This window comes from Medicago sativa, chromosome 4 (assembly GCF_051527215.1).
Source record: "Medicago sativa cultivar Bolivia chromosome 4, Bolivia_mono, whole genome shotgun sequence".
NCBI lineage: Eukaryota > Viridiplantae > Streptophyta > Magnoliopsida > Fabales > Fabaceae > Medicago > Medicago sativa.
In genome coordinates, this window is record NC_140752.1 from 89050519 (window position 1) to 89121695 (window position 71177).

Genomic DNA, 71177 nt, shown 5'->3' on the forward strand with positions numbered 1-71177 from the left:
TTCTTAGACTTCCAAGAAACAGCTCCTCCAGCTATGCTAAATATATAGCCGCTTGTCGCTTTGGAATCATCCGACAAGGTGTTCCAATCTGCATCACTGTACCCTTCAAGTACAGCAGGATATTTTTGATAATGCAGTCCTAATGTCATAGTCCCTTTCAGGTATCTCATAACTCTCTCAATAGCATGCCAATGCTCCTTGCTTGGCCTACTTGTAGATCTGCATAACAGTCCCACGACATAGGCAATGTCAGGTCTAGTACAATCAGTGGCATATCTGAGACTGCCAATGATGCTCGCATATTCGGTTTGTCTAACACCATCTCCAGTGTTCTTAAAAAGTTTTACACTTGGATCATAAGGTGTGCTTGCAGGTTTACAATCAATGTAGTTGTATTTCCTTAATATCTTCTCAACATAATGAGACTGATCCAAGGAAATTCCTTTATCTGATCTAGTAATCTTGATGCCAAGAATTACATCAGCTTCTCCTAGGTCCTTCATATCAAAGTTGTTACTCAACAGTGATTTCACAGAATTTATGGCAGGAATGTTTGACCCAAATATGAGTAGATCGTCTACATATAGACATATGATAGTGCAAATGTTTTTATCATACTTGTAGTAGATACATTTGTCACTTTCATTCACTTTGAACTCATTCGAAATCATTAAGTTGTCAAACTTTTCATGCCATTGCTTAGGGGCTTGTTTTAGACCATACAGAGATTTGTCTAACTTACATACTTTGCTTTCCTGTCCATGGACTACAAAACCTTCAGGTTGTTCCATATAGATTTCTTCTTCCAACTCACCATTCAAAAAAGCAGTTTTCACATCCATTTGGTGTACTATCAAGTTATAAACAGCAGCCAAGGAAATTAGTACCCTTATGGATGTGATTCGAGTGACTGGTGAGTAGGTATCGAAAAAATCTATATTTTCTCTTTGTCTGAAACCTTTGGCTACAAGGCGTGCCTTGTATTTGTCAACAGTTCCATCAGGTTTCAGTTTCTTTTTCAAAATCCATTTACAACCTATTGGTTTGCAGCCTGGAGGCAGTTCAGTCAAGTGCCAAGTATCGTTAGACTGTAGAGAATCCATTTCATCATTTATGGCTTCTTGCCATAAGTCTGCATCCAAGGAAGACAAAGCTTCTTTGAGATTTGATGGATCCTCTTCTAATGTATTGACCACATATTCAGGTCCATACTCTTTAGCAGTTCTTGCTCTCTTACTTCTTCGAAGTTCTGTAACATCAGTTATGATGTTTTCATCACTATTTCTGATTACTGGATTGTGATCAGGTGTAGTGTTCATGTTTGCGCCCCCACTATTACCCCCACTATCTCTTGATAGAAAGGGAAATTTCGTTTCATAGAAATCGGCGTCATTTGATTCTATGATCACCTTAGCCTTTAGGTCATAAAACCTATATGCTTTACTGTTCAAGGCATACCCAATGAATACACATTCATAGGCTCTACTTGCAAGTTTGACTCTCTTGGGATTAGGAATCCTTACATAGGCTAAACAGCCCCATGTTCGAATGTAAGACAAATTAGGTTGTCTTTTCTTCAAAATTTCATAAGGAGAAATTTTGTTCTTAGTTTTTGGTACTCTATTTAGCACGTAGCTAACAGTTAATAAAATTTCCCCCCACCAATGAGGCGCTGCACCAGAATTAAGCATGATGGCAACTACTAATTCGGTAAAGGTTCTATTTTTTCTTTCCGCTTTACCGTTCATCTCAGGAGAGTAAGGTGCAGTTGTTTCATGAATGATTCCGTGCTCTTTATAATACTCATTGGATGTGTGTGATAAATATTCAGTGCCTCTGTCACTACGATAGCGCTTGATTCTTTTATTAAATTGAGTTTCAATTTCTTTGACAAAATTTTTAAACATATCAAGCGCATCACTTTTGTTTTTCATTAAATACACATAAGTGTAATCAGAGCAATCATCGATAAAAGTTATAAGGTATCTTTGCCCGTTTCTAGTCAAGTTACCATCAAGTTCGCATATATCAGAATGTACTAATTCAAATGGTTCGGTTTCTCTTATTACAGATTTATGAGATCCTTTTGTTATTTTTGCTTGACTACAAAATTGACATTTTTCAAATTCATTCAAAGATAACTTAGGAATTAAACCGAGATTGCTCATATTAGAAATGATTCGTTTATTAACGTGACAGAGTCGTGCATGCCAAATATTAAAATCACACAACATATAAGCAGAAGGAGAAATTTTATTCATAAGATTCAACTTAAACATACCATCAGTAGCATACCCTTTCCCAACAAAAACCATATCCTTAGTAATAGAGTACATATCACATGCTATGATTTGTTCAAAACCAGCCTTATTCAGTAAAAAACCAGAAACTAAATTCTTCCTAATTCTAGGAGTGTGCAGCACATCCTTCAATATGAGAGTCTTCCCGGAGGTGAATTTCAGCTCCACATCTCCGGTTCCAGCAACTTCAGTGGTGTGAGAATCTCCCAACAGCACCTTCTGATCTTCAGCAGCAGTGTATGTCTTGAACATAGCACGTTCATAACAGACATGGCGAGAGGCACCAGTGTCTATCCACCAACCATCAGATCCACCCACCATGTTGATTTCAGTTATCATTGCCATATACGGCTGCTCCTCATTTGTTGTCAAGTGAGCCTGAGCTTGAGCCGGTCTAGTGGATGGGTTTCTACACTTTCGTGCCATATGACCTGGTTGTCCGCAATTGTAGCAATTAAACGGTTGAGCAGGGTCATTCTTTGATGGTTGAGCTCTTGGGGCCTTTTGAGGGTTCCCATTCTTATTCCGATTGGAATTCTTATTTGCAGGACGGTTCTGATTCTTGAATTGTTTGCCAGCAGGCTTCAGAACAGCACCCACAGATTTCTTTTTAGTGTTGTTGTGCAAGACAGCAAACACCTCTTCATTTAGTTCTTGTTTTCTTGCCTCTTCTTCAATACGAAGTCGAGTAATCAGACTTTCAAGAGAAAACTCCTTAGTCTTATGCCTAAGGGCATTCTTGAAGTCCTTCCAAGCAGGGGGCAGTTTATCAATTATCACAGCAATCTGAAACTGCTCAGGTAATTGAATCCCTTCAACAAAAATCTCATGAGCTATATTCTGAAGCTCTTGAGATTGTTCTTCGACAGATTTCTCGTCGTTCATCTTATAGTTTAGGTACCGGCTCACAGCAAATTTCTTTGAGCCAGCCTCTTCAGTGTTATATTTATTCTGAAGAGCATCCCAAACATCCTTAGCTGTCTTATGAATCAGATGCAGATCATATAGATGATCCGCAAGACAGTTCAATATGTAATTCTTGCACAGGTAATCCTCTTCTTTCCAGAGGAGTATATCCTTTTCATCCTGTTTCACCTTTTCAGCATGTTCGGCAGTAAGCCTTTCCAACTCAGCATTTGCTGCAGATATAGAAGCATCTGTAGCCACTGTTGTCTTACCGTTACTAGTCGTTTCCATAGGAACCGACATCGATGGTATCACGGGTATGTTATCCTTCAAGACATGGGCAACCTTTTTCGTAGTTAGAAAAAACATCATCTTTGTTTGCCAACGCTTGAAGTTACTACCGTGAAACTTAAACGGTTTGTTGAAATCACCAGCTGTTCCAGATACAGTAATTTCGTTGTTGGTATTCATGGTTTCAGAAACGTCTTAAAATTGTTGTTTTTCGTTTTAAAAATTATACCGAACGAAATTACTGGGTGAGTCACGACCAGGTCGCTTTCTTTAAGACGTTTCGCGGCACTACCCTAGTTTGTGCAAGGTAGACTAACAACCACGCCGTCTCCAGGATAAAACAGCCGAGATCACTGTTACGAGTATATACTGCACAGTATATAGTCGCTCGAGAATTACACCTCAAAGTATGGTTCAATCGTTTGATCGAAGCCACTCGATACGGTACGTAACCGCTCTATTCGAAACCGATGGGACAGAAAGGAGTAGAAGAAGAAGAACGATTTAAAATCGAAGGGAGAAGAGAGAAAATCGCACAGGAAGCATCAACTGTGAGATTTTGGTGTGAAGAATGAGTGGGGGGAGCTCTCCTTTTATAGGCAGAGTTCGCGAGAATTACTTAGGGATTAAGTTTGCTTAATCCTTAAGCAAACGCGTGACTTGGGGATTAAGTTTGCTTAATCCTTAAGCAAAGCAAACGCGTTTTCTTTAATTGGAAATATCCGGAAGTTTCTGGATACTGGTTTGGATCGGGTCGAAATGTAACACATTAATTTGTTACGCGAACGCTTTCGTATAATGAAAAATTAATTAATTAATTAACATTTTCAAGTGACAAAAAAATATATATCAACAATTTTCCAACCCACGACCCAAGCCCGGCCCGGCCGGTCGGACGGACGGCGGCGTCGTCACGCATGTGATTGTATTTTGTAAGCGTTCACAAAAATGGGTACCCCAAGGGCACACCCTTGGAGGTCACCCCACCCTTATATAAACACTTACTAGTTGGGGTGACTCTCCAATGTGGGACATTTTTAAGTCACATACCCACACACTAGTTTCTCATAGTGTTTTCTTTCTTTCCAATTTTTTCACTAGACTTTAACTAGTGTTCCAACATACACTAGTTTATGTAAATAAACTTCTATATAAAGTGAAGAATACTATTCCCTCCAACAAAATTGGTGCAGGCAATTGCAGTATGTGATGCAGCCTACTTAATTATGAACATGTATTAAGGAAAGGCTAAGCTGAGAACAAGATTGTATGTGATGCCTACTTAATTATGCTCTGAGTGTTTCATTATTTATTTATTTTTAACCTTATTTTCATTGACTTAATTGAAAACAATGTGGCCAGAAGAAGTTCCATCCAGTGCTGTTGTTCAAGAAATATTGTCCTTACAGGGATAAACAATATGTATGATGTACAAGATTGTTGCAGATGCGCTTGCAAAAGCAGGTCCTCTGAATGTTATCATACACAAGATTATCTCAACTTTTACTGCCTTCCAAAGAGAAAACCTCATTCACACGAAAGTTTATCAACGCTAAATCAAACATCCAAAAATTAATCGCACATTGGTATGCTAACGTACTCTTCTGTTTTCGAATTCTAGTTCCGGGCTACCCTTCTGTTTTTAAAAGCAACTAAAAATCGCATTTGCGCAGTTGGAAAAGTCAGTTCACTAGACAGTCATGAGTCTTTTCCTGATGTTGGTGGCAAAATTCTTGGATCACATTATTCACTTCCGGATGTATTAACCACATGATTAATCAATTAATTAATTTCTTCAAATTATCTTTAGTTGATTAATATGTAATATTCCTGATGCAGCAAAATGATTAGCCTGTGTAAATTTCTATAGTGGATAGTGTGTGAATAAGTCTATACACTTGTATAGATGATAAAGTTGACAAATGCAATATAGTTCTTATGATCATAAAATGTATCTCCTATCCATAGATCCTCTCCTATATGTCTTATAGCAATTAATATTCCTCATAAGCATCAATCATTAAATATTCATCAGCAGAAAAATTATGCAAACATGTGCTGCGCAGATAGGCAAATAAGAAAACATACTTGTTTCAAATACTAATCATCTTAATTGTGCATTTTAAAGATTATAGCCAAAGTTATTAATGTATGATTCGATTGACTCAGGATATCTCCTACTCCTGATAGCGGAGAGATCACAGACCGCTGCACCTCCATCCCACAACGCCCGGTGAATCATTTTTAGTGAAAATCCTTTTTCTAATGGTTCTACTATTTCTACCATATCATCTTTCATTGCCTTCCTATTGGTTCTACTAATTTCCCCTTTCTATATATATTTTTTTAGTAGCAATTCGGGAACTTTGCAGACTATATAACATTGTATAAATGGTCATGTCGTCGTTACTTTTACTACTGAATGAAAATCATTTATCAAAACCTCTATATGCATTTTATGAGAGTCACTCTGCGAACTATAGCTACTGCAGCCATGAGACTTGTCATCATCAGTTTAGAACCAGAACAATGGTCAAGCACACACAAATACACATACCTGTTGAAATCCACTATAGAACGGTTTTTGGGAGTGAATATTATTTGATTTTGTACTTCAGCCTAGATCCTACTTTATTATGTGCATGTGTGAAAACTGAATCACAAAATATTAAGCTATATCATCATATCAATTTCTCCTCAATAAGACACAAGGAAAACTTAAAACATTCTTTTAATCATTCATGTGATAGCCTTTTTCTGCACCACATTTGATTCTCCATCATAATCTAGTTAATCTAAGCACATCTGTAAGAAGTTAGAATAAATTGGTAACTTCCCAAGAATGTTATAAACAGATTTTTTTATAAAGTTAAATAATTATATCATTTTATATTTTTACAATTAAATCATAAAACTAGATTAATTTTCCCTTAAAAATTAGTTTAATTTCACCAAGTATAATTCAATAATTTATAAAAAAAATAATTTTATTGATCCCTTAGAATAAAATGATAGAAATATAATATAAATTTTTGTTTGTTATAAGTTTAGTAAATTTTATTTCTGAATATAAAATATTTTTCTTATTAAATGAAACTCACATTTTATTTTTGAATTTCTATTTTATATTCAAAAAAAGGATGTAGGTTCACACTTTATAAATTGATCACACAAAAAATGGTCGGAATTTCGGTAATTTAGCGAGTAATAAGATAGTGAGTGTTAGATTTTTTTAAAATAAAAAAAAATGAGTGTTAGAAAAAATATATTTCTAACATTTCACTTCATCTCCTTTCAAAAAAAAAACGTTTCCCTTCCTATCCTAAACAAAATGATGGGAATAAAGTAAGAAACCACAATAAACGGATAAGAAAAATATCATTTTCTTTTCTTTAAAATAACTAGATTTGTAGCATGCCAAAAAAAATTATATTTTATTTGGCTTTGAGCGTAAGTAAATAATACTCCAACCAATTATAAACTCATTTTTAGACCAATTATGTACTCTTTGATGATGGACTAGAAAACATAGGTTGACTCTTATATTGAGTCTTATAACATTGTTTTTGATCCGCCTAAAATGTACTTTTGGTCCCTTAAGTTTGGTCCCGTAGCAATTTTGGCCCCCTATTAAAAAAAAACAACTTTTCAGGCCCCCAACTTCACCCCCTTTTGCAACTCAGTGGCCCCCTTCAATTTTGACTCGGTCACGTGGCATATAATAAATGAAAATTAAAAAAAACCAATTAATTATTTACATAATTAAATAAAGGGTTAATTATGTTTCTAGTCCCTATAAAATAGCGACCTTGTAAGTTTAGTCCCTACTTAATTTTAATAGCATTTTTAGTCCCTATAAAAAAAAAATTACTTATAATTTTAGTCCCTGCTAAAACAAAGTTTGATTAATTATCCTTAAACTCTTAAATTTTTGAACGATTTTTTTGAGACAAGATTAGAACACTATGAAAGGTTCGTTTACTAAAATTTAGAATTTTCTGACATGAAATGAATTAAATATGAATTTTTTAAAACGACAAAAGTTAAAGATAAAAAGTAATAAAATCTGGATGTAGAAATCAAATTTTGCAATAATTTTTTGCGGACGAACTTTTAGTAATGTTCTAAACATGTCTGCAAAAAATTGTTCAAAAATTTAAGAGTTTAAGCATAAATTAAACAAATTTGAATTGAGTAGGGACTAATACTCAGTGCAGAAAAACAAAATTAGGGATTAAAAATGCTATTAAAATTAAGTAGGGACTAAACTTACAAGGTCGCTATTTTATAGGGACTAGAAACATAATTAACCCTTAAATAAATATAAAAAAAAGAATTAAACCATTTCTTCAAAAAAAAAAACGAATTAAACCCAGGAACAGTCATGATTCATCATCTTCACTTCAACAACACAACTACCTCCTCCTCTCTCTACTCCCAGCAACCAATTTACAAATTATACCAAACGCAAACTCGTCTCCGAAGATCACGCGCCACCGTTCCCTCCTTCTTCCTTATCCGCTGACACACGCGACGGCGCCACCGTTCCCTCTTTCTTCTTTTTGCCGTTGGCAGAAGATAGGTCCAACAAATCACCGTTGGTGTGGTTAGACAGAGGAGTTGACAAATTCAGTCCAGATCCATTAAGCAGCTTCTTTGGGTGTCCATTTGCAGCACTCTTAATTGAAGGAAAAGGTCTCTCAAGCTCAAAGTCTGTGTTGGGAAGATTTCTCCATGAACCAAAATTCAATCTTCTCTAACTTAGTTTCAATTCTTGATAAACTTTGGTAGTTATTGTGTAAATTAATTTTGTTTGAGAATTTGTTTCGAAAACTCAAAATTTCATAGTTATTTGAAATTTTGGTTTGAGAATTTGGAAATTGTTGTTGTTATTGGGTTTGCTATGTTTGATTATCTTTTTCTTGTGTATGTATATAGGAGATTGAAGAACATGAATGAGAAGGAGATGAAGATGAAGATGAAACGGCGGCAACATGTATGTATGTATGTACTAGTATTTCCACCCGTGCAACGCACGGGCTGACAATTTTTTGTGGAGTTAAAAATTATATTTCTGAACATACCACCAAAATACAAATTTATAATGCAGTGGTTAGACAAAATCGGGCTATGTTGATCTAAATAAAATCAAAGATGTCATCTATCAAAAATTAGTTCAATTAAGTTAGAATCAAATACATATCGTTAACAAATAACAATGAAGCCTACTTGTTATATGTAACACAAAATAGTAGGCCATACTTTAAAGCGCAATCAATCCAAAAAACATAACCCTTATTGTAGATAGATGCATCAACTATACGTAGCTCCAAAGTTATCTACAAAAATAAACAAAGGTTTTTGCATGTTAGCAATGTACTTTCGATAAAAAAAAATTGACAATCAAGCTTAAATATAGACAGATTCATACCTCATAAGATAATTTCTACAAATTAGAAAAGACCTCCGGATAAACAACATTTAGAGTTGAGGTGCATGGATTGCCATCTTCATCCAAAATCAACATTTTCAGCCCCTTCTTCGTGGTTACCCTAGAAACAGCTACATACAATTGCCCATGTGTAAAAACAGGTCGAGGTAGATACAATCCAACCTTCGACAATGATTGTCCCTGGCTCTTGTTTATTGTCATAGCAAAGCACAATGAAATCGGAAATTGTCTTCTTGAAAATTTAAATGGAAATCCTGAATCTGTAGGAACCAAATCCATCCTTGGGATTAATACCTTTTGTCCAATACCCTTGCCAGTAATGACGGTCGCAGTAATGATATTTTTCCCAAGGTGATTGACTTGTAGTCGTGTTCCATTACATAAGCCACTGGCTTGATCAATGTTTCTTAGCAGCATGATGGGAACTCCGGTCTTTAGAATCAACCTGTGGTTTGGTATTCCAGAACACTTTATGTCATTCAAAAATTCTGTAGTGCACCAATCCCCTTGAATATCATAGTCTTCATCAGATTTGCAAGTTGTATCCGAACTTAAGTACTCTGTTGCTTCCCCTTCAATTAGTGACAAAACATACTCATTGACTTGTTCAACAGCATCAAGAGTAGGAGCAAGTATCGCTTTCTCTTCAAAGATCCTTCGATTGTCAATGCTATGAACAATACCTGGATAAACAAAATCAACCAATGCTTGTAGAGGATTGTTGCACGGAGGAATGCACAAATCCTCTGGAATATCAATGATGCTCTCTCCATCTTCATCTGCAACCATATCACCATTTCCAATTTTCAAAATCCATTTTGCAAAATCTCTGATCTCATTTGCATTACCACTTGTGCCATCACCAATTAACCTCATGTTTTTTGTGAGCTTTAAGACCTTACAACTATGCCAAATATTAGAAGAATTAACAGAGGACTTCATTATATCACGTTTACGTGCTTTCCTAATGACAGGTAAAATTTGCCTAAAATCACCACCAAGAATAACAACTTTCCCTCCAAAAGGTTTTTTCAAATTATCCTCATCTACAACCCTCATTATATCACGCATAGTACGATCAAATGCTTCAAAACAGAATTTGTGCATCATAGGGGCCTCATCCCATATTATAAGACTTGCCTCTCTAAGCAACTTGGCTCTAGGATCTTGTTGTTTCACATTGCAAGTCGATTTTTCATTGATTTTCAATGGTATACAAAAAGTAGAATGCGCAGTCTTGCCTCCAGGCAACAACAAAGATGCAATTCCGCTCGATGCAACATTAATGACAATCTTACCTTGTGATCTGATGGCTGCGGATAGTGTCTTCCACATAAAGGTCTTTCCGGTTCCACCATATCCATACAAAAAGTAGAACTGCCCATCCTGTGCCTCAACAGATTTCATGATTGTGGAATAAACACCATACTGCTCATCAGTGAGTTTTTCAAGAAGGGATTTATGTAGCTGACCTTGCTTATCTTTGTCATAGTTCAATTCATCGGCAATGAATTTATTTGCTTGGGCAAGTAACTCATCGAACACTGGGTAAGGCAAAGTTTTGTGATCTTTCAATGACTTCCCATTACACATCAACAACTTCTCAATCTCAATAAGGCAAAGATTTTGCAACTCACTATCAGGAATGCGCAAATCTGCATAATTTATTTTACATCAAACAATAATTATGGTCCAATATTATAACATATATAATGATGCCGTGTCAGACATGTTATGAATAACTTTGCTAATTTTTTTTGTAGTGTTCATAACGACATGTAGGTGTTATTGTCTAATACAAATATAAGCAAATTTAATATAAAAACAATCAAGTTAACCATATGTAAAGTATAATTCCATTTTAATGTAATATTCGTTAAGTACAGTGTTGAGTAAGGTTAAAATAAAGATTACAAACCTGGAATATTGAGCATCCTTCGTCTTGTATAGAGAATTCCATCAGCTAATAACTTCCAAGTAGCTTTCCATACATTATCAGGCTTGTGCATTGTATTCATGATTAAAAGTCTAACAAACAAAACACGGAGCATCTGACCACTCTGTGATCTAGAAGCTTCAATAATTCCATCTATGAACTCTTTGTCATCGGACAATAACCCAAGCGCATAGCATGCATCTTGAAAAGTGTCGTAGAGCTTGCCATTAACAGTCTTAATACAATTGAACCCCTTACAACCCTTTTGAAAGGTCAACAAAATCCGCATGTAGTAAAGTTCACCTGAGCCTACAGGAATGTAAGAAAGCCTCCCAATCTGAAAACCCTTTTTCCTTGGAAGCCATATCCTCTTGTCAGGAAGATAAGTAAATTTTGACGGAAATTCAGCATATGTAAGATGTCTACCCTCACTGTACTCTTGGTTTGCAACAAACCAAGCAAGAAACATAGTTGGAACTGACTGATGATACTTCACAACATTTTGAAGCTTTTGATTTTCCTTGAACCTAACACATTGCTGACCCTCTAGGTGTAAAGCTAATCTCATAACAGATGGCCATTTCTCATGGATATCAAACATGAAAATTCTCCAACATGCTTCACATGGTGACACATAGCGACAATCATAGTAACGCTTAATTTCATCAATCTGCCCTTCTTCATCTTTGTCTCCTGCTTGTTTTTTAATATGGAGGTTTGCTCTATCAGGACCTTTGTTCACATATTTGAATAGATACTTGATTGCATTTGACTTGTTGCAATATTCAGTATTAACATGTGCTTGATATCTCATCAGGAGTGTTGGATTGTAAGGAACAACATACCTATTGTCCAAAGGAGTTCCATTCTTGATCACACTAACACCATTATCTTTTCTTTTATATACTGGAAAACCATCTTCATCAATAGCAGTGGCCTCTAAAAACTTCTTTGGAAAGTATTTTGAGCATCTTTTTCCCTTCATGCAAGGTGAATTCAAGTTCGCACCTCCGCATGGTCCATGCATCATGTATGTTGAAACGGCCGAGTGCAACTTTGGATATAGATGTGGATGAGGAATCTCTGCTGATATAACCCTATCTATTTCCTTAGTTGTATGCAGTTTGTTGACACCTTCTAACCATAAAAGAATGTGTGCATGTGGTAGCCCCCTCTTTTGAAACTCTACAGTATACATACCTATGATATATGAAAATATTAAAACATGCAGAATGTATTATTTAAAACAGTTAAATCAAAGATTTAAAAACTATATCGTAAACATACCTGCTTGCACTTTCCCAAACATTTCATTCTTCTTAAAGTCTGTCATCAATTGATCAAGCTTCATCTTGAAAACTCTACAAATTATATCGGGTCTGTCGGATGCACTAAGGCCTCTCTGTGAAACAAAGTCCTTGATTTCTTTCCAATTTTGGTTGCAAGTTATTGTGATGAATAGGTCCGGGTAGCCAAATCTCTTACAAATTGCCATTGCATCTTGGCAATTATTGAACATGTACCTTGGTGAACCTGTAAATGAATCAGGAAGTATAACACGCTGTCCAGCTTTCCGCGGGTCATTGTCTCCCAATTCAACTGCTTCCTGTAATCCATTCAACAAATCTGAACGAATATTTCCCTGATTATTCCGAATATAAGATAGCCTTTGAGCTTCAATCATGGTGTAACAATCAACGGAAAACTGCTGAAGCAATCTTCTTCCAAGAAGAATATTTCCAAACTCACAATCCCTATCTTGCAAGCGAAATGCAATGTACTCTCTAATGGCAACTCTTTCCCTTGAACCTCTTGATTTTTTTTCTTCATCTTCAAATTCCCTATAAGGGATATCTTCCTCATAACCATAATCACCCTTAGGAAATACTAAAGGATATTGAAGTGGCATGTATAAGCGATGTGTCTCGTGTATCCTTCGTAAGCCTTTCCTTACATCATCCACTATAATATCTCTACCCTGTTCGGTCTCATCATAATCACCTATTATCAACCCAGCTACTTCATCTACCGTAGGTAAATTGTGCATCCTTGAGTCTTTATCCGTCTTTCGAAACAATCTTAAAGCCATCTTGGGAGGTGGACCATGTTCAAACATATCACGGATCTTTCTAAATGATTTGCACAAAGGGTTACAATCATCCAACATGTTTTTTAGATCTTCCACCAATGAGATGTCAAATCCACCCTCACCATCACTTGCACTGCAACCCAATGTAACAATTCCGATCACAATAAACATATAATGAGAACATAATCAACATTTAATGATAACAATAAACAATCAAGGGTAGGAAAAAGTAGTACTTACTCAAAAACTTTGGTTCTATTTTGAATTTCATTTTGAGTGTCATAGATGTATAGTTGCGCAAATTTTGGAGCACTTCCAGGCTCAGGCAGCAGACTTCCAATTCTATGATAATTCTGTCCGCTTAAGATGAATTGAGGTGGTCCATTTCCATTGTTGAGCTTTGTGAACACTTTGCCTCCAAGGGATGTAAAGGCAAACATACTGTTGTATGCTCTGATGTTGGCTTGATAATGCTTGCTTCTAGGTTCACTTCCATCCAACAATGATAACAATAATTTAGGCGGTTCCTCTACAAATGGAATATCAACATATCCCTTTTGACAACATAGTGAAAACTCTACATCTATGGTCGCTGGTCTAGACTTTGTTGCCCTCTCTTCTATCCAAAGTTTAGCTTTGCACCATTTGCATGTGATATCTGGAGATCCAAAATCAAGGGATCCTATGGATGGTTTTTTAATATATATTAGATATCAAAAATATCATTAAGTGGTTAAAGTATATTTAGTTACACAAATAAAAGTTCTAGACGAACCTTTTCTCTCAGCATCACCATATATATCAACTTTGAAGGCATCCAGAATGATATTTTCTTGATTAACCACTGTTAGAAAATGTGTTAATTTAACTATTTTTTGTGTAATATAGAAAATTTAATATTCAACACTTACCATTGGCTGATGAGTTTGATGATGGACCACCTTGTTCAAATACTGAATCAAAATTAAGTCTTGTAACAGGAAGCTCTTTAAATCTCCTTCTCCTTTGAACTCTAGTTTTTTGTCCCTTTTTGCTTGTATTTAGAACTTGTGGCACTGCATATGTGCATTTGTGTGTGTTGATGATGCCAATAGATTAATGATATGACCCAAATAAGTTAGATGCTTTAATTTATTAGCAACACAATAATTAAATGTCTTACTGCCAAAAGGAACACATTCAATGTTGGTAATGTTGGATAGTGGACTTCTTTGTGAGGTTATTGGTTGATATGATTCTGCCACCTTCCTCTTAGACAAAATGCTATGACTTAGTGTTGATGGAACTGTTAAAATATTATCATAGTAAGTCAATGATTAAAATATGTAAGTGTGAGACCAATCTTGCGGAATAAGAATATTGATTCAAACATATAAATAACTCACATGAATTCATAGAAGATAGAGACGGGTTAATTGTTGATTCAGATGATCTCATCATTTCTGATGTTGAATCATTTGCTTGCTCGATAGTTGACAATGCTTCACCTGAATCTACATGGTACCAATTGCAATTATGTCACATTATAAAAAAAAAAACCTTTGATAGAGTTTGACCATACTACAACTTGGAAGACTATTAAATTTTGTAGGCAATATTACAATCTATATAAATACCATTTATCAATGGTGATATAGGATTCGAGTGTGCCTCCTTTGATAGCCTCTTTTTATTATATCTTAAAGCATAGTCCGAATCCTCATTCTCTGCAATTTAATGTGTCAAGCATACTTTGATGTTATTCACATTCCTTCGGTAATATATTAAACAAACATGAAAATGTAAAATAAATTATAAACATTTTATACCAAACATACCTTTATCCTTTCTTTTTTCTTTAGACCCTCTTTGCAACATTGCATGTTTTCTCTTCATCCTTGCATGTGAGGAATCGGAATTACCCATGGATGGAGGACTTATTGATTGAGATGGAGATTGATGCATTGGTATATCTAAAAATTAATGTCATATAAATTTGAGAACCCTAATTGCAAACTTCAAATGTTTGTGGTACAAACATAAAATAAGAACACTTGGGATTATTTTATTGTGGGATTTGATATGTCAAAAATAAAAATTATGCACAACTAAATAAGTAGATAGATAATATTACCATTCATCAATGGAGAAAGAGGACTTCTAAAAGGCTCCCTGGATAATTTGTTAACATGATTCATTGAAGATGTAGTGGAAGACATATTCTCTACAATGGTATTAAAGAAACATAGTTATCTTGATTGGATATTCTACTATTCATTCCCAAGCAATATATATTTGACATTGTGAATAACATTTGGACATACCTTTGTTGATAGAACTACTTTGTGCAACTATTAATTTTTTCTTCATCCTTCTACTTGATGGATCATTTGGTTCCATTGTTGAAGAAATTTGTGTTAGAGAAGAACCTTGAGTTGCTGATTTTTACATGGATAGGGTTGTGTTTGATTAAAGGATAGAGGACATTTTGTGTTGGAAAAATGAAACACCTTTTTGGCCTATACACTATGTGACAAAATTAAAGCTTTGCCAAAACACTGATATGTCATTGTCAATGAATTTTTCTCTAGAAACCAACACAAAAATGGAATATGCAAATCAATTGTCTTCTTTGTAGGTATATTGTGGCCCACACTAAAGCAACCAAGGTCATGCTTTAACGTGAATGTCATTGTTTAATGTCTCAATAGAAGACAAAGTCCATATACCAAGTTGTAAGCATTATCATGAAAAGGAATGTCTTTGCTTTTAGTTTTTTCATACATGATATAATAAAAACTATATATTAAAGCTGCACCAGAGATGTACATGGGCATAAGTAATATATAATTAGCATTGAGCATGACATTGGAATTAACATCATCAAGTTTGTCATATAATACAAACGAAAGCTACATCACACATGTACATGTGACCCTGCAGCCAAAAGCAACCAGCAATTAACATTACATACCAAAAAGTTGGATTTTAACATCCAAACCAAGTGCCATATACATTGTCAAAGTCATATTTTACATAATAAAACATCCATAACTACCACCAAAATCATAAGCCATTTCCATAATCCCCATTCCAAAATACAGATTCCAAGATATTTAAACTACCCATCAAGCAATATTATGCCTCCTAACCACAGTAACAAACAATGTCGTAGGAGGCCGATCCAACTCAAAGCAAAGTCTGTCACCTTCTTTTAGGCGACAGTCTCTGACAAATTTCATCCATCCTCTTCCTAATGATTTTTCGCATTTGTTTCGTTCAGCCGTGTTGAGCCGGCACTTGTACTCTTTGAGTGTTCCCATATCAACCAAGACAATCCACTTCCTTGGAACAGTCAATATCTCTCTAGAAACACGGTTGGGAAAATGCTAAACCAAAACTGACAAAAACACCTTAGTAAATTGCACATACCAATTTGAATCATATGTACATCGTTAAATTTATGTATAAAAAAAAAAATAAACAACCGAATATGTCTCATCTTGTGGTAACTTTTAAAACTACTGAGTGTATATCTAAGTGATTCTACAATCTCAATATTTATTATATCATAGTGAAAAGATTAACCTTCCTAGGGATCATGGAACAACATAACTTGACATGTTCTTGTTTAATTCATATAATCCTGATCTTAATTCAAATTTTTTCCTAAAAGGATTTTGCATATTTGAGTAGTACAATATATATTATTCATAAACTAACATCATGTAAAAATAGAATTTTAATTATAAGGAGAAGGTTTTTTATTGTATAACTTACCATTGGTTGACCATGTACAGACTGAGCCAGAGTAGCAGACACTAATTGCTCAAAACAGTAGGGATCTTCCTCTTGTTGCTCACCTTCATCTTGCTCTTCATCTGAACTAATATCGATGACTTCTTGATGGGGATCTTCAATGTCAACAACCTCCTGCGGGACTTGTTGATTTTCATCAGCATCTTGCACTAACTCCACATTCTTTGCAACTTGTGGATTAGCATCAGCCAAGGAGGTAACAAAAAACATGTTCAAGGGACCTAGATATTCAAATTTGGCAATAGTAGGAATGTTGAAGCCAAACTTCCGCGCGATTGATGCACCGTTCTTCATTGAAATTCCAGATTGATCCATATCAAAACGGATAACAATGCCTCTGTCATCGTGATCCCTAAGAAATCCTTGTTTGTTAACTTGAAGTGTGTCTTGATTTCTTAGGTAGAATTGAAAATCCACAGGTACTTTCTCCTAAGAACAACAAATATAAAGGGTTCAAAAATCCATATAGAATACATCATATGTTAAAAATAATACACACCCAAAATAATTATAATTCAACCAACATAATAAAGATATTGTTTCCTTACATTTATCTGAACATCATCATGCTAAGTAAAGTGAAACAAAGCAGACTACATATATATATATATATATATATATATATATATATATATATATCTGTTTTAATCGACATAACCAAATTGTAACACTTGAACTACATATTAAATATTTTACATACCTCTTCCGGGTTGACCTCGCTTATGAAAAAATCCCTTTGCCGCCCATTGCTGCGAAAATCAATGAAATGAGCACAGCATATACATGTGACTTGAAGCGACTAATTTTCTGAGTAGAGATTGAGCTTAAATATACATGTGACTTGTATCATTCATAATATTTCCTTCTATATATTAATGTAAAATACACAATATTCCTTTAGTCATTTCATTAAATGAAAGTTCAATGTAATATACAAAATATTTCCCACTTAATTTTATATATAAAATAAAGTGAATATTTGTTTATGTTGTTATAATGATACTACCAAAAATAATAACAATTTTTTTTAAGAACTTACAGGAAAATATATAACATCATGGTATCTTATGCAAAAATAAAAAAGTAGGTTAATTGTGCATGACCACACAAATACTTTGGTTACTGATATTACCAAAAAACGATAATGCATGACCACACAATATATTCTATCATGCACTTTTATTCCTTTTATAGTTGATTCTGAATAAATGTGAAAATAAACCAATCAAAAATCAGATCTAGGGCAAACTATAGATGCAAAATTTACAACAAAACAATTGCAGAACCAAGCTGAAGGTTTGACTATTAATCATAATTGAAAAAAAAGCAACAGAAATTGGTATATAAGCTTAAAGGACATGCGATTGGGAAGGGGACAGTTGCATGTTTCTGTCCGAAATTGATGGGAAAATAAACGATTTGAGACAAAAAGGGATTAAGAAGATTTGTACCCTTGGTTTGCCGCATCCATCGTTGTCGGTGGTCCCCTTTACCCACGTACGATATTGAAATTGAAGGAAGGAGTAGCAACGTGTGGGGTTGAATGGGATCTGAAACTTCTTTTCTTGGTATATTCACCCTTTATATCATAAGGGTTGTAAACTAAATTTCCTTATTTTACATAATAAATTTTACAGCAATATTGGGCTTTATTGGGCTCCTGATTTCCTAGTTTTCTCTGCTCCAAACTGTTGCCTAATAATTTGCTATTTAAACACCTCATTTTTAAAATATCATTTAAAAACAATTCTGGATCCATGGTTTTTGTATTCATGATGAGAAGTGTCATATAATTCTTAGTTGTATATACTTAAGGTTGTATTAATTTGATGAGAAGTGTTAATTAGTTTTAATTCATATTATTTAATAAACACCTCATTTCCCTGTTTTGAGCAGGTACCCTAATTCTTGTTTTTTAGGTTGGGTGAATTATACTTAAGGTTTTTCGTTAACAGAGAAGTGTACTAATTAATATTCATAAAGAAATAGAGAAGCAAGTAAAGTATAAGGAATAAACCATTGTATTTATTAAATAATATTCTTGTAATACAAAGCTATTTGTCTAATTTACACATTCATTAATGGATGCAACTAAGAGAAATTTAACTTGTATGTAATTGACTATATTAATGATCCTTTGCTGTGCACATGGGACTATAAGTGAATTTTCCATTATTGAAATCTGTCTCGAAACCTGCACTTAAAAAAAAATTGTTATTAAACTTCTGAAATTGCAGAATATAACTCAAAATATATATCATAATTAAAAATAGGTTTGTCAAATATATTTTTGTAACCCACATAGTAACAAAAATTGTAAAGGGCAATAAATGTAGATTAATACTAATAAATATTAAAACAGGGGAATGCAATTGTCAAAGTTAATATTACAACCCAACTAATGTACCAAAATATCTTAGAGTTAAGTACCAAATTATTACAACTTATACAAAAATCATAGAGTAAACATCACATTAGATGGATTAAAACTTAATAAGCTCTATGATTCAAAAAACTGATGCTCATAAGAGGTTCAGCCAAATCCCTCTTGCACTAATTCTTCTCAATTTTGATTCTCCTCTTCATGATCTTAAGTGGAACATCCATATCATCCTCATCATTGCTGGGAGATGCCCTTTTGCTGGTAGCAGTTGCAGAAACTGTGGGAGTGATAACTTGGCAATCAGATTCAGAATCAGCTCCTCCAAACTTAGGCAACAAATCCTGCATTTGTGCATAAGCATATAAGAAACTGTAAGCAAACAGAATATGTGCAAAAGATAACATATAATTTATGAATGTATAACATATAACCTGTTTAACAACATCAGGCACAGATTCAGCAACCTTAGCAAGCTTGGCCTGAATCTTCTCGAGAGGTTCAGATAAGGGGATTAGCTCCTAAAAACATAAGACATTTACACTGTGTCAATGCAGCCACTTAATTGAACATGAATGCAGCACTTAATTGAATTTCTGATGTAAAGTTATTACCTGGGATTCCAAACTGGATTCTCCAATATGCATAGGGCCTTTGCCCTTGTCCATCAACACGCTTAGAGAAGCACTCTCCTAATAAAAACCAAAAAATACACATTAGCTTCAAGTTGAGGTAAATCCACACTTTACAATATTTATATAAACACTACAACTAATTTTTCAAAATAAAAATCTCCTATTTATGAATTAGCATACATTAGTGAGCTTGGAGAATGAAGCCTCTTCCTTGTCCCACTTAGACATAAATTCTTTGATGATAGAAGGGTCATGACATATCTTCATAACACGGAAAGACTGCTCAAATCTGGGATTGAATTCTGCCTTTGTTTCCACTTTGAAGAGATAAGTTTTTCCAATAAGTTCAGCAAGTTCAGGTGCCATTTGTCCCTCATGGATAGCCTACACAAATTTCATATAAAAGGGTTATAAACAGTTCAAATTAAGAGATGCAAAATATTTTCATTATCCATGAAATAAAAACTAAAGATTTACCATTCCATGCTCAGCAAGGAGATCAGCACAACTCTTATTAAAGATAGAAGTACAATCTCTGTCAAAGATGACCAGTGTTGCACAATCACTTTGGTCAATTGCTCTTACCTTCAAGCAATACCTAAGACATTGGATTTTAAAAGGATATTAGATTATAGATAGATAATGCATGTATAACTACCCAAAATATTTACACAAACAATAGCATTGATAAGTAAATTACCTAGGAAACACCTTCTTAACGTGCTTATCGCACTTTTCACAGAAAAACATGGCTGAATCAGGTATGACAGCCTTGGAACACATACAGGCAGTGTACCAAAAATTCTCCTTGTTAACAATCCTCTTTATGGTGCCAACAACAACAAACACAGAATCCTACAATACATAACCAATACTTAATAATTTCATTTTAAAAAACTAATTGACTTTAAACTAATAGTGGACATATATCATTAAACTAATCCTGTATCTAGATCAAAATTCATGGAAATGAAACTATAATTTCTATTGAGGTGGATTTAAACTGAAAGAATAAATAATCAAGCTGTTTTGCACGAAATTTATATATCACTTACAGTTGAGGCATCCTTAAGTCCCTGCATAGTAGTCCTAGGTGTGTTGTACAAAAACTCCTCCTTTGGGTCAACTTTGGTTTCAGGTTGCAGCTGTGTTATAGTCAGTGGTGAAGGTGAATCATCACTTTCAGTCATCCTAAGAAACAACAATAAAATCTATTAAAACCAACATCCAAATACATTGATTGAAATAAATTTCCTATTTGAATGAATCAAAATAAAAAGTCAACCAAAATGGGTACCTGCTCCTCATGCTAAGACCATCAGCACATGTTGGGTTGAAAAGCACACGTGTGCAGTTCAAGCAATTATGAACATGCAGCTTTTCTACATTAAACAAACAAATTAAGGATCTTAGAATACATTTCAACCATATAGTAAATGGTACATAAGAACAAATATAAAATACAATTATGACTTTAATACTTGAAGTTGTTCAATATTGTATTGCTCACCTTGGTAAATTTTTGCTTTAGCAAGCTGAATGATCACAATGGCATTCTGAATGTCTCCAGTTGCAATGAAATTGTTCAAATCTTCCACATAGCTTCCAAAAAGAGTACATTGAACCTTATGCCTTAAATAAAAATAAAAATTTGTAAGATACTTAACTATAACTACAAAAGAAAAACTAAACCACAAAATAAGGATTAGATACTTACCCTCCAGACTCCAACTCAATCACATTCAGCTTGCTTGTGATACCCTTCCTTTGAATTTCTCTTTCAATACCAACACCACTCAATACTCCAATAAGGTCTGAAATTAACATCAAACCACAACTACTTCAATGAACATAACAAAAAATCTCAAAATGATTTAAACACATGAAAAAACTTTAAAAACAACTTAAAACACAGAGAAAAATACCAGGCAAGTAATCAGTATCGTAGGACCCTCCAACAATTTCAGAAATAGGAATGAAGTTGTATGGTGACTTAGTGATTTTGAGATTTGGTATATAACCAACCTTGCTGCTAAACTGAAAGTTCAGCTTAAAGGAGTGTCTAGTAGTCCTATAATTACCCCCATTGTTAGCCACCCCCATGTTTTCAAAAGTGTAGCATTTTCCTTCAAAAATGTCATTTTTGAACTTATAGAGCAAAGTTTTCTTAATGGTAGCATGAATCCTGTTGCCAGCTTCATCCATCAAAACCATTTCAGTCGAGAATGGCAAGGTGTTTCTGCTAAAGTCAGGAACTTGCCATAATCGAATTACCTTTGCCTTGATGTTCCAAAAAGTTTTTTCAGTAGAAATTTCAGAAATTGGAGAGAACTCAGGAAGGTTAGCCATTTTTCTTGTTAAGAAATTTTTTTGATGTTTAGTAATTAAAAGTTTAAAGACCCCAACACTAAACTAAAATGAAAGTTCAAATTAAAATGAGGGAGAAAGAAAGCAGTGCAATGTTAACACTTTGCAATGCTGGGGCAAGTCTGAACAGACACACACTACACCCTTTTATACTAAAAACCTAGGGTTAGGGTTGAATTAAAAAACTATAAAATTTGGGATTGATTTTGGGGGGAAAATTCGAAATTGGAATGGGTGAAATTGTTTACCTCTTGATTTGAATTTAACCTCATCCTTATCTTCAATCCCATCCTCCAATACTGATTTTCGCAGATTGCTTTGAAAAAAATCTGATTTCCCTTGGGTTGAAATAGCTGTTAATGGAAAATACAGATTGAGGGTTAGAAGCGACGGTGACGGGTTGGAGATTCCTTCATGGATTGGGAAATAAAATAGCTGGGCTAAACAGAGGGGTTTTGATGGTGTTTGTCTCTTAGCATCTGATTTTTTTCATTTTGTAGAGTAAGGGTTTGTGTATCGGCGGTGAAGAAGGGAAAGGGGACTCTCTTTTCAGACTTTGCATTTAATGACCCTGTAAAAGGCTGACCCGGGTTGGACTTTTCACTGGGCCGGGTTTGCAATGGGCTGGTATTCAATTTGGATTTTTGTTGTTTTGCTGAAAATAGGCCCGATAACACATGTTTCTTGGAGGGAAATCTACTAATTCAAATTTTACTACCATAAAATGCATTTTGATTATTTTTAAATTGTGGAAAAATTGTGATTACATAGTTTTCTGCTCCAACTTGCTATTATAGATCATAAATTGAGCTTATAAGAATTATTAAAAAATTTGAGGTGGCTTAGAATTGTGACACATTGGATTGGAAGAAATTTTTTTGCTATTTGTTGTTCCATGTTTGTATATTATTAAGATGTATGTGTGTTTGTGGTGGTGGTGGTGGTGGTGGGTAATGCGGAATGGAGGGGAAGGAGGATAAGGAGGAAGAGGGTGATGAAATTGGAGACACCATAGAAATCCATGGTGCTCGTGAATAGAGAAAGAAACAATGTTTAGTGTGTTTTGTTTTTTTATTTATTTAAATTCTTTTAATTCTTTTTTAATTCCTTTTAAATTCACCAAAATTCCTTTTTAATTCTTTTTAAATTCTTTTTTGTTTTTTTATTTTTTAATTAATTAAATGCCACATGGCATCCATCTATTGGCCACATGCAAGGTTCTAAAAAACGGTCGCGGTCGCGATCGCGGTCGCGTTAAGGTTGTCGCGATTTCGGCTGTAACGGACGCTGCGATACAAATAACGGTCTTCGCGGTGTGAATTAATCAAAACGTTTCACAAAACGTATTAAAACTATTTATATTATCATATAATGTATAATAACTTAGATTAATATTTTTTTTCCATAATTATAACATGTTTAAAGTAAATATAATAATAAAAATGGACTACATTTAGTAAAGATAGAGTGTTTGACAGATTGAAAAGAAATTAACTAATAAATAACTACTCATAACATATCTTTAAACAAAGTTCATGATCTAACATCAAAGTCCCAATTTTTTCTCTAAAATTTCATCTATTTGTTACCTAAATACTCAAATTAAGAGTGTCAATTTAAAATTACCTTGAACTTAAATAAGAGATGAATGCAGACTTTTTTTTTTGAGTTTAATAAATAAATATATGAATAAACAAATAAACCATCTAAAAGTAATTATTAATTTCCTTCAAAAAAAAAGTAATTATTAATTATTATTATTATTATTATTATTATTATTATTAATTGATTATTATTGAATGAAGAGTGAAGTTGTCTGTGTGCATACGTGTGTGTATTGTGATAACAAACCTTATTCGCTCAAAAAACAAAAAATACTTATCACTTATCACAAACCTGCCTAGGAGACGCAAGCAGAAGTGCAGAACGGCAAGCAGACAGACGCAAGCAGAAGTGCAGAACGAACAAAGAAACGCAAGCAGAACGAACAAAGAATCGCAAATCGCAAAAGAATCACACACCAGAATCGCAAGCAGAACGAACACCAGAATCGCAAATCGCAAGCAGGAAGGAAGGAACAAAGAATCACACCACCAAAGAAGAGAAGTAATTGATTTGTGTAAAAAAGATTTGAGATGTGGTACAAAAGATTTGAGATGCCTGGCTGGTACAAAAGATAAGATTCCTCTTCCCCTGTTCTTGTATTTTTGTGGTTTTTTTTTTTTAATATGAGATTTGAGATGCCTGTCCTTCTTCTCCTGTTCTTCTGTTTCGCGGGCGTAACGGCATTTCGCGGTCGTAACGGCGTTCCGTAACGGCCGTAACGGCGTTTTTTCTGTGAATTTCTTTCTCAGCGTTAAAAGGGGCAAAAACGGTAACGGCCACTGCCGATACCGATTTGTAACGGCCGTTTTTGCGGTAACGTCCCGTTTTTTAAAACCTTGGCCACATGAGCTTTGACCGAGTCAAAATTGAAGGGGGCCACTGAGTTGCAAAAGAAGGTGAAGTTGGGGGGCTGAAAAGTAGTTTTTTTTTAATAGGGGGCCAAAATTGCTACGGGGCCAAACTTAAGGGACCAAAAGTGCATTTTAGCCTTTTTTATCCATCAACAAGGAGTATACAATTGAACAAACCCCGTTTGTTCTCATGAAAAATGTGGGAAGTAATTCATTTTTTCAGACAAGCTCGCATCTGTTTTTATATAGGCCATGTGTTATGGTGCTTCTTGAACCTTCGATGTGGGACTTACATGCAATAGTTTCGTCTTAGGTAAACAAAGCCAGAAGGAGAACACAACACAACACATTTTCCACTCATCAGTTCTCTCGATCCTTCTTTTGTTTACTTCCCCGCTTCAACCGCCGCCTTCATTGTTCCTGATCTCTTCTCAATCTTCATCCAATGTTCCCACCGCAAGGGTAGTTTACTTCATCAATCATCATTCTTCCTTTTAGTTAAGCCATTTGTTCATTTTTCCCGTTTTTAGCTTGTGGAGTTATTGTGTGTTGTAATTTGCACTTTTTAACTGTCTTTGGATTTATGTCTTTTCTTAGGGGTCCATGGAACAAAGAAATCAGTTAGTGATTAAATATCAAAACATTCACACTTGACAGCAAGTTCAATTATTGTTTGAATATCAATGGGTTCTACTTGTTGAGAATCATGTGTTTTGGTTTTCCAAACTGAAGGAGTATAGAACTTTACATTCTTCAATTTTATTTTTTATTATTTACCACAGGGTTTCTTCATTAGGTTCTTGCTTAATGATGAGGACAACAGTATACTAGTTAATGATGTTGCAGCTCCAAAAGACATCTCTTAGCACATCTATCTTCAATGCAGCTAGCTATCTTGTATGTCAAGTTTGTGCTCTTCATCTTATTTTTCTTTTTTATAAATCAAAAAAAAAAAAAAAAAAAATCCAGATAGAATTAGATTGATGGTTTGGTATAGCTTTGTGATCTTTACTAGCATATCATGTTCAAGAAAAATATTATTCATTTTATTGATATACCCTGCATGTGTAAATATATTTTTTTCGGTTTCAATCAATTATAATCGTCAAGATCTGTGAAGGATTTCCGAAGGATTTTAACAAAGAAAAGGCTCAGCTGAGAACAAGATTGTATGTGATGCTAATTAATTATGCTCTTGAGTGTTTCATTATTTGTTAACCTCATTATCATCGACTTAACTTGCATTGTGGGGTGGTTTTCTAGTTGTTGTGAAAACAATTAGTCTTGTTCATTAACTTGTATTATCATATTCGCTTTCTGCATAATCTCGTCTCGAAAAAAAATTAAAAGTTAACCGACGCATCATGCTGCTTATGTAACAGCAGTAGGATCCGCTCAGTCCTTCATTTATATTGAGAATCAGTATTTTCTAGGTTCCACCTAGCAATAGATAAAAAAAGTAAAAGAAATTATAAAGTTATCAAAAGTCAACCGTATTTGATGCAAAATTTAGATTTAATACGTATTTTTAAAATGCATTTTTTAACCTCTATTTTTTTTAACGGTGCAGTGCAGCCTTCCCTGCCCTTCCAAAAACAAAAAACAAAACCTCTATTTTTTTGGGTTTCTGACTCATCTCATTTTTTTATATTTTTTATCATGTGACATCATAATCATAATAATAATATACAAGCATGGAACAACAAATAGCAAAAAATTTTGCATCAATCCAATGTGTCACATCCTCAAGCCACTACATGTCACATCATCATTAAAAAATAATTTTACTTTTGCCATTTTAAGCATTTACACAATACAAACAATAAAATATCATTATCACACATTTTCCCTCTTCAATTCAAAATTCAAATTTCAAAATTTTTCAAATCATTCATTCCCTCCTACTTTTTCTCTTATCCCAACAAACATCACTTTCTATATATCCTTTATCTCTCATCCACTCTAAACTTCTTTCCTTTTTTTCCTCACTTTCTATCTCACACACAAACTCAACATAACTTTCTCTTTCTTCCTCACACTCACTCACGTTTCTCTCACCCTCCCTCCATGAAACCCTTTTCTCTCAACCTTCTTTCTTCATTTCCAATCAACTTCGGCCGCATCACATAAAAATAAAACCACCATCATCTTTCTCTACTCATCCTCTACAAAACCCACTCATTTATTCCTTGATCAGAGCAACAAATCCACCGCACCGGAATGACTACGTAACATGACAGGCGACGAAAGTAAGAATTCCAAATCCATTTTTTCGTTTTTTTGATTCCTGATCTAATGTTATGTTAAGATTATATAACTACTCTGTCTCTCTGGTTTATCTTTGTGACATCTTAATAATATACAAGCATGGAACAACAAATAGCAAAAAATTTTGCATCAATCCAATGTGTCACATCCTCAAGCCACTACATGTCACATCATCATTAAAAAATAATTTTACTTTTGCCATTTTAAGCATTTACACAATACAAACAATAAAATATCATTATCACACATTTTCCCTCTTCAATTCAAAATTCAAATTTCAAAATTTTTCAAATCATTCATTCCCTCCTACTTTTTCTCTTATCCCAACAAACATCACTTTCTATCCTTTTTTTCTAAACTTCTTTATCTAATAAAATATCCTTTATCTCTCATCCACTCTAAACTTCTTTCCTTTTTTTCCTCACTTTCTATCTCACACACAAACTCAACATAACTTTCTCTTTCTTCCTCACACTCACTCACGTTTCTCTCACCCTCCCTCCATGAAACCCTTTTCTCTCAACCTTCTTTCTTCATTTCCAATCAACTTCGGCCGCATCACATAAAAATAAAACCACCATCATCTTTCTCTACTCATCCTCTACAAAACCCACTCATTTATTCCTTGATCAGAGCAACAAATCCACCGTACCGGAATGACTACGTAACATGACAGGCGACGAAAGTAAGAATTCCAAATCCATTTTTTCGTTTTTTTGATTCCTGATCTAATGTTATGTTAAGATTATATAACTACTCTGTCTCTCTGGTTTATCTTTGTTACAGTTCGAAAATATCAATTTTTTATTTTTGATCTGGAATTTTCATCATTAGTAGTGAGTTTTGAGTTGATTTTAAATTTCAATATCAATGTTTGCGTACCAAATTTTAATATCATTGTTTGCGTTTTGTGACAGGAAGGCAATAACATTGATTTCTCAGCATTTGTAGTAGTTTGAGGTACATTTTTTTTTTCAGACAAATGCTCTCTGTTCTAACATTTTTAATTTTGTGAATACAAACTGTTTGTATAATTGTCTGACACAAGGTGAATGATTATTAAACGTTAATTTTATGATTTTAAATTATGATTTTGTTTCAAGTCAGGTTAAGTCAATTAAGTCAATTAGCTTTCATGCTTAATACACACAAGACTTTGAGAAGTAATTTGCTAATTTTTGGTCAATTATTTATTAGACTAGATTTGTCAATTTCTTTTTTGATCAATGAAGTCAATTATATTTGAGACTAGATAATTCTTTCTTTGGTAAAGGATTAGTTTTCTCACCCTATTAGCTTCTTTTGTGAAGTGTGCTAAGGACATAATCAACTTCTTATAAGCACTATGAGTTTTTGCTGCATGATTTGTTTTTTGAAAATTTGTGAGTTGTTAGTTTCATTTTGTTTTCTTTTATTTATGAGAATTTTTTATGAAGTTTTTCCTTTCATTCATTTTGTTTCAATTTTTATGTTTTACCATTATATTTTGTATCAATTTTTCAATTGAAGTATCAATTATCCAAAAGTTTATTTTCTCTTAAATTGTTTAATGTAGGTTTCGCTTTAAGTTATTTAGAATTCTAATTTTCTTATCAATGAACTAACACTTCATTTATATATATTTTTGTTACAGGTTCAATTCTTTTCAGTTGTGATGGAAAGGTAATATATTTTGTATTCTTTTCAGTCTTGATGCAGCTTATTTGAAGTTTAATTAAATGGTTTTATGATGTGGAGGTTTTTTCACTCATAACAAGTGCTGCCTTTGTTGCAGGATCAATTTATTAGAAAACTACTAGCTTATGCATGTGAGGTTCAGTAATATACAAATTTCAGGTTAGGTTCCTTTGTCTTTTGGTTCATTTCTTTGCATTTTTTTTCATTGTAGTTGATCAAAGGTGTGCATTTTTTTGGCATTAGCTTTTTGTGATTTGCCTTGCTGGTTTTATGCTTAATCCATGATGCTATATCAAAGATTTTGTAGAAGGCCATTTTCTAAATTTTCTTCGCACTGGTAACCGTTTTGTCTATTTTTTTTACTTGAAATAAGAATTTATTTACTTTCTTATATGATTGATTCATCTTTATTAATAATGGCAACTATCGTTTATGTAGTTGATGCTGAAATTTAGTGCATCAATTTATCAATAAAATTTAAGGTTGTTTAAGGCACGCAGAATTTTCAAGTTGAATCATTGATGATTGCTAACATGACGATGACATAATTGTATCTACTTTTTGTTTCTTTAATTAAATGAAGTATATAAGAAATGTTCAGTTAACCATAAATTAGAAATGAAAAGAATTTTATCTTGAGAGGAATATAATTAAAATCTACATTAGATAGAAGTACTGCTTGATGTTTGGTGATGTGAATTAGCTACCAGATGGTCACACTGGCTTTAACTTTTTAGTAATTGTCTTATTTTAATTTTGGATTTTCTTTGATGTGCTTTAAAACGAGTATGTCTGCGATGCCCTTGGTTATTAATTAATAGTGATGAACAAGACATGTCAATTGATAATCATGAGTGATTGAGTATATCCACATGTTGAATAATTTTATTTGTCTCTCTTTACTATAGGGTCTAATATGATACTGTGCGGCAAACTTAAGATAAAATGAGACTTTACTATTTTTCATTTGGGCTTTTCTTTTTTGCAAGAGAGGACTTCATTTGATAAGCTTCTTTTTCAGTTTAACAATAATCCTATTTTCTAACCATATTTGTGGATCTGATCTATTTTCATTTAGTATAGTCAGCTAAATGATATAATTTTTGCCGGACTATGATAATATTCATTTGCAACTATTAGATTATTTGCATTAACACTAATCACAGCTTAATAGTGTTCATACTATTAGTCAGTAGTGTGTCAACATATGGAGATACATGTTTTTTTTACTTTTGATTGGAAGTATTGACACATTACGATACTATTTATTAGATAGTTTAAAAAGTATTGACATTTTACACATTACGATACTATTTATTAGATAGTTTAAAAAGTATTGACATTCTGGAAGTATGACTGAATTTGTTTCTTACTTTTGACACATTACGATACTATTTATTAGATAGTTTAAAAAGTATTGACATTTTACATTTCTAAGAACGGCCCTTATTATCATTAATAGTTAGTTAGTTTTTTGACCCACTCATTACATATTCTGGAGTATGGTGTAATGTCAAAGTAGTTTTCTTTGTTGATAGTCACTATTTATTTTCTTAATCTGACATGATCTGCTGTTTTTAGTTTAAGTTGTTGGTGTCAGTCCCTATTTGTTAGAGTTATGGTATCCAATTCAGTAAATGAGGTCCTCTTCTCTCTTAATATGATTCTTCGAAGGACATTTGTTTTGTATTGTTGATTGTTGAAGATCATCTTTTGTATCTCTTTTATTAGACACTAGCAGATATACCACTAAAGAAATTGTCCATGAAGAATTTTAGTGTTGCCTTCAAGTTACCTTATGGCCGAAATTGACATTGCCTTTTATTGTCTGATTCTTCTTTTCCATTTTTGCAGATTTTGAAGCTTTGTCTAAGAGATAAATATTTTTATTCAAGATATAGACCATAAGGTAACTTTGTTTTATACTCGAGATAAATACCATGACATAATAACATTGGAGATAATTAGTGGGAATAAGATTAAGGGGTTTTACAACCCATAACACTCTCTCAACCTTTTTGGACATTTAAGTATAATTGTTATATAGTTTTACCTATTTGAATTGTGTCACGGCTTTAGGATTGGAGACTCTGGACTGAAAACATGTCATTGCAACTACTAGATACACATTTATTCGAGGCGTGCCTTTCTTCTCAAGTCATACGATGCATACATGTGGGGTTATTTGTGTGGAGGCTCCACGATTTATACTGGAAAAGGGTTCAACTGAAGCTACCTCTTTATCCTCAAATCAAATGTCACTTGCAAATTTTGAGGCAGAATAACTGAAGAATCAAACCAATAAAATGTGTACACTGATATAGCTTTCAAATTTAATACTTATAAGTAATTTAAAAGAAAGTAAACCTGTGAATATCGTTTTAGCTTCCATATCAACATCTATATATAAAGACCAAATGTTCGTTTCTCATGTATACGCCTTAACTAGAGCCTTTCCTTTGGATATTAATAGTTCATATCTCTTGCAAGTATCATTATTATAATAGAATTTTGCAGGACTCATTTTTGAATGCATCTCATATTTCCTTTCTTACTTTGTCGGTTTATATTTTGAGGCAATGTCAACTACCTTTCCTCTGTAATTTTTGTATTTTTCTTCTATTTCTGCTTTGTAATGATTATTTGAATATGAACTTTCCTAATGCTCGGTTTCTTTTCAATTTCATGAGTGAAAGATGCAAATCAACACGGTATCTAAATAGCCGGATTTTGTGTTATAAAACTCGCCATCGTTTTAATAAGTTGTAAAATCAAACAGTTTGTGCAATATCACTTGCAATGTTATCATCTATCATTCATTAGGAACCACACCCATTTAAGTCCACTTGCAATATCTCAGAGTTTAATTTATAAGTATTATGTTTTTTGGATTAATTGTTCTTCAAAGTATTGACTACTTTTTTGTGTCTTTATAACATAAGTAGTCATTAATTATTATTGGTCAGGGATATTTAATTACTTTAAATTAAATTGAACTATATGTCAAACGAAGACGTCTTTAATTTTATGATGACAACATACTCCGATTTGTCTAATAACTAAATTATATGTTTGTATTTTAGTGGTACGTTCATAGTAATAAGTTGTTAACTCCACAAAAAATCAGTTTGCCCGTGCGTTGCACGGGTAGAAATACTAGTATTCATTTATGCGTGACAATGCTTATTAAACATATTTTTGTTGATATGGATATTTAATATGATCTAACAAATGTTGTCATATAATAAACGAATATGTCAAATTATAAAAAATAATCCAAAAATGAAATGAGTAATCAAAAGTCATTAAAAAAAATAAACCGAGGGACCAAAATATCAGTTTTTAAAATGGGGTACTTCAGTTGTTTGAAAATAAAATGATAAAAAATGCATATAAAACTAAAAAAAATTGTCTATATTGCATGTCAAATTATAAAAAATAATCCAAAAATGAAATGAGTAATCAAAAGTCATTAAAAAAAATAAACCGAGGGACCAAAATATCAGTTTTTAAAATGGGGTACTTCAGTTGTTTGAAAATAAAATGATAAAAAAATGCATATAAAACTAAAATAAAATTGTCTATATTGCATGTCAAATTATAAAAAATAATCCAAAAATGAAATGAGTAATCAAAAGTCATTAAAAAAAATAAACCGAGGGACCAAAATATCAGTTTTTAAAATGGGGCACTTCAGTTGTTTGAAAATAAAATGATAAAAAATGAATATAAAACTAAAAAAAAAAAATTGTCTATATTGCATTATAGAGGACTAATTTTTATAATATCTCAATTATATAGCACCTCAAAATTATCATTTATAATTTGGAATTCCCCAATAAGTATTATTAAATAAAAATATATCGACTGTCATTCATTGAACGTAAATATTTAATCAAATGATTAGACTCGGGTTGTTAATGAGATCTAGCAAAGACAAATTGTTTAGGAAAACAATTCTTACCTCTCGGCCGAATTCAGGATTATCAGCGCCTCTTTCACCTGAAATCGGAGGGTTGACACAAAGAAAAACATAAATATTTGAGAGGGAGGGAGGGAGAGAGAGTTGAGTCGCAAAATAAAAACAAAACCTAAAGATTATAGTACTAAAATAGAATTGATGGGGTGTGCCAAGCAATTGGGGTACTGCAGCGCAAAAGCGACACTTGAGGGACTCAATAGCAAGCTATAGTTGTGAATTCTCTCCCTTAAAAAATAAATTCAATATCGTGAGTCATTGGCTTACATATCAGATATTAAATTGATAAGAACAAACATTATACTTGATCTTAGTCAAAAGGCCAAAAAAGGTATGAGTTGAATTACATGTGTGTTGCACATACAAGGGGTTAGACATAATAGATTGACTGACATAACTTGAACACATCTCTTTTTTGTAAAACTTTAACACATCTTGAACATAAAATAGTCATAAATTGACATCAACATAAACTAATAATCTGACCATTAAAGAGCATTGTAGACTAAAACATTCTATTTTATTCTTAGTGCCTAGGGGTTTTAATAGACTTCACAAGTGCAAGGTCCCAAGTGTTGTGTTTCTAGTCGAAAAGTCGAGAGACCGTCAAATGGGAGAAATGACGCAGGGTTGTTGTAGGCTTCATATTTTGGCGAGTTCTAATCCACGGATCATTTCATACATAAATATTACTTCCATCTCCAATTCTCCAATGGAATGGTGCTCCATATACACCTCCATTGTATTTTTTAAAGCCTAAATTTAAAACTCAATTTTTTAAGGACAAAAAACTTATTTTGACCAATAATCTATTTATAAACATATTATTAAGGGTCCGTTTCCTTTGTTATAGCTTTTTTTAAAATAGATTTTTATAGTGTAACACCGTTTTGCTATAATTTTCTAACAAATATTTTTTTAAAGTAAGCTCATTTGAATAGCTTATCTTAAAATGATTCTAAATATTTCTTCATTTTGTTACAATTTTTTTTGGTTAATAAAATTTTTAAAAATATTAAATAAAAATTTATTTCAAATATCTTTTCATAAAAATTATTTTTGAATTGTCAAATGAATTTAGTTTTGAAAGATGTCTTTTTGAAAAAAAATATATATATATGATTTATATTATGTAAAATCTTCAATAATTAATATTTAAGTTAATGAATGTCAAAATCTCTATTTTCATTTATAATAAATGAGTTTCAGATAACTTCCGACGATTTTTAAGTAAAATACTAAAAAAATATCTTTAAAGACTCTAAAAGATGAAATTATTTTATAAAAAAAGTTAAATATTTCAATTTCTGATACATTAATTACATACATTTTCATAATAAGTTACAATTTAAAGGCCTTAACTAGTACCCTAGGGTCACTAGTTAACATTTCCCTTATAAAATACAAAGTAAAATCTATTTACTACTTCATCCGTCTCACAATAATTGTCTCTTTACCATTTTTTTCTTTTTCTCAAAATAGTTGTTACTTTAGAATAGCATTTATTATTTTTTTTCCATTATTATACCCTTATTTATGAAATTTCATCCAACTTAACTACTCCACTAACTACAATTAATAATGATGTTTTAGTAAATAATTCTAATTTTTAATGTAAATAAATATACAACAGCCCTTAAATCTGTGCTAAAATAATACTTAACTGCTCTAATCATTAGCACAATTAATCTAAAAGCTTAAGACAAAGACGTGTGTTGGCACTCATATGAGCAGCCAAATAAGTTTCCCATGTCTTAAAACTCGAGCATTTGAGCTAACAAAAATTCTGTTATGACAACAAAATATTGTTAATTATCACACAAACACTGAAACAGCTAGCATCTTATTTTATATACGCCGTGTGTTATGTTGCTTTGTTGAATCTTCGATGTGGGACTCCTATCACGTTTCCACTCATCGCTTATCTCAATCCTTCTTCCATTGTACTAGTTCAAAATATCGAGCTTGATTCTTCATCTTTCGATCTTGATCAAATGGCCACGAATGTCTTGAGTGTGTGAATGCGGGATCCCCTAACTACAGAGAAACCAAATTCGGAAACAGAAGGGTAGGTTAGCGTATCAAGGTATGATATTCAGATGATTGATTTAGTGTTGATGAATTTTCGTGCGATTGAGGTTCACTCTTTCCAAGGCAGTAAAAATTGAGATAATTATGTGGATGATAACAGAGGGACTTGCTTTTGGAGGTGCATCTGCAACAATCTTGTACATTATACACAAGACAGACAATCTGTATACTAGTAGGAACTCTTTCTGACCACATTGGTAATTGGTATAACTATATGCACAGGAAATCGTTCGTTTGCACTTAAAGTTGCACCATTTTTGGCCTGATCTTTGTTCAAAATAAATTTCGCCTATTATTGCAGGCCTTTTTGTTTTTGCTAAACTGACTTTAGGGGGAAGTTGTGAAGATAAATTGGATTAAGGATCATATGACAAAGGCTCGAAGTACCGTTTTCTTTGGAGGAGAATGAAACTGTTGGCAAACACCTAGGCATCAAATTAAGTGTGTTGGGTTGATTTTGAAGGAACTTGGGAAGAGTATGACTGAATGGATTTAATTTCTTTAAACAAATGTGGTATTTTTTTACTATTTTCTTTTCAATGAACATATTGATGATGAATATTTTTCACTCTATTGTGACAAATAAAATCACATATCACTCATTAGTATGTAAACTTTCTTGGGAAGTTGCCAATTTTTTCTAACTTTTTACAGATTTGCTTAGATTAATTAGATTATCACATAAATGATTACAAGAATGTTTAAGTTTTCCTCGTGTCATAAATAATATTTTGTGATTCAGTTTTCACACATACACATAATAAAGTAGGATCTTGGCTGAAGTACAAAATCAATACAATATTTTCAATCCCAAAAACCGTATGTTCTACAGAGGATTTCACCGTGTTGTAGCTATAGTTCGCAGAGTGACTCTCATAAAACGGCGTAGATATATATAAAATGCATATAGAGGTTGTGATAAATGATTTTCATTCATTAGTAAAAATATAGAAAGAGGAAATTAGTAGAACCAGTAGGAAGGAAATGAAAGATGATATTAAAGAAAAATATATGCTCAAATTGATGAAATAACAATGGAGGTGGTGGTTGAAGAGGGAAAGTGGAGTATATAATAACCAGTTGATTCTTGTTAGAGTTAAATTCTATTTGCAAACTCTTTTTATTAGTACTTAGTTCATTAGAACACTAAGATTCACATTTTGACTTATTTTTCCATTCTTTCTGTTATCAGGTATCAGTTAAAATAGTACTCAGTTCATTAGAACATTAAGATGGTCATTAGTCTTTTCCTGACGTTGGTGGCAACATTCTTGGATCACATAATTCACTTCCAGATACACCAACCACATGATTGGTTAACCAATTTATGGTACTCTTCAAATTATCCTTTGATACATAAAATGTAACATTCATGATGCAGCTAAATGATTCTGGCGCAATTTCTAATTTCAAGGCTTATCTGAGCACTTGCTTCCATGTGAAAGATCTTTGGTGTACTGAAGTATTTTCTTGGTATTGAGGTAGCTAGGGGACTTGCTTGTTTCTTTCTCAGCGTAAATACGCGATTGATATAATTTCGGAATCTGGTTTACTTGGAGCAAAACCTTGTGATTTGCCCATGGAACAGAACCATCAGCTACCACTAGCTGCCGGCCCTGTTTTTGATCATCTTGATCGTTATAGACGACTTGTTGGTCGCTTGATTTATCTCACTATTACTCGCCCAAAACTTTGTTATGTTTTTCATACTCTTGCACAATTTATGCAAACGCCAAAAGAAGACCATTGGAATGCCCCACTTCGTGTCATTCGCTACTTAAAAAACCATCCTAGCCAAGGTCTTGTTCTTTCTAAGGATAGTGATTTACGTCTTACTGCTTATTGTGATTCGGATTGGGCGACTTGTCCTTTGACTCGTCGCTCTATTACTGGCTATTTTATTATGTTGGGGGCCTCTCGATTTCTTGGAAAACTAAGAAACAACCAACTGTTTCTCGGTCTTCTACTGAAGCCGAATATCTCTATTGCTACTACTAGTTGTGAGATTATTTGGCTCAAATCCTTGCCAAAGTCTCTTGGTGTTCATCATTCGATGCCAATGCGATTGTTCTGTGATAGTCAAGCACCACTTCATATTGCCGCAAATCATGTATGTCATGAGCGTACCAAACATATTGAGGTTGATTGTCACTTTGTGCAAGATCAAATTCAAGCAGGCAACATTGTCACTTTTCATGTTCGCACACATGAGCATCTAGCGAATATCTTCACAAAGGCATTCGGGAAGCAACTGTTGTGAAAGTGATTCAAAATTGAAGAAATTGAAGTTTGCTGGAAAGTCAAAATCGGGGCCCAAATGGTGTTGTCCGAGGCCCGAATTTTGCCTGTTTGTGGAGACTTTTGATTTGACATTTTTCGGGGTCCGAATGGTCAAAATCGGCGCCCGAATTGTCGCAACAGCATAAAAATAAAACGTATTTTTATGGGCCAAATTTGTTCCAATTTTATGAGGGATACTTTTACTATAAATGTAAACCTTGAGATATAGGGGGCTGAAAACAAGGGTTTAGAAACAAACAACAAACTAGGGTTTGTATAGAGTTTGCTCTTGGCAACAAACACTAGGGTTGGGGTTGATTCACCTTGGAAAACACTATTAGGATTGAGTCTCTTGGTCACTGGAAGAGATTGGGAAAAGAAGGAAAAAACTTGAATAATTGGTATAGGTATATATGTAGCTACCCCATTAATATATTATTTGGCTACTCCAAACAATTTTGTTGGTTTAAAGGAAGATGATATTGCACAAATATTGTTAATATATTTAGTTTAGTGTCAATTATGGATAAATTTAAGCTCTTACAACTCCATAAAGCTCAACTTTTATAAATAACTATTATTTAACTTTTATCTTCTTCGTCGTCGTTTCATTAATGTAAGTAAAAATTACTATAAATTTATTTTACTTATTGATTAAGTTTAATATATTAGTTTTTAAAATATATTTTATTTCTTCTTTGTATTTGACCTCCTCATAAAAATTGTGCGAGCTTCGCCGCTGCACATGTTGAAATCCACTATAGAACGGTTTTTGGGATTGAATATTGTATTGATTTTGTACTTCAGCCGAGATCCTACTCTATCCTGTGTATGTGTGAAAACTAAATCACAAAATATTAAGCTATCATCAGATCAATTTCTCCTCATCTAGTATAATTTTAAGACACATGGAAAACTTAAACATTCTTGTAATCATTTATGTGTTGGCCTTTTTTCTGCACCTCATTTGATTCTCTATTATAATCTAATTAATCTATTCAACTCTCTAAAATGTTAGAAAAAGGTAGGCAACTTCCCAAGAAAATTTACCGTAGAGAGACCCCGTCGGCTTAAAGAAATGAAATTCGTGCATTCAAACTCTTCCAACGTTCCTTCAAAATCAACCCAGCACACCTATTTTGATGTTAAAGTGTTTTCTTGAAAGGTCACTCATACAAAGTTAATGTAACCAATCTAAACATGAGCACTTGAGAGATAAAATTTTGAACTAACTTTGGTGGGGTGTCGGACAATTGTAGTAGTGCAATTAAGAGCGACACATAAGGACAATTGTAGTAGTGCAATTAAGAGCGACACATAAGAACTCAGTGGCAAGCTATTGTGATGGCTTCTTCTCCTCAAAAAATAAATTTAATACTATGTAAATCATTGGTCCACATATTGCAGCATCAAAAAATTTATTATGTGTAGGTCTAAGGAAAGTTACTAGTAAATTCAATTACTATCATTTGTTCAAATTCACGTGTAATAAATAATGTTACACTTATTTTTCACATATATTAAAAAAGTAGTTACTGAATTTAATTTTTTTTTCAATAATAGTTAATGAATTTAATATATATGCACCTAGTAAAAATAAATCAATTGTTTATTGAAAGTTGAAAACAACACTCATTTTATTTTTTGCTAATTTTTGGCAGAGATAAATATATTATTAACTAATTTATTTATCCTCGTAAAACACTTGACTGTTTTAATCATCGGCGCAATCATATAAGACCCAACACAAAGTCCAAAAGACAAATGCGGATGACACATTTAAGCACATCCAACAAGCTCTCGTATGGCCTTTGACGATGGGACATATACAAATGAGCCAATAAAGTTTTCTTTATTTTATCATATTGTAAATGTGGGAATGATAGCGTGAATGAATTGTTGATATTGCTCACTTCTCTTTTTATATACACCATATGTTATGTTGCTTCCTTTCCTCTCCGATGTGGGATTCCTATTCTCTCTTAGTACAAACACATGACTAAAACTCATAATACTTTAGGGAATCATCGTCATCACTTGCCGTACTTGGGTTTTTATACAATTGATTTATGTTAACTCTACCTTTAACTTCTGAACCTGCATAAAATATATGGTTCTCAATTTATGGACAGTCCTCATGACCCACTTTTTTATATAAGCTATAGTATTTGAAATGCTATCTTGCTGAGACAATTAGAAGGCAGGAAATAACAAATGATGATACATCCGGGTTTGTCACCAAGACAAATCAATTCGACACAGCCATCTTCCCCTGCCAATCGGAGGTAATGTGTTTCAAATAATTGTGTTCGGTCAATAATCTAATTTAAAAATACTCTTTTGTCCATTACCTTAAAAATATCATTTTGATAATTATGAGCTATTTTTAATGATGAAAGAATGTCTTCACTATGTTTGACAATTTCTGAATAAAAACTATTGTTTTAAGGAGTACTTCACCATTTTTATAAAATATCATATGCGCTAAATTACTTCTCTGTTATGCTTTTAATCTTTTTTGCCTAGTACTAGTATTTGATAACATTGATAATTTGAATAAGAAGGAAAATGATAATGGTATTGAGTGTATTGCCACCATTTGTTTAGCACATTTGGCATTAGATGAAGTGTAAAAACATACAAGGTTATAGAATGACGTTGTGGCATTATTTGGTATGAAAGCCATATGAATTTGAGCTGGGGTTAATGGATCTTAAGAGTTAAGACAGTAAAAGGGAATTATTCTAAAGTTAGATTTAATCCTTGTATAAATTGTTAATGGATCTTAACACAGTAAAAGGGAATAATTTAAAAGAGCTCTAGTAGTATATAGGAGGATGTTAGATTTAATCCTTGTATAAATTGTTCAATAGATTTATACCTCTATACCGGCAAGCGGGCTTGAAAAAAAAGTTAAGATATCTCCATCCGGTGGGAGTTGCTATCCATCCATATAGTTCAATGGCAGCTCTACTTGCAGCCATTGAGAGTTCTCTTGCATCTGCTTTCCATCCAGCAGAGTAAGGGGCAAAAGGATCTGACGCAAGTTGGAGCTAAGGATCGACAGAAAGCTAGGGTTTTTCTATGTGAGTGACTTTTGGTCTAATAATTCAAAAGTTTCAGTCCACAGTATGCATAATGTACAGATCAAGTAAACCATTCAAGAAACCATGTTTTAAAATACACTGGTTTGCATACATTAAGTCCCACATTGGTTAGAATATGACACAACTAACTGTTTGCAAGGGTAGGGCCATTTTTGGGGGAGTGCAAATAGGAGCTGAACCTCCAAAATATTTTGGGGCTTTAACATTATATAATGAATATATAAATCATTATTTACACTTGAATAGAAAGCAAACGTACAACTGCGCCGCTAAGCTTTTTTAGTTGACAAATGGCACAACATTTATAAACTCGGTTTACTGCGCCGCTAGACTTTTTTGGATAACACAACATTCATAAACTCGATTTTGCATGTATGTTCAAAGATTTTAATATTTAGGTATGTACCCAAATAAATATTAGTCCAATTACATAGAGTTTTGCATGTATGTCCAAATATTTTTATATTTTCAATTTGGGGTCGTCTGTGCCCAAATAAATATTACTCCTATTACATACAATTTTGCATGTATGTCCAAATATTTTTATATTTGGGGTCTGCGCCCAAGTAAATATTACTCCAATTACATATGTACTCTTTTTTAGAAGAGAAAACATGTTACACCCACAAGTTTTCTCATCAACCAAAAAAAGCAGGGAAACCCCTAGTATGGACCTTAATTTAAAAGGACCATGGGTGAGCCTCTATAAGTTACTTGTTGTAGCCAGTCAACAATTGTAAATGTGCAAGAGATGTTATTCTCTCTCTTTCTTGTTCTAAACTCTCCATAACCTGCAAACCACTGCAATGTTGCCAATCTTTAAATAGGAAATATATTCCCTTCAAACCCATCAATCGACTTATTTCTCTTTATTTTTGTTTTTTTCCTTAACAAATAATAATCCAATAAGTTGAGAAGCAACAACAACATTTTTTTCCTTAATAATCGACTTCTTTCTCTCTCTTTTTTGTTTTACTTTCAAATTATATTTGTATGTTTAATACTCACGTCGCCGTTGAACTTCTACCACAGTTGTGCGGCCTCCGTAGCAGTTTTTGTGGGTGGTTTAGCCGTGAAATCACGATCTCCACTGTTCCCTTTCCCGTGCTTGCAGTCCCTCTGCATCTATCACATTAACCTCCCCTATTTGGATCTCCCCTCTTTTTCAATTTATTTCACATTTTCCGTTTAATTACATACTTAACTAATTGATAAAATATACCATTGCATTAAGTGAACATGAAGAACTTGTGTTAAATTAAATTAAATTATGGCATCAAAGACAGTGAACAAGAGAACAAGTTTGGTAGGGGTTTATTTTGTTTTCCTATTAAATTAGATTATTAAAAGCTCAAGCTTTGCCTTGTAAATAAAAAATAAAAACTCAAAAGATTTATGTTAGAAAACTCTGAAGTTCCCATTTTGATTTTTAGTCGTAAGGAAATCATTCGCAATCGCAACTAGAAATATATCGCTGTTGATAACTTGATATAGTACAAAATGCCAAGGGTCCCACACATTTGTAACCTTAATTATGGAGATCCAGCGATGGTCCTTTTAAATTAAGGTCCATATTAGGGCCTCCCAAAAAAGCATGTATATGAACTAATAACAATTTTCTATCATGTAAAAAGTGAGAAAAAAATTATACATGTGATATATTCTTAGCAAGCTCGCATCTCATTTTATATAGGCCATGTGTTATGGTGCTTTCTAGAACCTTCAATGTGGGACTTCTATGCAATAGTTTGGTCTTAGGTAAACAGTAACTAAACCAAGCCAGAAGGAGAACACAACACATGTTTATGGAGTTGTTGTGTGTTGTAATTTGCAGTTTTTAACTGTTTTTGGGTTTAAGTCTTTTCTAAGAGGTCCATGGAACAAAGAAATCAGTAAGTGATTAAATATCAAAACATTCACATTTGACAGCAAGTTCTGTTACTGTTTGTAAAACAAGGGGTTCTACTTGTTGAGAATGTGTTTTGGTTTTCCAAATTAAGGGAGTATAGAACTTTACATTCTTCAATTTATTTTATTTTTATCACAGGGTTTATTCAGTAGATTCTTGCTTAATGATTTGTCTATATTTAGTCCGGTGAGAATCCTTGCTTAATGATGAGGAAGACAATATACACATTTCTTTGTAGAAGATTTTTGGATTATATGAACATATTCCTAATATTTATTTCCAACATGTGTTTAGAGAGGATAATTGTTGCTCGAAGTTTGAGACTGTGTTGAAGCTTGATACACATCAAGGGTTCTTTTTTTTTCCTTTGTCATTCTACCAAAAGAAACCAATTTATTGGTGCAAGACATAATTTATCGGTGAAAGACATTTAACTACTATAATCATTAGCACATTTGCATCCATTGTAGACAAAGTTGCCACTCATCTGTGAGCACGGCCACGAGTCTTACCAGCTCCCAAAACACGTGATAAACTGATGACATTTTTTTAATTTTATTCATTAAAGATGCGAGAGAAATAGGATACATATTGCGCAGCAAGCTCACTTCTCATTTTATATACGTCATGTGTTACAATGCTTCATTTAATCTTCGATGTTGGACACAACACATGTTTGTACTCATCATTTGTCTCGATCCTTCTTCCATTGTTCACTTCCCCCCTTCAAACTTGTTGAGATTGTATTTTGGCTTTCCAAATTATACAAGTATAAAACTTTACATTCTTCAGTGTTCATCATTGGGTTTGTTCATGCGCTCTCATTGTGCAGCTCCAAAAGACATCTCTTGGCACATCTATCTTCAATGCAGCTAGCTATCTTGTATGTCAAGTTTGTGCTCTTCATCTTATTTTTCTTTTTTATAAATCAAAGATTTTTTTAGAGAGAATTAGATTGATGGTTTGGCATAGCTTTGTGATATGTACTAGCATATCATGTTCAAGATAGGTATTATTTTTCGGTTTCAATCAATTAAAATTGTCGGATCATTAAAGATTATTATCAACAAGTATTAAATACAGGTATTTTGGTCAATAGATTTGGGATTTTTGAAGGGATTTCAGAAGGATTTTGACAAAGGAAAGGCTCAGCTGAGGACATGATTGGATGATGCCTACTTATTTAATAATTATGCTCCGAGTGCTTCATTATTTTTTAACCTTATTTTCATTAACTTAACTTGCATTGTGGGGGGGTTTCTAGTTATAGTGAAAACAATTAGTCTTGTTCATTAACTTGTATTGTCATTAGTAACTTTCTGAAGAATCTTTTATGTGGAAAAAATTTAAAAATTGACCAATGTTACAAAATAAATGCATATCTAAAATATTTATGAATGTATATCTAAAATATTTATGATATGTTACAAAATATTCATTGAATTTTATCAAGTGTAATATTTGTTGTCATGCTCCATGTTTCTAGAGACCCATTGACCTTATCCTTCCATTGTAAGAAATAATAAACACTTGAGCGCACATTTGGACATAGTTTATATTATACATTGCATAAACTCAACTTTAGATAACTTGCCCATTATAATCTAGAAACCAAAGGAAGTTAAACAGGTTGCAATGAACTTCCGTTGCAGCGACATTTTACAGATAGCTAGTAATTTAGAACTCTATCTATATTGTGTTAAAAGCAATTAAAACAAAATATAAAGGAAAATGTAGAGAATGGACCTTGATTTTTCCACCAACAATATAAATGTATCAAACTTTAGAAGAATACAAAATTGGATTTCAGACTTCTCCAAGTGATCAAAACTTCAGTTGTTTGAAAATAAAGTGATCAAAAGTGCATGTAAAACTATTTTTTTTGTTGAATTGGCATATAGAGGCATAATTTTTATAATATCTCAATTATATAGGCACCTCAAAATTACCACTTCTCATTTGGAATGCCCCCAGTAAGTATTATTAAATAAAAATATATAGACTAACCATTCATTGAACATAAACAAATGATCAAGTAATTGAGCTCAAATGGTTAATGGCTCCACCAAAGACGAATTGTTCAAGAAAATCTGATTTTGATTCCTAGATGGAACAATTATTAGTCAAATTTACTTACAACTCGGCCGAACTCCAGATTATCTGCGCTTATTTCACTTGAAAACCATAGGGTTAACACAAAAAAAAATATAAACATTTGAGAGAGAGAGAGAGAGAGAGAGAGAGAGAGAGAGAGAGAGAGAGAGAGAGAGAGAGAGAGATAAGTCCCAAAAGAAAACAAAAAAACTAAAGATTATAGTACTAAGATTATAGCACTAAAAAATAATTGTTGGGATGTGCCAAGCAATTGCGGTAATACAATGCAAAATATCGTGTGAGCCATTGGCCAACATGTATCAATATTAAATTGATAAGAACATATATTAAACTTGATCTTAGCCAAAAGGTTAAGAAAGGTATGAGTTGAATAACATGCTTGCAGCGCATAATTTGGACATATAGGAGGAGGTTGGACATAATAGATTAACATAACTTGAACACATCTTTTTTTTTCTTGTAAAACTTGAACACATCTTAAACATAAATTGGTTATAACTTTGACATGGACATAAATCGACATTTGAATAACTGGGCAAACTAAAACATTCTATTTTTATTCTTGTGACTAGAATCCAAATTCCCTATATTTTTAGGGAAAAAAATATAAATTTAATCTTTAACAAAATACATATATCATAAAAGGCATAAATATACAAATCGTCTATGTAAGTTCGCGTGTTTTTTGTTTTCGTCCCTGTAAATCGACATTCCAAAATATGTATTGGATTAAAGAAGGTTTCTTCAATAATTCCTACTTTTTGAATGATTTTGATGATGAAATTCGATGTTGTTGTTGATGGTGTGTAGTGATTAGATGATGGTGATGATGCTGATGGTTGTTGTTTTTTGATTTTTTTTTGGATTTTTATGAATGTTGATGAAGGTGGTGTTAAAGAAGATGAAAAAGAAATAGAAGGAAGAAGATGAAGAATTTTCTGAATTTTTTATTTTTTTCTGGATTTATTGTCGTCTAGTTTTTTGGTTTTGGTACCTTTAAGAATTTTGTTTTTTTGGTTTTAATCCTCTAACTTTCTGACTCAGCAACGAGGAATGACACATCACACACGTCGCCATGTCAGCTATCATTAGACACACGTGTTTTTGTAACAAATGATGATGGCAGAACCAACAGCAGAACATTTATAACTTACAAAAATTGTTTTAGAACAAAAAAAAATACATAAACAAAAACCAAAAACATGTGAACTGATTTACATATAAAATAAAAAATACATATCAGTCTTGATTCATAAAAGCCATATGTATTATACAGTGTCCCATAATAAATTATTGCAGAAAACTTACCTTTTAAAAATGAATAAATAAGGGTGTCTATAATTTGAAAAAAAAAATATATAACTAATTTATATTTATCCATATTGTTAAATATTTTGACTGTTTTGGTCATCTACGCAATCACATAAGCTTATCAAGAGGAGAGAAAAGATGATGTGCAGACACTGCTTAATCAATTTAAGCAGATCCAATCAATTCTCTTTGCTCTCCTCACAGCTCAAGCTAATGCAATTGAACCAACAACGTTTCATTATTTTTTAACCAGGTTCAAAAATGTGGGAATGATGGTATGAATTTCTCTAATAGCTCGCATCTGTTTATATATACACCTTGTGATATGGTGCTTCATGGACCCTTCGATATGGGACTTCTATAAAATAACTCGGAATTTTCTACTGTTCATTCTATCTCATTTCTCATGTAACCAGCTTTTACTCTTGGATAACAGTAACACAGCCCACGTTTCTACTCATCAGTTATCTGATTCACGTACATTTATTTTCTGCTCAAAATGATTTCGCAAAGATCTAAAGAAAGAAAGAAAAAACTCATCTTCTGTATGTTATGTACTGGGAAATGGAAAGTAAAATATACATCATATGTTCTGTTTAAAGAAATGAAAATCATTTATTCATACTCTTTCAAACTAAGTTCCTCCACCAGAGTTTTGAGCCTTTTTGAAGTACTGTCAATTTTGCATGCTTTCTTGTTACCAGATCACTCCCTGTATCATTGAACCTTTTCTTATTTCTGTATTTTTCATTTGCAATTTATGGTCACTGCCATCAAAGGGCTTTACTTGTTGAGGTTGTATAATTGTTCTCCAACTCAGTTTTCTACACATGCAAGTCTTGTTGTGTCTGATCTATATTCGGTCATAAGGCTTGTTTTATATGAAAAAATTATATACATTATTGTAAATAGAGTAGAGAAGGTTCTCCATCAACACATCACTCAAACTGTGTGTTCTATCTTAGAATCAATTACGAAGCAGCTATTGATATGTGGGACTCCTATGAAATAGCCCAAATTTGTTCTTTTCCCAATACTAGAAAGCTCGGATTTAGCGACGGCCGATTTCCGTCGCAAAATAGTCAAAATTCCGTAGCAAACGTCTTTTTGACGGATTTGTGACACCGCAAAATCCGTCGTAATAATGGGGTCGGAACAATTTAGCGATGAAATATCAAGTCCGTCACTGATTGCGGCGGCTGACATAGGGTCGCAAACACCAAAAATCCGTCGCTAAACCTGTCATATTATGGATATAAGTAACCCAGATTTCCGTCACAAAATACTGACGTAATACAAATTACTGAGGGAAAAACCGTTGCAAATTACAGAGGGAATAATCCCGCCGCTAAACATCTGGGAATTTGAGTAGCGACGCATAGACAGCCGACGCTACATTGAACTTTAGAGATTTGCTGATTTTTCATCGCAAAGGGATTTTTTTTTTTTTTTTGCGTTAAATTTAGTTTAGGAAATTTCTGAATGGGAATTTTTTTTTCTGGCCTTGAATTTAGGTCAGGAAATTTCTGAATTATTTCTCAAAACACTTTTCGATTAAAATACAAGGTGATGAAAAATCACAATATAAAATACATTAATATGATAAAATTGGATAAAAATCACATTAATATTTGATGAAAAACCTTTTTGGTTGCGTTCACAAGAATCACACTACTTATCTTTTCCATCAAAATATATTGAAATAATTACTAAATATTAGAACATCTACTTTAAACTAAAAGTTATAATCAAATTTTCAAAATAATATGATAAATAATCAAGTAGGTGGACACAGATGTTAATCCTAACTCGAACGATGAGATCGATATGGAGGTAGATGTGAATGGCCTTGTGTAGAAGACTCCATGAATTTCTGAAACTGCTCTCGGAGCAATCGCGAATTCTCCTGTGACTGTTGTGACTGCTCTCGAGCTAAACGTGACTCCTCCTGTTTTCTAACATCAGAATTTCGTTTTTGGCTTAAACCACGTTATTTATTTATTTATTAAACGTAGTGGAATAGGAGTATTGTTTAAAGTATTTGAAATTTACCATTTCATATTAATGTTGCATGCTACAGATCAGGAATACTTTTAACCAAAATTTCCATATGTTGACAATTATGAAATACTACCTTGTAAATTATTAGGCTTTATATGTGAATTTTGTTATACCAATGTGGCTAGAAAGAGTTCCAACTAGTGCTGCTATTCAAGAAATTTTGTTCTGGAAACGACAGACAACGTCTATAATATACAAGATTATCTCAAACCTCGTTCGTATGAAACTACAACACTAAATCAATCATCCAAAAATCGCACATTGGTAAGTTAACCTACCCTCTGTTTTCAAATTCGGATTCCCTACCAGAAGATCATGCGTTTGTGCAATTAAACATCAATGGTAGTTGGATCAAGATCGGACGATGCACATTCAAGATCTATATTTTGAATTATAAAATAAGCAGTTCATTCTTGTCTGACATTTATAATTCCCTTGAAGAAATGATAGAGAGAGATAGAGAGAGAGAGAGATAGAGAGAGAGAGAGAGAGAGAGAAAGAGAGAAAGTGTGTTGTTCAAGGAATGAGTTATGCATGTGGTTTTGATCATGCATGCGCGTATCGTTAAACTTTCCTTTGGCCTAAGGACGTGCAACTGAATCACATGAGAAGGTGGCTATCTTATTTGATAAAGAGTTGCGTGCATTGGTTGAGGACATTGTGGTTGGGTGCGGTCCTTTCTTTGGGGATCAATGGAGGTTGGCTTCTTTACCTATTAGGTTTGGGGGTTGGGTTTGTGCTCAACAGTAGAGGCTTCCTCATACGTTTTTGTGGCCTCCATTCCAGGACACAATCTTGGGTGCTACAAGATCATATTTTGAGATAAAGTGGAATAAGGGGTATGGACTCGGATTTTGATAATGTTTTGGATGGTCTTCGTGGCACAATTCCATATTTTGACATTAGCAGTTTTACTTGCAAGGACATTGTCCCTCCTAAAGCACAACATGTTTTGGCGAGTGCCCTTTTTAGTAAAAGTGTTCAGGATATGAAAGTTAAATTTGACATGACCACTAGACAGAATGCGGTTTTAGGGTGTTTGCAAGCAGCATATGCTCAAGATTTTTTCTAACTATCCTGATTGATGGGTTAGGTCAGCATATGTCAAAATATCGTACTATTTTAATCTTTTATAATTGTAATTTTATCTTTTGTATTATAATATTTAAATCTTTAGATAAATTCCAAGGAACAATTGCATTACAATAGGAGTAATATATGTTATTATGGTATACTTCCACAAAATTATAATCAAATACGATAAAATAAATATGGCTTAATTAATGATTTGGTCCCTTAAGTTATTTGTTGGTTACATTTTGGTCCCATAAGTTATTAACGTTACAATTTGGTCCCAAATTACTTTTTGGTTTCGTTTTGGTACCTTAACTATTAAAAGTTTCGTTTTGGTCCCTTAACTTATTTTTTGGTTTCGTTTTGGTCCCTTAACTTATTTTTTGGTTTCGTTTTGGTCCCTTAACTCTTCCTCCGTCAACCACTTTGGTCCTTTACGTTAGGATGAATGTATTAGAGTTAAGGGACCAAAACGAAACCAAAAAATAAGTTAAGGGGCCAAAACGAAACCAAAAAATAAGTTAAGGGACCAAATCGAAACAAAAAAATAAGTTAAGGGACCAAAACGAAACTTTTAATAGTTAAGGGACCAAAACGAAATCAAAAAGTAAGTTAAGGGACCAAATTGTAACGTTAATAACTTAAGGGACCAAAACGAAACCAAAAAATAAGTTAAGGTACCAAAAGAGTAATTAAGCCAATAAATATAATATTAAACGCATTAGAAAAACGGAAAGGCAAGCACATTAGTTCATATTTTTCTTCTAGAAAATGTTGGTGAACATCTTGACGCTATTATATATACCAAAATATAAAAGTTCAAACATTATTTTGGGTTAAGCTTTTCCTTTATCATTTTATTTTAAAAGTAATGCTAACAAGTGCCCCTATTGACATTAATTAAGGAATTAAAAATTCTTTTTCACCCTTTAATCCGTCTTTTTTTTATTATATATGTTGACTCAAACTCTTTTACTAAAACTATACTATTCCTGAATTTGAACTTTTTTTATTATATATGTTGACTCGGACTATTTAACTAAAACTATATTATTTCGAGATTTGGACTTTTTTTTATTATATATGTTGACTTGGATTCTTTGCTTAAAACTATACTGTTTTGATCTCTATTATAAGATACACCCTCCGGTCTGATATATAAGCAAAAAAAACAGCTTGCACGGTGATTAAGAAATGCAGTTAGGTGTAATTAATTTTCTAGAATTTGTGTAAAACATAAGTTAAATGGACTATATTGCCCTTTTCTTAAAATTAACACTTTGCAGGAGCTTGTTATTACACCTTCCCACGTGAGAATATGCACAGCCGTAAGCTACTCATTTTCTGTTGGAAACATCAATTAATCAGACTTGAACGAGTTATTTCAAACACATGAGAATATGCAGAGCCGTAAGTTAACCACACAATTATTTCAAACTTCACCCATTTTCAATTTTTGAAACAATTTCAAATCATATTTATAAACACCAAATATTTGGTGTAGGCGCCAAAATTTTCATTTGAATGACACTTTAATTTTCATTCCATATCATGTTCCTATAAATAGTTTATGAACATGTTCACTATCACCATCTATGAGTGTTCTTCAATATGGCTTTTGATATTGACTTGAACGAACCTTATAATGATTCCGACGGAGTTGCCGATAGGTCGCCGGTAAATGAAAACAGAGCTATGTTACCCATCGACTTAAATGTGCAGCCTTCCGATGAAGAATACATTTTCGACTTGAACGTTGCTCCGTCACTTGAAGATGAATGCGGAAATGATGTTGGAAATGTCACTGGTGGCCATGGTTTAGACAACAACATTCATGATATCTTTGGAAGTGAAGCTGATGATATATTTAGAGGTAAGTTAGTTAGTTTCATTGAAATTGATTCAAATGAGTTTTCTTTTTATTTCTTTCTTTCTTGATTTTTTATAAACTTTTTGTTCCAGGGACCCAAGATGAAAAGAAGATGTAAATGGCTTCAAAGGAAAATGTGTTTTTATAATATAATATTGGGTGTTATGGGAAAATGTACCGCAACAGCAAGGGGAAGACGTAAAAGCATAATGAAAACGTGTCATGGGAAAAGGTGTGATTTTCAACAAGGGGTATATTAGGAATAGTAGTCTTAAAAAGTGTGCTTGTGGTTTTGCTTATATTTGTGACCAAAGATTGATGTCTTTTTTTTGCTTATATATGTGACCGGAGGGTGTAAAGTTTATTCAATAAATAACAAAGATGAAGTTTATCCCTCATCCTGAGAGAGATAACTTGAAACTTAATTTTGACTCATTTTTTTTCTTTTTCTTTTTGTCTCTGTTAAATTGTAACGCTAAAAACAAAAAATGGGATAGTTATTTACCGTGAAAAAAAAAACTCTATAACAACATCCGTCCAAAAAAACTCTATAACAAACTTCCTTTCAAAACAAAACAAACCTTCTTTGAAAAAACTATATAACAAACTTTCCTATAAAATTTATTTAAAATTGATTGATTATGCAGTATAATTGAAAGTCTAATCGTAAATTCATAATAAGCTAAGATATTCGTTTTTCCGTCTTCACTCCTCTCTCTCTCTCTCTTTTTCTTTCTCAAAGTAAATAATCGAAGAGAGAGTGTTGGAGTCGTTCGTTGGTTCGTTTATGGAAGAAGAAGAAGATCGAAACAGCGACGAAGAATCAGAATCTGAAGCAGAACACCAATTACTCTTTCGTTCGCTATTCATAATTAATTTCTGAATGAAACAACCATGGGGGGTAAAAAGACCAGTAAGACCAAGAACCTTCTCTCTTTTCGTCGCCGCTCCAACAAACTTCCCTCACCGCCTCCCCGCTCTCCTCCGCCGACGCTCGAAATCACCGGTTCACCCTCTGAGAATCGCCTAGTCCCTAAACCGAAGAAAAAAACCGGTGGTGCTAGATTATGGATGCGGTTCGACCGGTTCGGCAAGTCTGAACTCGTCGAGTGGGAGAAAAACACCATCATCCGCCATGCTGCTATTCCCGCTAGAGACCTCAGAATTCTCGGCCCTGTCTTCTCTCATTCCTCCAATATCCTCGGTAATTCAATTTTAGGGTTTTTAATTTCAATTTAGTTTATGAATTAGGGTTTCATGTCTCTTAATTACTTATTTATTTGTTGTGTTTATAGCGAGAGAGAAAGCTATGGTGGTGAATTTGGAGTTTATAAAAGCAATTGTTACAGCTGAAGAGATTTTATTGCTTGATCCTTTGCGTCAAGAGGTTCTACCGTTTGTTGAACAATTGAGGCAACAGCTTCCACATAAGACTCAACCTAAGCTTCTTGGAGGTGTTGGTGGTGGTGGTGATGAGTCTCTGCCTGAGGGGGCTGAAGAGCTTCCGCTTCCGTTTGAATTTCAGGTGTTGGAGATTGCTTTGGAAGTTGTGTGTACTTATCTCGATAAAAATGTTGCTGAACTTGAGAAAGGTGCTTATCCTGTGTTGGATGCTTTGGCTAAGAATGTCAGTACTAAGAATCTTGAACATGTTAGAAGCTTGAAGAGTAATCTTACTCGTTTGCTTGCACGTGTGCAAAAGGTGTGTGCTGCTTAAGCCCCCTATCTTATAAGTTATGATTAGAATAACTAACCCCTTTGTGTTTGTTTGTGTTTTTCAACTGTTAAATCTTTGTATTTTCTGAGTTTGCTTGTTAAGTTACTGAAAATAATTTGTTTGCTAGCTATAGATGGATGTGGAAGTTTGGTATTCAATGACTGAATGATTGATTAATTGGATTACTATTTGTATTCTTATATGCAATCTATTTTGTTGGACTTGGACTGGTTAAGACACCAGTTAGAGTGATTCTGTTACTATAAGTGTAGACAAAAATGTTTTTGTACCTATGATACAACTTTTTAGGAAGAAGTCACGTGTAAATTTTAACTTTTGTGAGTTTTTTCGAGTTTTGGACACGTATAGTATACATCTATTTATGCCGTCCTGGAAAACGGCAAAACTAGTTCCCTCCTTTTTGATTGATTAAATTTCTCTTACATTTTTCAATAGGTTTATTATGCCCTCAATTAGGAAACTGTATAGTAGGCTTATGCCCTCAGTTTGTTACAGAAAGATGTTTGCCTTGTATTAGTTTATATGTTCTGTTTTTCTAAGATATCATACTTTGGAAATTAATGGTCCACTGGTACAGGTGCGAGATGAGATTGAACATCTGTTAGATGACAATGAAGACATGGCTCAACTCTATTTGACAAGGAAGTGGTTGCAGAATCAACAACTTGACGTTCATTTGGGAGCCACCGCCTCGAACAACGTTTTAAATACCTCACATTCTGTTCGACGAATCAATTCTACCAGAAGTGGAAGTCTTGTGACTAGCAGCGATGATAATGATGTGGAGGACTTGGAGATGATGCTTGAAGCATATTTTATGCAATTGGATGGGACTCGTAACAAGATATTGTCTGTAAGTGTTCATATGACCAGATTTTTTTTTTAATTCGCGTTCATGTCAATCTTTGAAGATTAGAACTGCTATTTTCTCTTTCAATTCTAGCATAGTATCTAATTTATATTATTACACTCATATTTTGTTTGTATACAAAACACTGTCCACACAAACTTAGTCACAACTCCTGTTTTTTAGCGTACAAACAATATTGTATCCTTTTAGTTTTCTCTTGTTTTGAGGATGGACCAAGGGAGGGAAACTGGGTTGTTTGTTGCTAGTTTCAGTAATATACTACTAAGAGGCTGCCCTTAGGATTCACTAGCTGATAGAGCAGAGATGAGTAAGTATGCTAGCTGGGTTGTTTATTATTGATTGATGATGAAATGAAGTATAGTCTTCAAATTGCAGTCTAGAGCATAAGCTCCTCAGAGAAGAGACATTTCTCTCTCTGCCTAAACCATACATTCCTAACTGAATGATTCTTTCTTTGTCTCCTACACACCTCTTATACTCCCTCTCACGTGTATTTCCCCTCCACTCTCTAACAAACTTGCCAGCTCACCATTTTCTCTCCAATTGGGCTTTTATAATCATGGGCCCTATCATTAGCTTACAAAACTTTTCTTTATATTTTCCTCTGCAGTGGTACTGGTAGTTCAGTACAATTTTATGCTTTTTTGTAGGATTTAGAAATAGTCTGGATCTATCATAAAACTTTAGGGTTCAACAAATTATCTATCATAAAACTTTAGGGTTCAACAAATTATTAATGATTTTAAAATGTTAGCTGAATTTGACCGGCAGATCAAATATTATGACAATTTGATTGGAATCTTGATTATTGTTTCATTCCATTGTTCTTCATAAGTGCAATGGTTCCTACTTATTGGCTAATGATTTGCAGGTTAGGGAGTATATTGATGACACTGAAGACTATGTCAACATCCAACTTGATAACCACAGGAATGAGCTTATCCAGCTGCAATTGACATTGACCATTGCATCATTTGCTATTGCTTTTGAGACTTTGGTAGCTGGTGCGTTTGGTATGAACATTCCATGCACATTATACACAAAAAATGGAATATTTTGGCCCATTGTCGGGGCTATGACTGCAGTTTCCATATTACTTTTCCTGGTCGTTTTAGCATATGCTAAATGGAAAAAGTTACTGGGATCATAAGTGTACTTCGTCGTCTGGCTTTGTTATGCAACAAATGGCAATGGTATTGGCTTATTAGGCTGATGACAGAATGTTCCAATGTTGCTTTTGACATGGTGTGCTTCATTGGTGATTCATATTGGTTCAATAAATTAAAGTTATCTGTCAGTTATATGTGCATGTCAATTGTATATGAGTTGAAATTAAATTGTATATGTGCATATTGCGATTGTAGTGGCTTTCATTTATGAACAGCCAACCATATCATACAGATTCGAAAGTTCACCCTTTTTTATAGAAGAAAAGGTTCCTTTTGAAATATGAGTACTAGAGGTTAAATTTCATCGGTCAAATTAAAATAAAATGTTGAATAAATCAAATCGACATATGTTCATTAAATTTAAAAATTGTTATGTCTATATTAAAAAAAATGAGTAATTTTTATTTTTTAAGGATAATGAGTAATATTACTTATAAAATTATGAGTTTCAAATAAATATTTAATTTATTTGAGTTAAGCATAATTATTGACAAGAGTTATTCATAAAGGAGGGGGAAAGAGAGCATAATTTTTTTATTTTTTAGTAGATGAAATGACAATAGTCATTGTATTCACATAGACAAGTAGAGAAGTTAGGTTTCAAATCTCGATTTTGGCATTTGACTTAATAATTTTGGAGTTTTTTGTCGGTTGAATTAAGAATTATGGTTAGTAAATTTGAGTATTAATTTTTTTTATTCAATAGGAAATTCGAGCATTGCTTTAGAATTGTGCGAACGTGGGTGTCATAAATCCTAATTAAGAAAGTATACTACATAGGTATACAATTTTACAATTTCTTGAACGTTCAAGAAAGCTTCAACTTGTATTCACTTTTTGTGAGTTCAACTTTTTAGGCTTAAAAATGCAAATGATATTTGTACATATCAAACGTTTTTATTTAAATTTTTAGGCTTAAAAATGCAAATGATCCTTGTACATATCAAACGTTTTTATTTTACTTTGTAAAAATATATATATTTTTTATTTTCGTCTTTACAAATTGCTAATTTTTTGCTTTTGGTTATTGACATATTGTTGCTTTGTTTTAGTCTTTTAAAATTTAATTCATATTGTTGTTTTGATTAAGTCTTTCATACTATTAAGGACTAAAGTGAATGTCCTCGTGAGCTTGGCTCAGTTGGTATGGACAATGCATAAAATATGCAAGGTCCGGGGTTCGAATCCCGACCACCACAAAAAAGGACTAAAATGAATATTATAAGGACCAATTTTGTACAAATGGATTTTACAGGGATTAAAACAAAATGTCAAGGTTCAAAACAAAAGATTATACATTTGCAAGGTAACAAAAGATTATACATTTGCAAGGACTGAACCCAAAACATTAGATATTCAAAAGTACTGAACCCAAAACATTAGATATTCAAAAGTACCATTTAAATATTTAATTTTTTTTTGGACAATGACACGTTTATCACTGAGGAAAGCTGGCAATAAGAGAAATGATATTTGTTGTATAACTCTTTTATGACAATTTTTGAAACAATATTCTTTTATACTCTTATTGTGTTCTTACTTTTTTTTTATTGTTTTAGTTTTCGTGTCAACCCTTACATTTCTTTATATATATTTACTTGTCACGTAAGTTATCAAAAAATAGTTGTTCAAATAAGATATCTCATTGAAAAAGACTATATGTTATTCGAAGTTAATCTTATTCTTTTTTTCGTTGAAAGGTAGGGTTGAAGTAGAAAAAAAACTACAATGGGCCGACAAAACTCATAAAACAACCATAGTTTCGTGAAAATAACGATATTAGTTGTCTCTTTTCATAGACCAGTTATTTATTTTATTTTTTTACAAAAAGATCAGTGATATTTAAAAATAAAATAAATGAATAATTTTGGTTAAATTTTTATTATAATCGTGTGTTATTTCTTATTGGTGTGTATTTTCATCGAGACATATTCTTTCTACTCCGCTTTAGAGAGTTATTTGAAACTTTAAACACGATCTTGCATTTACTGTAGATTGATGTTTTCATTCCTCACAATAAGCAATTTAGTTGGAATAATTTTTAATTTTAACCATCTATGCAATGATTGTAAAGGTCAAATAAATTATTACATGACACTTCAATTAGGGATAATACGATGAGTTAGGTCCACTGGATCGATCTGTTTAGTCTCTCTTCTATGTAAGGGTGAATTGAGATTTTGAATTCGCCACTATTAGTTGATAGGTCCAACCTATCCCAGTAAAATAACGCGGTGGAGGCAGGGCGGGGCTAGCTGGCATTCCAGGTCAATAAACTCTTCTTTTATACTTACTTTTATTTGTAAGTCGCTATATTTTCTAGTTTTCTTCTCCAAAAAGTAGAGATAAAAAAATCCTTAAATTTAATCATTTGAGTTTCATGATTTTAGTCTTAGGTTTCTAATAGTTTGTCAATTGGTGAATTCGTGAACATTTTATTTTGGTTTTCGTGTTGGATTAATGTAAATTTTTAAGTATGAAAGATGGATGTTTGAATGGTAATTTCTAAATTTTTAGTAGACTTATTAGTAACATAGTTTGGTGTCCTTAAATTGGTTGTGTTATTTATATTTTTTACACATTTAACATTGTTTTTGTAAAGCTTTTTTAACTAATTTTTTCAACATAACATTGACGGATCAACCCTATGGGTGTAAGAGCCAAAGCAATGACCTAATGAATCTAAAGACTCAATTCGAATCAAATAAATTAATTCATATATTTTTCCAAGCTCGGGTCCAAACTGAATAAACTAATCTAATCCGACCTCAATCGGTATACTAGTGGTGTTATCCACTCTCTCTCTCTAACTTTTTTCCTCTAACCTCTCTCTACAACTTTCCCTTCACCACCGCCGTATAACCTTTAACCCCAACATCCAAATCCTTCTACAGCCATGTAGCTACCACTTATGGTGATGCGTTCAGCTTCATGCTGCGTCATCACCAAACCCCTTCCAGGGTTTTCTCCAATCTGAACTTGGCTGCTTCTCTGGTCTCGCCGCCGCCGTTGGTGGTGTTCGGATCTGTCCGGACTCTTGGTTTGTGGTGGGTTTGCGACCCATGTTTGGGTTGTGGATCCAGTTTTGGATCTTGAGTTTACTTCAGATTTTGTGCACCTCTTCTTCGTCGGTGAGGGAGGGTGGTTGGCACTTGGTGGTTCAGTTTTGGTTTGTGCTTTTGTTTTTGAGTTATGGGTTTGTGCACCTACTGTTTGGTGTTGGTGGAGCAACTGCCGCGGCTGGTGGTTGTTGTTTGGGTTGTTGGTGGTGTTGCTGTGTTACCAGTGGTTCGTCGTCGGCGCTGGTACGTTTTCTGTTTTTATCTGTTGTTCGTGATCAAAGATTGGGTGGTTGAAGACTTCTGGCCTTATGTTGTGGATGGTTTCAAAAACCCGAAAGGGTCTGGTTCTGATAACCCGAAAGGGTCTGGCTACTAATTAACGTATTGGACTCATCCCTCGATCTGAGTCCTTCCGCGTCTGTTTGAAACCTGTTGTGTTTGGTGGCTTGGCTACTCTGACTCTCTGATGTTTCCAGATTTGTTGAGATCTGCAGGTTTCAAGTCGTCTTGTCTGCACAGAACAGACACTCGGGTACTTCATGCTCGAAAGAGCTTTTATGCTTGCTGTATTGTTCAGGGAGCTGTTGGCACTTGGATTTGGATACCGTGTTGGCGGTCGATCCATTCGCCGAACTTTATACCATGATGTTTCTTCGCAATGTTCATTTTTCACTTTTTTTGTAACTTGGTTTCGCGCCCGTACGCAGGTTCGCTGGGTTGCGTCCGTGATTAATGAATCTTTGTTAAGATAGATTAGGGTTGATCCACTAGGTCGATTTTATTGTTGTATCCCCATTTGGGTTGTACCTGGGTCAGGTCTAATGTCCCCCCCAGTCTTTGTATCTCTTTCTTTTTATTTAATTTTATCTTCCTTTGATTAAAAAAAAAAAAAACTAGTGGTGTTATCTTGAAAAATATGTTGTATTCATGTGGAAAAGCCTATCACTAAGGGTTTTTTGGTTCAATATACCCGCTCCAAGGGCAAGCTTCTAGATTAATTCGACTTTTTTTTTTGTTACATTTTTTTTGTTGCTCCTTTTATTTTAGCTTGATTTGTTTTGCTTTTTCTTTCTTTTTATTGTTCTGCTTTCACCCCTAGTTTTGTATAGCCTTTAACGTTTTAGAAGGTTTTCGTTTATATCATTCTTCTTCTTTTATTCTTGTCTCTTTTTTATGCATGTTTAGGGTCTTGCGGTTGGTTCTCCTTCTGCACCTATTTTGCCTAAACAAAAAAGTATTATATTTATTATACATTGTTTTTTTATTTTAGCTTAATTAAAAGATAATTATTTTTTAAGTTTTTAAAGATAATTTTTTTTAAAAGTTTAAAAATGTCAACCCGATGAACTCAATAAACCAACCCATTCTTCGTCGGTTTTCTTTGGTTCGGATTTCTTGGCAAAAAATTACACAAACTAAATCGACTATCTTTGTTTGATTTAGATTTATTTCCTTCAAAAGATCAAACCAAGTTGTCACGTAACACCCCTAACTAACCCATCATAAAAAGAGTCGTGGTAAGATTCTTAACCATACACCTCTAGTTGACACGACTTACCCTATTTTAGATGGATGGACATGGTGAGGTGAGCCTATACAAAGCGAGTTTGCCCGTTTTGTCATTCTAATTTCAATAAAGCTTAATATATTTCTTATCCTGATTTTTAAAAAAAAAGTAAGTCCTACCTCACTCCCTTCAAAATCAATTCATAAAGTTGTATCTTATTTTATTGGATTTGAATTTGTTCAATTTATTATTATTTTTTTTGACAAAAAATTTGTTCAATTTATTAGAAATGTATAACTTTGTATTATGATTAAATGGAGGGAGATTAAACTTGTCTCCTTTCAATTATTGTTATAGACCATATTTAATCAAAAGTGAAGTGATCCGGTATATTATTGTAAGTGACTAATGATTGTGTTTTTTTTTTTTGTCATAATCAAATTAAGTCTCATTATTTTTTTTGTCTCTTCAACGTAACAATTTTGACACTGCCAATTGAGTTAAAATTTATGAATTAAATCTCATATCTCTTCAAAATAAATAACTAACATTGCATTAGAAATTTGCTAAAATGAATATCACATTGAAAACATATATCGGAGAAAAATAAAAGTTATTTTGACAACATAATTTTTTTTTGAACCTGAACCGTTCCTATATTATGCATTGTTCATACTAATTGAGCTTAGCTCACGAGGACACATAAAATTTATCTGACATTCTATTTTGATATGGTTGTCAGTATAATAATAATTTTTTTCTATTTCTTATAATCAAATAACATTTATATTAGGGTTAAATATGTTTTTGTTACCTATAAATATGTCAACTTTTCGTTTTAGTCCCTCTAAAATTTTCCTTCAACTTTTAGTCTATAAAATTTTCAATCACTACTTTTGGTCCCTATTTTTTATTTAATTTTTGTATTTTTTTAATGAAATTGTGCAGAAATGTGTAAAATATTCTAAAAAAAAAATTTCAAAGAAAATTAGAATTTTTTAACAAAACACAAATTAAATATGAATTTTTAACCATAAAAAATACAAAAATTCATATTAAATTCATGGTTTGTTAAAAAATTCTAAATTTTTTTTTGAGTGATTCTTATAATATTTTGAATTTTTATGGAAAATTTTATTAAAAAATATGAATTCTACGTATGAGTTTACTTTAAAAGAGGGACCAAAAGTGAAGATTGAAAATTTTATAGGGACTAAAAATCGAAGGAAAATTTTAGAGGGACTAAAACAAAAAGTTGACATATTTATAGGGACTAAAAATATATTTAACCCTTTATATTATGTGTATTTTTATACGATTGTCATAAAATATGTTGCTTTTTTGTTGTACAAATATCACCCTTTCTCTCTCAAAGAAATACCATTCCTCTTAAGGAATAAGAAAGTGTGATATTTTATCATTCAAACAAGAGAGAAATAGATAAAAAATGTATATGAGTAATGTGAAATCACTCATCGGATAATCCATTTTCCATAAGTTAAGACAAACTTTATTACTTTACAAAATTTTCAATAGTAAAATATTCAAAATTAATTGATTATTTTTAGGGGAAAACTAATTAATTATTATCATTCTACAAAAAAAAAAACTCAAAATTAATTATTAGTACTATTTTCCTAATTTTTTTTTTCTTTCGTGAAGATGCTACTTTCCAAGTTGTGTATCACCCAAGCACTATTATTATCCAGTAAGATCCCCTGTGAATTGAGCTGTGTGATAAGTAAAGAATCTCCAATAAAGCAAAACCAAATAAGGTCAAAAATTATTTTTATATTACTCCAGTCTTATTTTAACCAAATCATGCAACAAGTTGGACAAGGACACAACAAATTGATCTTTATTCCTAAGCAGAAAAAAGAAGTAAATAAAAAACAAAAATGATATATTTTTTTCTTTTATAAGTGATAACTACAGGGATTTAATTTGTATTATGTACTGTTGATAAAAAATAATTTCATATATGCATCTAATATTTGAGTTTAACGGTAGTGAGTTGACATTTCAAGACAATTTTGCATACACAATCAATTAAAATATTTAGAATCGCCACATCAATTAATAATTTTAATTTACATGAGAGTTTAAAATATTTTGATTGATTATGTGTAAAGTTGTTTAAAATGCTAACACATCATCATTAAATTCATACTAATATTTTTCTTATGTAACATCATATGATAAGTTAATGGTGGTGGATTGATAGTCCAACACAATTTTGCACGTTTAACAAGTCATAACATTTAGAATTACCACATCAATTAATGTTTTTAATGTATGATTTTTTTTTTGTTACAGTTTTTAATGTATGATAATTCTAAATGTTTTTATGAGATGCGCGTGCAAAATTATTTTTGATTGTCAACCCACCGCCATTAAACTCAAATTATTAAACTCTAAATAAGGGGTGAAAATGTGAAAATGAAAAAGTTATATTCACAACACAAACAAGTTACAAGTATTAGTTGGTGATGAATCAAGCCACACAGCTTCAACAACAAGAGAGACAGGTAGTTGAAGAAACGAAACAAACCCTAAGAGAGAGAAAATTCACAACTTTGCTTTGATTTCAAGCCCCTTTTAGGGATCTCGAATCTTCAATCTACAAAGGCGAGTTTTTTTTCCTTCCTTTTTTTATATTCTTGATTTTTGTTTCGTTCTGAAACGAATCTAATCGCTTTTTTGTTTGTTGAATTTGTGAAATCAGCTTGAAATTGTCGTTCTTTTGATACCATTTAGTCACACATTGCATCATTTTTTGGATTCTATTCAGATTAGTGAGTAATTTTTCCCCCTTTTGTTGACCCTTTTGTTAATCTAAATTTTCTGAACGCCTTTGTGGTTGTGCATGCTTTGGGTAGATTATGGCATATTAAAGTTTCTATCTTTGGGTTTTTCCTCATCTGGGTCCTGCAAAAAATATATTTTTAAATTTTTGTTTAATTTTTTTTCTTATGTGAATTGGATTTGCTTATAATTCAGATAGTGGTTTATTTCTGTCAAGCTTTAGATTTTTTTTTTTCTGCAGTCTGTTTTTTGAAATTGTGTTGTTGAGTTTTCTGTTACATTGGCTGCAAACTGTTGTTTTCTTGATAGGTTTAGCAGACACAGTTATTTCAGTTTGATTTTTTAACTTCAATGAATTTATGATCTCAATCTGTTAGTAATATAGTTGTTTTAAGTTTTAACTTAAAAACAATTGAAAAACATCGAAGATTCTTATGTGTGAGGATAGGTAATGTGTTTCATACTATTTCATACCGGATTTGCATTCTTGTCATGAATATGCGTGGACTGATTGATATATGATGCCACCGTACCGTTTACACATGGGCAATTTTCTTAACGAAGTATTGAATTTTACTCATTTAAGATTCTTGAGATTACTGCGATGTTTTATTGTTTCAAAAACTATGTTTTTCAAGAGCATAGGGTTATGGTCGTATTAGCATTTTTTATTGCGAGTGCAGTGCATTTTTATGTACGTCAAACTTCAATTATTTGGAACAATTAATGGCATACTTTTAGCCTTATAAGATCTTAGTACGAGTGTTTAAGTATCACGAGTTTGTGGTTATTTTTTTGTAATGGAGAACATAAACTCATCAGCTGAGAATTGTTGCAATTTGGATGGCATGGTTAAACTTTCATTTGAAGATCCTTTGAAAATTGTTTATTGCATCTATTCTTTATTTTATCTTTTATCTTTAATGCACTTACTAATTGGCCAAAGTGTTTGGTGATTTAAACAATCTTATTTGACAGGTATTCATCCTGCTTCTATGGCGAATTCAAAGAGCTCATCGGGTGTCAGAAATTTGATGTATCCTGGAAGGCATGCACATGCTCTGCTTCCTCCCAAAAGCCCATTTCCTAGTACCTCCCAAGCATATGCTGATTATGTGTCTAACCCTACAGTTGGTCCAAAGCCGGTTAATAAGCCACGAGAAGGAAACTCACATCACCAACGTACTTCATCTGAGAGCCATCTTATCGAGGAGCAGCCATCATGGCTTGATGATCTCCTAAATGAGCCAGATACACCTGTCAGAAGGGGTGGTCATAGGCGTTCATCAAGTGATTCTTTTGCATATATTGACAATATTAATGCGTCTAACATCAATTATGCGGATCATGATGAGTATAAATATAAGAATTTATCTATTCCGGCTTGGTCACCTCCAGACTTTGACCGCAACAAAGATGCTCGTCATGTACCTATGTATGCAGAAATCAATGCAGCAAAACAGAGGAATAGGTCATGGGACTCTTTTTCAAATATGAGTGGTGTTCCATCTGGCAAAGACAATGTTGCTTTTCAGAGATCAGGATCACCGACTCCATGTACACTATACGAACCAGATCGGATCCTACTGACTGCAAATGAAAATCACGATTCATTAGAAGCTGGCATACAAGACACAAAATCACCTTTTGAAAAAAAGGATGGTTTACATGCAAAGTCATCTGCTTCTGAAACAGATTCAAAACGTGCTAAACAGTATGCAGTTTCTTTTCTGGTTTCTGTTTTTTTTGGCTATTATAGTAAGCATTTAATTCTACCACATTTATATGACTTGGAGGCTGGATGTTTTGGTGAATGAATGATTTAATCATCTGCTTCTGTTATCTTTTTTATGTTTCTCCATGCAGAATGATTTCACATAGCAATCACATGAAGTTGCGTCATGCTTTTCTTTTGACCTTTTTTAAAGTTTTCCAGATACACTGCATATGATTGTATTAACAAATTCAGTATTATACTTGGAAAAGGACTTACGTGTTTCTCTGCATTACCAAAGCTCGTATACTATTCCTATGTAGAATAGAGCCTACTTGTTTCTCTAACTCTTAATATAAAGAAATTAATGTTTTCTCTTGGCTATTTCTTGCTACTTGATTTACAGTAAATTTATAAAAACACTGTTAATGCAGGCAATTTGCTCAACGGTCACGGGTCCGTAAACTTCAGTACATAGCCGAGCTGGAAAGAAATGTACAGGCTTTACAGGCAAGTTCCACCATAGAGCAATATTATGAAGAGTGATATCATTTTGATTACATATATATACTGTATTGGTTGGTTGACAATTATGTTTGTTTCTTTTTATGACAATACATAGGCAGAAGGGTCTGAAGTATCGGCTGAGCTTGAGTTTCTTAACCAGCAGAATCTTATCCTGAGTATGGAGAATAAAGCACTCAAACAACGTTTAGAAAGTTTAGCACAGGAGCAGCTTATCAAATATCGTAAGTTTCTATAATATGAATTATCCATTTACATTTTCAAGTAATGGATGTCTGTTTTACTGGGAAATGTCGGAAATGTCGATTTGGGTACTCTGCATGTCAAGGGAGTTGTGTATGCTATATATATGCTTGCATACCAAGCGCTGGTAAATCCTTGTGAATTTCTTGTAAAAAAAGTATCCTTGTGAATTTGTGTTGCATTTTTATTCTATACATTGATAGAAAACAAACACATTAGGTTTATCATCTAAGTTTGTTTTTAGCATATAAGTGGCAAGAAAGCACAAAATTACTGAAATTTTATCTTTTATGAACTTTAGCCTGATTGCTGGAATGACATAAATTAAAGGGAGGTTTGATCTTAAGAGTTGTGTTAAATAGTATAACTTAGAGAAGGACCAAAATTTAAGCTCAAGGTAGACTATAGAATAGATGAGCACTTGTTTCATTGTAGTTATACTATGTCATTTACTCTATTTATTTGTTGTCTCTATAACTTGTTTAAGGGATATCTCATTGTCTGGGCATTCTGTTAAAACTTGTTTAAGGAATATCTCATTGTCTGGGCATTCTGCTCTTCTATTTCTTCTTGCCATAATCTGTGCATACTCGAGTTTTGAGCAAATTTGATGTTTATTTGTTTTCTCATCGTTTATATGTTTGGCAGTGTGTTTCTTCATGTGAAGAACATTTATAAAATAGAAGATATTTTCCTGCTCCAATTATGTTTTATTTAATAAAATAATTAGAAAAATAATAGAATTAAACCATAAAAATGACTTAGACAAGATGATGAGACTCAAACCCTGCCTCCTTGAATTCTCTATAGTCTTTTTTTGGGCCATGCAAGTTCTTTTTAGGAACGATTAGTTTCATCGGATTTGACAGTTTTTTTAACACTAAAATATACAATTCAAAATTCAGTGGAGCAGGAAGTACTGGAGAGAGAGATTGGAAGATTACGTGGCATGTACCAACAGCATCTGCAGCAGGCACAGCAGCCTCAACAACAACCATCTGGCAGCCATAGACGCACAAACAGCAGAGACCTTGACTCTCAGTTTGCTAACCTTTCTCTGAAGCACAAGGACACAAATTCGGGGCATGACCCTGCGAACGGAGCACTCAGAATTTAGCTCAGCCGTAGCTGTAGCGTTGTTTTGCCAATCGCCACACCTGTGATAGAATTTCTTTCCTTTCGACATGCGGGATTGTGTAGAGATTTCCAGGATATGCCCTCTCTCTCTGCCCGCGTAGCTGCTATTTCAGCGTTCCTTCGTTGTCTCAATGTTCTCTGTTTACCTAAACTATTGCCATTTATTTAATGTTGCGCCTGGTGGTCATTGCCGAAATCTTAATTCTAATTTCTGTCACTTGACCTGCCGGAGGTGGTAACTCGATGGTTTCGAAGCTTCCGCCCCTGCCGAAATCTTCAGTGATTATGTAACTGAATACCTCCTCTTGTGAATCTCCATTGTGTTTGAATTTGGCCTAATGCAAATAGCAGATATCTCGGGGCTATTTGAATGTGCATTATTATTTGTATGGATAATGTTTAGCTAATGCTTGTAATATGATTTTTATGAAGTTCATCTTTTCTAAACACATCTTGTCTGATTGCACCGAGAAGATTATTTCCTAAAAAATAAGTTCAGCGTTAACTTGTAGACCAAGGCTTGAAAGCTTTAGAGGGTTATTGATTTTCATTTTTGCAGGGTCTTGTAACTTTTCTTGAGAGATGTTATATTAAATTGCAACTTTCTTCTTGAATATGTATTTGTGGCATGTTACTGTCTGATGCCTCCTGCTTCATGGAAGTTTTAAACATCATGAGCATGAAATTTTACTCGGACAGACCCGTCACACATCTTGAATCCAAACTAAATTGTACTCAACGCCATGCATGAGTGTTTCCAATATATAGAATCTAATTTCTGTATTTGCTTTGTGGAACATTGGTTCAACATGGTGTAAAAAGAGTAACAAAACATCGTCTTAGAAATTGCATTTAAAATCTCCGATTGGCTAATCCGAATGCGAAAAAAGTCCTGAAAATTTTGAAGTGAACATTTTACGTCAGGCTGATCAATTTGAAGGTGTAAAAAATTCTGAAAATTGCATTTAATTTTACACCTTGATATTGACTAACCCGAAGGTGTAAAAAGTCATGAAAATGGGTGAAGATCCTCTCCATTTTAAGTTCTCTCCATTTGTTCCATTACAAAATTTTGGTGTATAAATGTGCAATTAATACAAGAGATTAAACCCTAAACCCTTGGCAATACGGATTGTGTACTTCAGAAAGGGTAAATTTGCCGGAAAAAAAGAAAAAAACAGAGAAGATCGAATAGGTTCTTGAATAAGCAAGTCAAGAAGTGAACCAGTGCATCCAATTAAGCTTTGAAATCAAAGTTTAATACCAACGTTGTGGATTTCATGCTTGAACTGATTTATTTCCTTAATGGACCAATTCTCGTTTTTTGAAAATTATCTGGTATCATGTAATTATCTGTAGAGAAAATTCATTCAAAATTTAAACTTATATCAATTTATAAATACAAACCGTGCCTCCAATGTCACACTTTTCCAAGTTTCAGAATCAAGAAGACAAAATTAAGTTCAATTAGAATGCAAGCTTTCAATTTAAAATTAACATTTAGCAAAATCTCTTATTCTCTTTATATATATAATAGATATTCAACAATACAAGCCGATTACCTAGAATCATTTGGTTGAAAATTTAAGCTTCAACCTTAGTGATCTAGGTTCGATACTCTCGCACACTAAAAAAAAGAAAAAACCTTTCAAAAGGAAAATCGGTAACTTGTTCCGAATTTAACGAGGATATGGAATCAAGAAGAAAATAGTTTATGAATATGTCATAAATTGTGTTTATAGGTTCTAAACAGTCTTCTTACTAGTGCTTATACTAATAGATAAATTTAAATAAGTAAATTTAAGCATGCCGCAAATTGATTCAACTGCAATATTAAATAATTTAGTTTGGCTAGCAGATAGAGATTGATCAAATAGACCAACTTGTTTTGAAAATTGAGAAAGATTTGGTAATTGAGTTTGATATTCTGTTGAAGAAGCACTACTTTTGGCTGAAAGTAGTTTTAAACGCGTTCCCGAGCAAGCAAGTCAAGAAGTGAACTGGTATAGCCAATTAAACATCCAAAATCAAGCAAGTTTCAACATCAAACTTGTTCATTACAGGTACAATAAAATTACGTGGTTGAACTGATATTTCTCTGACGGATCAATGTTTTTCTTCAACTAATGAACCAATGTTGTTGTCTCGATTGACTTTCGCATTACAGGAACAATAGGAGCAAATATCATATTATAACATAATTACATATTTCGTTCACTACAACTTTTTTCTTCTTTATTTTCTTACCTATAATATTCGTCTCTTGCCATTTTCCTACTTTTTGCAACATAGTTATTAAGATAAAATGTATTTGAACTACATTTTAGAACTTCAATAAAATCAGTGTCGGTGATTTTGCAAACCTCGTGATTCCAAACATGCACACATTGCAAACATTTCCTTTCAATAACATAAATCACTGTCATAAAACCACATAATTGAACTTGCATATGGCATTGTCCATAAATAGAATAAATTAATCACCAATTTTCTCATTTTCCGAGTACACTTTAACCTTTCTAAGGAGATGACCACAACACTCAATTTGATCCCAGCTTTGTATTAGTTTCTCAATAAATCAATAAAATACATAAATTTCTCGTGAAAAGGCATTATTATTCTTAGGGAATCAGTGCTTAGAAATTGCACAAGCATTGTTAGCCGTCTTAGGTAATTCCACACAGCTGCCATAAGGAATATTCTTTCTGTCATTCACTCTGCTCTAACTTCGAAGGCACTCGTAAATATCTGAAATGAAAGAATTGAAATCCGCAGATTGAACCATGTTTTTCATAAACCTACAGTTTGTATATAAGGTGAGAAGCTGCACCTTGCTTACCAGATTCCTCTTATTGCTTTCCCTCATCAATCATTTGTGCCTGCGCCTTTTACCGGTGTCTTCCGAGAATGACTCCCATTTATTATGATCAAGGTGACTCAAATCATCAAGCTCTGCAATGGCCAGTAAGTACTGGGTAAGTTTCACCAGCTCCTGATCAGTGTCCCGGTTAGCATGAGCCTTCCTGAATGGTTTAATTGTCAGACCATTTTGTGGGTTCATCACAAAATTTCTTCGAAGGTCGTCAAACATGATAGTATTGGAAGCACTGTAGAACTGAAACAAAACAAGAAAGAAACCACCATCAAGAGTCAAGACAAACAGATCGTCGCTGACTTCTGCAAAAAATTCAAACAGTGAGGGAATTTATTTAACAGACTTATATGTTATGTCAGATAGTTACAGTTTGCAATTTATTTAACTTCTATCAACAAGCTCCATAGTCTACCTAGGATTATATACCCTATAAGTTCATCAGGAAAAAGTTTGCAAGTTGCTAAAGTACTTAAACTACTTTGTCCTATTTCTCCAAAGATAAAAAATGTTAAAACTTTTCAATTGGCTGTAGATGGGAAAGTATAACTATGACAATGATAGAACAAACATACCAAACATAATTCTATTATTTACTTTGCATATGAAGATAAATGGCACTAATCATTATACATACCTCAGGGAACTGAGCCCAGATCAAACCAAGTGGTTTGCAATCAAAGACTCCCCGAGAAGGTGTCTGAACAGTGATCATACCCATGTGGTCAAGAAGTGCTGTGATTTTGTAGTTTGGATTGTCAAGAACCCCAAGTTGGCTCATCTTGAGGGTAATCCATTTCATGCTGCAGGCCAAAAAGTGAAGCATTCATTTATCCATACATTCATTCAATTACAAAGAACGTAATATATGTTCCCGCCCCCGGTTGTACAGAATCACAGCAAGGGTTATATAATATATTATATTCTCGAAAAAGAACAAGAATTTTAACACAAGGGGATAAAGGAAGGTACCTGGTTGCAGACCATATCATAATGTCATACTCAGCATAAGCTGCTGTCAGAAACTCATGAAGATCTGCAAAGAAGAAAAAAAACATTGCATTTCAAAATTGCAAGCATGATAAACAATGAACTATAGTATGATACTCCCTCCATTCTGAACTTTTGGTAGTTTTGACATTTTAGTTTAGTTTCAACACAATCAAGTATTTTAGGAATTCAAGATATAACTGACCTTTGGTTTCCAACAATACCCTTGGAGTATTTATGTTCTTCACATTGGAAAAATAAGAATTTTGTAAAACAATTAATGATTAAGTCCTTAAACCACCAAAGATATTGAATGCAGGGAGCAATTAAACAAACAAAAAAAATGAAAAAGAGGTTAACAATTAAGCAGTGGAGAATGCAATACAAGGTCTCATGAGCTGAAGAGGGTTTTCGGCAGTAGAGCGATGATCAAAAAGGGTGTAATCAATATCTAGAACAAGAAGTTTCTTTCCTTGGCGACAAGGGTTTTTAATCTCAACCTGCATTGTTACAATGATATAATATCATAAGAGTTTAATTTTGATACATATAGTAAACAAACATTATATACGTGACGGTAAATATAATTATGTTTGAAGTCAAACATTGTTAGTGAACAATTATAATTGATGAAAGTGTAAACCTCTATAGCACCAACATTTCTGATAGAAGGCGTGTCTGGTGTTTGACATGAGTCTGTGTCAAGCACCAAACACATGAAATTGCATTTAATTAATTAATTCATTTTCTCAAATTATTACCGGTATCTACGTGTCAGTATCTTTATCTTTCTCGCATTATTACCTATATCGACATTTCATGTATGGTACTATCTCCTACACTGACAATGTGTATGAATTGAATCCATATTATAAACAAACATTGAAATGAAAATGCAGAGATAATGAAATTGAATAGTACTAACTTTAAAGTTATTAATGCGTCTGGACAACTTGAGCTTGTTAACTTGCATATCTTTGATATCAATGGCTTCCTCTTGAGGAAGTTCAAAATCATCAAGAATCTCAGGCGTATCCACCGGATCAACTATCAAATCTTCTTCAGTAGTACTGTTACAACAATCATCACAAATAAGCGATTAATTAAACAAATGAAGTGATTAAACCCTAAAAGAGAAGGAAAACGAACCCGATCATGGTGAATTTGAGAGAAGAATTGTTGAGATTGATAGGAAGTTGAGAGAGTAAGAGAGAATCATCGTTGAGTTTGGAAGCGAGTTTAGGGTATAAAAGTTTCTGACGGATGGGTAAAACGTTGGTTGATTCGCAGATACGGCGTTTGAGTTCTCCGACGGTGTCGTCGGCGCAGACACGAACAGTGTAATCCTTTCCGCTCCATTTCACTTTCAGTGTAATCTCTTCTTCCGATGATGATGATGATGATGAACACGCCGCCATTCTTAACCTTTTCTTACTCTGTGTGTCACTTCACGTGTAATGTAAAGTGTAAACTCGTCGTCCTTCAATCTTCACTTCACTTCGCATAATTAATTGAAAACTCAATAAATAAAATGGTTTTTCATCAAAAAAAAAAGTTATTTTAATCATGAAAATTGATTAAAAATTAAAATACTCTATGACTTTAGGCTGAAATGCACTTTTGGTCCTCCAAGTTTCCAAAGGTTGCGATTTTTGCCCCCCTATTTTAAAAATAGCACTTTATGTCCCTCAAGTTTCAGTCCCTTTACAAAACCTTGACCCCCTTAATTTTGACTCGGTCAAAGCTGACATGTCACGTTTTTTTTTGTTGGCCATGCTGGATATTATTAAAATTAAAATTTTGCCAACACTTATTATTACAATTAAAATTAAAATAAAAATCATAAAAGGTGAGATTACGTGACCCTTCATTCCAAATTAGAAACCGTACAAACCAAAATCCAATTGGGAATTAGGGTTAAGTCCAAACTCCAAATCCCACTCTCATATCAAAGCACGTATGTTGCTTAAGACTCCTTATTTTGTGTTAATCTGGTTGCAAAATACTTATGCTGCAAGCACTTCTTTTATTTTGTCTTAATCTGGTTGTTAAATGGCTGCAAACATTTATTTTGTGTTATCTAAATGTGGTTGTAAAAAAACTTATGCCGCAATCACTTACTTTGCAAGCATTTCTATGCAAACAACTTTATTACTATATATTTGTGCCGTCTTAATAGTTGTAAGTACTTA

The 71177-nt window shown here is 33.1% G+C and overlaps 6 protein-coding genes, 3 long non-coding RNA genes, 1 other non-coding gene and 1 pseudogene across 12 annotated transcripts; 4 read left to right on the forward strand and 7 right to left on the reverse strand.

Moving 5' to 3' along the window:
- The first annotated feature begins 6988 nt into the window (after positions 1-6988).
- LOC146933435 (uncharacterized) lies at positions 6989-25767 on the forward strand. Its single transcript, XR_015007467.1, has 2 exons — positions 6989-8493; positions 24924-25767. It is a non-coding gene; the product is annotated as an uncharacterized LOC146933435 (long non-coding RNA).
- Positions 8937-13429, reverse strand: LOC146933436 (uncharacterized). The gene is made up of 4 exons (XM_085705218.1): positions 13215-13429; positions 12173-13107; positions 10868-12085; positions 8937-10604 (listed from the first exon to the last, which is right to left on the reverse strand). The coding sequence occupies exons 1-4, from the start codon at positions 13412-13414 to the stop codon at positions 8944-8946; spliced, it is 4014 nt and encodes a 1337-aa protein (XP_085561344.1). The 5' UTR covers positions 13415-13429; the 3' UTR covers positions 8937-8943.
- Positions 15884-18327, reverse strand: LOC146933437 (uncharacterized). The gene is made up of 4 exons (XM_085705220.1): positions 18224-18327; positions 17473-17521; positions 16734-17201; positions 15884-16342 (listed from the first exon to the last, which is right to left on the reverse strand). The coding sequence occupies exons 1-4, from the start codon at positions 18241-18243 to the stop codon at positions 16082-16084; spliced, it is 798 nt and encodes a 265-aa protein (XP_085561346.1). The 5' UTR covers positions 18244-18327; the 3' UTR covers positions 15884-16081.
- LOC146933438 (uncharacterized) lies at positions 19159-21165 on the reverse strand. The gene is made up of 8 exons (XM_085705219.1): positions 21085-21165; positions 20843-20978; positions 20488-20642; positions 20265-20385; positions 19968-20171; positions 19767-19844; positions 19587-19673; positions 19159-19496 (listed from the first exon to the last, which is right to left on the reverse strand). The coding sequence occupies exons 1-8, from the start codon at positions 21093-21095 to the stop codon at positions 19326-19328; spliced, it is 963 nt and encodes a 320-aa protein (XP_085561345.1). The 5' UTR covers positions 21096-21165; the 3' UTR covers positions 19159-19325.
- Positions 21298-22670, reverse strand: LOC146933439 (uncharacterized). The gene is made up of 3 exons (XR_015007468.1): positions 22403-22670; positions 21505-21601; positions 21298-21419 (listed from the first exon to the last, which is right to left on the reverse strand). It is a non-coding gene; the product is annotated as an uncharacterized LOC146933439 (long non-coding RNA).
- Positions 25768-27263: 1496 nt separating the features above from the next.
- On the forward strand, positions 27264-31090 carry LOC146933440 (uncharacterized). Its single transcript, XR_015007469.1, has 6 exons — positions 27264-27563; positions 27796-27838; positions 28512-28540; positions 28653-28714; positions 30410-30464; positions 30635-31090. It is a non-coding gene; the product is annotated as an uncharacterized LOC146933440 (long non-coding RNA).
- Positions 31091-32675: 1585 nt separating this feature from the next.
- LOC146933441 (U2 spliceosomal RNA) lies at positions 32676-32869 on the reverse strand. Its single transcript, XR_015009041.1, has one exon. It is a non-coding gene; the product is annotated as a U2 spliceosomal RNA (small nuclear RNA).
- An 11417-nt stretch (positions 32870-44286) lies between these two features.
- LOC146933442 (U2 spliceosomal RNA) lies at positions 44287-44399 on the reverse strand (annotated as a pseudogene).
- A 6660-nt stretch (positions 44400-51059) lies between these two features.
- MGT6 (magnesium transporter 6) lies at positions 51060-54409 on the forward strand. The gene is made up of 4 exons (XM_085705226.1): positions 51060-51556; positions 51648-52054; positions 52668-52943; positions 53833-54409. Exons 1-4 carry the CDS (start codon positions 51247-51249, stop codon positions 54109-54111), a joined length of 1272 nt encoding a protein of 423 aa, XP_085561352.1. The 5' UTR covers positions 51060-51246; the 3' UTR covers positions 54112-54409.
- A 6793-nt stretch (positions 54410-61202) lies between these two features.
- Positions 61203-65572, forward strand: LOC146933444 (uncharacterized protein At4g06598-like). Of its 2 annotated transcripts, XM_085705223.1 has the most exons (6): positions 61203-61327; positions 61425-61494; positions 62483-63218; positions 63653-63732; positions 63845-63967; positions 64892-65572. In XM_085705223.1, the coding sequence occupies exons 3-6, from the start codon at positions 62500-62502 to the stop codon at positions 65101-65103; spliced, it is 1134 nt and encodes a 377-aa protein (XP_085561349.1). In that variant the 5' UTR covers positions 61203-61327; positions 61425-61494; positions 62483-62499; the 3' UTR covers positions 65104-65572. The 2 variants fall into 2 exon arrangements, with proteins under 2 accessions (XP_085561349.1, XP_085561348.1); XM_085705222.1 differs by lacking the exon at positions 61425-61494.
- A 1921-nt stretch (positions 65573-67493) lies between these two features.
- On the reverse strand, positions 67494-70453 carry LOC146933445 (ubiquitin family protein). Of its 2 annotated transcripts, none has more exons than XM_085705224.1 (7): positions 70135-70453; positions 69911-70055; positions 69371-69485; positions 68968-69031; positions 68633-68798; positions 67963-68238; positions 67494-67871 (listed from the first exon to the last, which is right to left on the reverse strand). In XM_085705224.1, the coding sequence occupies exons 1-6, from the start codon at positions 70401-70403 to the stop codon at positions 67993-67995; spliced, it is 1005 nt and encodes a 334-aa protein (XP_085561350.1). In that variant the 5' UTR covers positions 70404-70453; the 3' UTR covers positions 67494-67871; positions 67963-67992. The 2 variants fall into 2 exon arrangements, with proteins under 2 accessions (XP_085561350.1, XP_085561351.1); XM_085705225.1 differs by having other exon boundaries at positions 67954-68238.
- Positions 70454-71177: the final 724 nt, after the last annotated feature.

Coding starts and splice junctions, on each gene's coding strand:
- LOC146933444 (XM_085705223.1), top strand. CDS start 62,500: ATGGCGAATTCAAAGAGCTCATCGGGTGTCAGAAATTTGATGTATCCT. Junction 63,733..63,844: donor TGTACAGGCTTTACAGGCAA/GTTCCACCATAG, acceptor ATACATAGGCAG/AAGGGTCTGAAGTATCGGCT. Junction 63,968..64,891: donor GGAGCAGCTTATCAAATATC/GTAAGTTTCTAT, acceptor TTCAAAATTCAG/TGGAGCAGGAAGTACTGGAG.
- MGT6 (XM_085705226.1), top strand. CDS start 51,247: ATGGGGGGTAAAAAGACCAGTAAGACCAAGAACCTTCTCTCTTTTCGT. Junction 51,557..51,647: donor TCATTCCTCCAATATCCTCG/GTAATTCAATTT, acceptor TTGTGTTTATAG/CGAGAGAGAAAGCTATGGTG. Junction 52,944..53,832: donor CTCGTAACAAGATATTGTCT/GTAAGTGTTCAT, acceptor AATGATTTGCAG/GTTAGGGAGTATATTGATGA.
- LOC146933437 (XM_085705220.1), bottom strand. CDS start 18,243: ATGGATGCGGCAAACCAAGG. Junction 17,522..18,223: donor ATGGATGCGGCAAACCAAGG/GTACAAATCTTC, acceptor TGATTTTCGCAG/CAATGGGCGGCAAAGGGATT. Junction 16,343..16,733: donor CTGTACATGGTCAACCAATG/GTAAGTTATACA, acceptor GTTTTGGTTTAG/CATTTTCCCAACCGTGTTTC.
- LOC146933445 (XM_085705224.1), bottom strand. CDS start 70,403: ATGGCGGCGTGTTCATCATCATCATCATCATCGGAAGAAGAGATTACA. Junction 69,032..69,370: donor TCTTCAGCTCATGAGACCTT/GTATTGCATTCT, acceptor TCTTCTTTGCAG/ATCTTCATGAGTTTCTGACA. Junction 68,239..68,632: donor TCTGGGCTCAGTTCCCTGAG/GTATGTATAATG, acceptor GTTTTGTTTCAG/TTCTACAGTGCTTCCAATAC.
- LOC146933436 (XM_085705218.1), bottom strand. CDS start 13,414: ATGTTTGCCTTTACATCCCTTGGAGGCAAAGTGTTCACAAAGCTCAAC. Junction 12,086..12,172: donor GTTTGGGAAAGTGCAAGCAG/GTATGTTTACGA, acceptor CATATATCATAG/GTATGTATACTGTAGAGTTT. Junction 10,605..10,867: donor AAGGATGCTCAATATTCCAG/GTTTGTAATCTT, acceptor TAAATTATGCAG/ATTTGCGCATTCCTGATAGT.
- LOC146933438 (XM_085705219.1), bottom strand. Junction 20,643..20,842: donor GACTTAAGGATGCCTCAACT/GTAAGTGATATA, acceptor TATGTATTGTAG/GATTCTGTGTTTGTTGTTGT. Junction 19,674..19,766: donor AATCCAGTTTGGAATCCCAG/GTAATAACTTTA, acceptor TTATGTTTTTAG/GAGCTAATCCCCTTATCTGA.